This window comes from Amblyomma americanum, chromosome 1, assembly GCF_052857255.1.
Source record: "Amblyomma americanum isolate KBUSLIRL-KWMA chromosome 1, ASM5285725v1, whole genome shotgun sequence".
NCBI classification, from domain to species: Eukaryota; Metazoa; Arthropoda; class Arachnida; order Ixodida; family Ixodidae; genus Amblyomma; species Amblyomma americanum.
The window spans coordinates 196,683,479-196,755,567 of record NC_135497.1 but is presented as its reverse complement, the minus strand read 5'-3'; the positions used below and the strand labels follow the sequence as shown (position 1 = coordinate 196,755,567).

The following is a 72,089-nucleotide window of genomic DNA, read 5'->3' as shown; positions in this document are numbered from 1 at the left end:
ACCAGGGTTCCCGGATGCCCGATCGTCTCCGCTTTCAGGGTGGCATAGAGTTTCTTACTATTAACTAGAGGGAAAGCTGGCGGCGCTGCGCCTGCACCTCCATGGGCGCGCAAAGCATCCTGGGGCGATGAGCTACTTGGTGCGGAACAGTAGGTTTTATGCGAAGCATATTAACGTATGTTTCGGGCCTTCGCGCGACGCCCGGCGGTGGCCACCATTGACCCTGAAGTGGGGTCACGTGACATGACGTCACGTGATCACGTCACACAGGCTGCAGATGGGGCCTCATATCGCGCCGGCGGTCGCCTCCCGGCGGTGGCCACCATTGACCTTCAAGTGACCTTCAAGTAGGTCACGTGACATGACGTCACGTTATGACGTCACACCGGCTGCAGATGGGGCCTCATATCGCGCCGTCGGTCGCCTCCCGGCGGTGGCCACCATTGACCCTGAAGTGAGATCACATGATGTGACGTCATGTGTTGACGTCACACCGGCTGCAGATGGGGCCTCATATCGCGCCGTCGGACGTCGCCCGGCGGAGGCCTCCACGCTTCGGTTCGCGCCGTCGCGCGCGACGCGGCGGCGGCGCCACCATCGCTGCATCACATGATATGTGACGTCACGCCAGGGATGAAGCGGCGCGCGCCCGCCGTCGCGTCAGTCTCTGTGCCCGCAACCGCGCCAGCGTCTTTGTGCCGGGCGTGTATGCGGTCAAGATGCCTCCAAACGCTAAGGACGTTAATAATAGGAATGCAAAACGAAGGCTGCAGCGTGCTACGGAAACCGATGAAGAACGCTAAGAACGCCTAGCCAAGCGGCTTCGCATCCACTGGGCTTAACCTTGATAAGCCTCCAATTTTTTTTTTTCAGGAACACAGAGTGGCGTTACTAAATTGTCCCATTCCGTATCCACGGCGTGCTCAATGCGCAGACAACTTCGGCGTAAAAGTAGCGCGCAAAGGGCATACTAGCGAAAACGCAACAGCACACGACGCCAATAAAAGGCTTTTGTTTTCCGATATGCTGTGCAAAAACCTTTTAGAATGTTCAAGTGGCAGCATTTTTTCCAAAAACATATTTCTTTTTTAAAAGTGCGCCTATTAAGCACGAAATATTGGCTTTTGTGGTCTGCAATGCTTGGCCAATACGAGATCAAGCCATCGCTTATTTTGGGCAAACTTTACATTTACATGCTTTTCTGCTCGTTTGTTGCGATTGATGAAAAGGGTATTAAACGCTAGGGCATTAGTGATTATCAAACAACGTTTGCTTTTTCATTATTTTTTGGCCAAAAGTTGTGGTTCTGGAGTCGGTTAGCTCTCCGCCCCATGATGCTTAGAGCGCCCATGGTGGTACAGGGGGTCTCGAGGAAGCTCCATGCAAACTCCCATAGGCGGGGCGCCAGCTTTCCCTCTAGTTAATAGTAAGAAACTCTATGCAAGGTGGGGACACCCTTGGGGACACCCCCGCGCCGCCGTTTTCCCTTCGCGGCAGCATGTTAGGTGCCACGCGCCGTTCGCGTAATGCGCACTAAACATGTGGCGACTGCAGTAAAGCGACTGAACTGGGAATAGGCACTACATAGTTGTTTCGCTCGTGGCAGTAATGTTCTGGGAGTTTTTAGTGTGTTTTGAACATGGTGCGGTCGCTGCGACTGCGTGGCCATCGAAAAGTTATGGCATGCTGCTGTGTTCCCCAGGCACTGGCTGCACTGAAAAATGACAGTGGTTATTTGGTCTTCCATCATAATCGTAATTTAGAGTACCAGGGTCGCCGAATTCTATACGATTATGCTGCATTTGCAGTATTAACGTAAGGACTGTTCACACGGCACTAAGCTTGCAAGTTTCTGAGGTATGCTAGCAGCGCGAATGATGACCTGCGAAATATAACGATAGTTTCTCTTCTAAATGGTCTGTCGCCACACTCCTCTGGGGTGGATAAATGAAGACACGTGAGAAACCAAATGGTCATATTTTCTGCGTTCTTCCCTTGGTGGCTTGCTCGCAACAAAATCTTGCAGACGGTTGAGTTTCCCTCTGTACGGTGTTGACTGATGATACGATACGACAGCGTCTTGCTGATTCGTAGTTGCTTTAGTGACCTTATTCGAGGATAAATTTCGCTAAAATGCTTATTTTTTTACTTCTCAACACATGAAGAAAAAAGTATTAGAAGCGAGTGATGCACAAAAAAAAAGTTAGCTGTGGTTTAGCTTTGGTTAAACCTGGTGAGAAGCGAAAGAAACCTCCGACTCTGCGTCGCTGGTTAGACGTACCACCAGAAGTACTTTCTGCTGTCTCATCGCAGTAGCACTCTTCCGTGGTTTCTCGACGCGTGTCGCACGTTCTTCTTTTGTCTCTTCGATACGGCGTTTCTTCCTAGCCTCATTGAAACGTAGAAGCTTCGCTTTCCGGCTCGCTATCACGAAAGGATGTTCTTCCTCCTCCATCACAAAACCGGTTACTACCCCCACCGGCTCGCCGTTGGTATATAAACACAGCTCTCCACTGACGTCACAGATGGTGGCTCCGCCCCCGTTGTCAAGCAGAGTGTCTATCTCCATGATTGATGTGCTTGTTCACTTCGTGACTTTGCTCCGCATATGACCTCTAAAACTTTTAAAGGTCATAAACGAAACTACACTACCTCCTTGAAAACCTGGCGTAGTGAAGCTTTCGCTTCAAAAAACTCACATCAGCCCCTGATAGCCACAAGGTGGGCGAACAGCGCAACAAAGGCAGGACAAAGGCAAGACAAGCGCTGACTAGCAACTGAGTTTATAGAAGAATGAAAAGTGGTAATATATAGTGAAGCTGAACAATACAATATAAAAAAATGAAAAAAAAACGACAAAAAGGGGGTAAACAACCTATGTCATGTGCAAGTCCAGATATTGAATTTCCTTGTCACTTAATGTCACAGAAGGATTGCTGATGCACTTTTCTGCCAGATTATGACTGTGATATGCTTCCATGATTTCTCGGGTCACCTTGTTCTTATGGTAGAACAGCACTGCTGTCTTCTTGTACAGCGGTTCGCATTTGCATTTTTTGCAGCGAAGCTTTGTCCCAGGAGCCACTTCGATTGAATCTTTTTCCCTCGAACTCGTCCCGTCCGGCCTCGGGGGTTCCTTTGCGCCCTGCCCTAGCACGGGCGAACATTCGCTCGTACCCTTGCTGGTGAGTCGGACGACCTCGATTCCTTAGCGTGTTTTGTTGCTACCTGGCGTTATTGTTGCTGTAGCAATAGATGCCTGTTTGCGTCAGCCAGAGTGCCGTTCCTTTGTTCTCTCTAAGAGCAGGGCCCGCAGTGGTCGGCGTGTGCTCGGTAGCTCGCGCGATCACGGGGTGGTGTCCGGTCGGTTTAGAAATGTGTCAGCCGCGGTTAAGCGGGAAAACGTATTTATGCCCCTATTACAACTGCACAATTGGTATGGTCCTAGTTGGAAAATCACATTTGACATAAAGCGCGCAGAAAGACACAGACAAGTAAACACGACTGACAAGCTCTCATCCAGGCTGTCATCAAGACAACAAAAAAAGTAAGCTCTAGGACATGCCTGCTCAGAAACGCGTGTGGCGAATTTTACTGATGTCGCTGCGTGACGCCAACGAAAGGAGCTTTTTCCTCCTTAAGTGTTCTTGTTCAAAAAAAAATACCAGAAAGGTAGGAAAATAAACTACACCGGGGGAAAAATAGCTCCTTTGGCTGGCGTCAGGCAGCCACGACTTCTTTGCTTTCTGACCCGCTAAAAGTAGGTACTTTGCTATTCCTGCAGCCTATGCCATATAAATGGTCGCCTACCGCCTTGCCTCGCGCCTGCTTCTTGCCTACCTTCGTACTTCATGAGGTCGCCCATTTGTACAGTATAATGTGATTTTACTTTGTTCACTGCCGATTCCACGTCTTCATGGAAGCTTTAAATGATGTGGTCATCATGGCTGGATGTATAGGCGAGTAGGCCTGCACCACCATCAGTTTGTACCTCTTATTAAGCCTAATTACGATAGCTGCCACCCTCTCGTTAATACTAAAACTCCTCTATGTTGCCAGCTATATCTTGATTGATGAGGAATCCCACACATAGTTCTCGTCTGTCCAGTAATCCACGATAGCACAGCACATGGCCGCCCTTAGCACTGTATACGCCTTATCTGTCCTCCTAACCTTACTAAGCCCTATGATATTCAATTTAATACCCGATAGTTCCCCGAACAGCACTGCTAGGCTAGCCTCACTGGATAAGGTTCTGGCGTTAAACGTTGCCATGATCTGTCTCCAATGGCGGCCTGTCCGCAGCCAGAGATTCTTAGCACCGTCCGCTGAGTCACAGGTCTGACCGCCGCCTTGGTCAGTTGCTCCGGAGCCGCTGGGTTAATTGATTTGTTCATAGAAGCTTGTGGCCAAGTACTACGGGCCGTATTACCGAAGGATCAAACCACAAACTTGTTAAAAACGGATCAATTAGCCCCGTTCCTATTGGTCGGCCGTGGCCGGCGGCCATATTGCTGTTTTGCGTCATGGAGGAAAAGAAACTTTCTCCATGATGGGCGGCTGCAGATTACGTCACGGATGTGGCAGAAGTGATGACGTTGCACGTTTGATTATACAGGCGGTGGTTATTTTTTTTTGTGTGTCGAGGCGGTCAATTTGGCCGTTTCTCGTGACAGAAAATGGCGGCGGTGTACGCGGCCATACGACTGAGGCGGCTGCGCCGGCGCGAGCAACGGCGAAGGAGGGCGCACGAAGACTCGTTTGACTTGTCGGACGTGCTGTTTCGACGTCTTTTTCGACTGGAGAAGCAGACTGTGGAGTGGCTGTGCGACGAAGTCGCCGATGAACTGGAAGGTTTGCGTGCGAGTGCGCTGTCGGTGCGGCGGCAGGTGCTGTGCGCACTGCGGTTATTTGCCACGGGCAGCTTTCAGGCTGCCGTTGGTAACGAGGCGCGCGTCGGCATCGCACAGCGGACGGTGAACAGGTGTCGGAGCCAATCTTCAAAGTTGGCGCGCAGGAGAGGTGGGTTCCCGCGGTCACCTCTGTGCCACATATATATAAATAAAACACGCTTATGCTGGCAAAGCACTTTATTTTTCCCAGCAAATGGCACTTCGTGGTCGTCTTCTGTTTCCCAAGGGGAAAGAAACAGACAACCACAAATCACATACTGCAGCACTTCACCCTTTGACACTTTTGTCATCGATCGCAAGCGCCGAACAACATAGACTTCCAACAAGTTGTCTTCGTCGATTTCGTACCAAGCGCTCCTTGCAAGTTCGCTCGGCAAACACGTAGCCTGCACTGCCTTCGTTCAGATTTTAGTACGAACCTAGGTCAACCGCACAGTAGCTTGATTTCAGACGCCGCGCAAAAAACAATAGCGAGGCGTGGAATCAGCAGTTTTTATGCAAAGCGGTTTGTTGACATTTTATAGGGTGCCCTAACATTTTTTACTACCATCAGCACACCCCCTAGGCAGCAAAAGTTACCCACCAGCAACTTCATTAGCACAATATAGTGTGCTCCTTGTTTTGCTTAATATTTTCGAACTTGAAGCACAATGTACTGGCAAAATAAAATATTCGACATTTTGATCGCTGCGTGCGTATTTCTTGTCTTTTTACGAAAATTTAGCAGACGGTCCCTTGCCATGCAAATAATTCTCTCGAGGCGCAGCCCTGCTGCAATTGGCTGATTCCCCGTTTCGTCTCATCGTTTCGTCATTTTGACGTCATTGTCAATAACTTTTGATCCGATTTACGATCGTTCTGTAATACGGCCCCTGGTGAGAGGGTGCGTTGTCAGTTCTATCCACAGAGACCAAGCCGCACCTCAGGCCTGGTTACGAAATTCCATCGACACACGGAGTTTTTTTTTTCTCGCCAGGTGGAGAATTGCGCAGCACCGGGATTCGAACCGCCGTCCTCTTGCACACGAGGCGAATTCTCTACCTCTGCGCCATCGCTGCTTTTTTTGTGTCTTTATTGCCTGTTTCGACGGCGCAGGCAGGCATTTTAACAATAAAGTGAGTAAATTCGAATAGTTAAATTAGTGACTACTGCAGATATGCGCCTGGTTGTAATGAAAGATCTGTAGCCGGCCCTTCGTAAAGCCAAACCTGTTTTTAGAATTTCGAAAAGGCAGAATCGTAATTCTGAATAAAAAATAAAGCAGATTTGTCGCTCATACGTTTCCTTATAGGCGAGATGAAACGAAGCCAAAACTTGGTGTCCCATTGATGGCCAGTGAACGTACTGAAAACGGCAAGTACCTGCCTCGAAGAGCGCCGCCATTTTGGAAACGATGTTTTAGAGCACGCAAGAGTCGGGCACGCTAAACTCGGTAAATAGCGCATGTAACACGATCGTACGGTATGGCTCGATATGAAATAGCGTTTGGCGCTAGGGCACTTCAAAGAATGCTATCCCATATGCCCGTATGCTTATTTTATAACCTGACACTACATTCCGCAGCGTCAGAACGTTGCCAGTGCTCTAATCGCAGGTTTGATAGCGCTGCAAGAACTACCGGGATGGAGTATATACGTTCCCGCAGGCGCTGCATGGGTTTCTGTTCGACCAACGGGAACGGCACTACGGGCGCAGCAAACAAAAAGGCAGTCGCAGCGATGAAGCGCCGCTTGACTGAGGGACTGATTGGTGGACGCTAGTGCGCTATCGTCATCATCAGCCTGACTAAGCCCACTGCAGGGCAAAGGTCTCTTCCATGCCTCTACAGTTAACCCTGTCCTTTGCCAGCTGCGGCCACCATATTGTAACGAAGACAGGACCGGCACAGATCACGGTCTCAGCGAAGTCCAGCGCACAGCAGGGAACTCACAAGATGGCTGTCCGAACCACACACACACTTCGTCTTTGTCCACCGGCACACGCACACTTCGTCTTCATCGTCGGCGCGCTCCCATGAGCACGCGCCATTGCCCCCTCCATCAAGGCGGCGGCCCTACGCCGGAAACGAACACGGACAGCAAAGGTAATGTTCGGTATAGACGGCGGACGGCAGAGAATACAGAGAGCTGTTAAGCTGGTAAAGCGGCGGGTTGCAGCCTGTCATGGTAGGGCTTCATGCGCACCACGTGGACAGTCTCGGTCGGATGGCGCCGACGTGGTGAGGAGGTCCTGTCCCGCGGAAAAACTTCGTATGTGACATCACTTATACGACGAACCACCTCGTACGGACCGAAGTAGCGTCGGAGGAGCTTTTCGGAGAGTCCGCGGCGGCACACAGGTGTCCATACCCATACAGAGTCGCCGGGCTCGTACCGAACGCATCGGTGTCGGAGGTTGTAGCGACCAGCGTCGAGTTGTTGTTGATGTCGAATCCGGCACCTTGCGAGTTGGCGGGCTTCTTCAGCCCGCTGGACGAATGTGTCAACGTCAGCGTAGGGGCCGATGTCTCCGTCGTTGTGAGCAGCGGGTAGCATAGCATCCAGCATGGTAGTGACACACCGTCCGTAGACCAGCTGGAAAGGTGTAAGGCGGGTAGTCTCCTGTTCTGCCGTATTGTAAGCGAAGGTTGCATAAGGAAGAACTTCGTCCCACGTACGATGCTCAACGTCGACATACATAGCAAGCATATCTGCAAGCGTCCGGTTGAGGCGTTCAGTCAAGCCGTTTGTTTGGGGATGATAGGCTGTTGTCTTCCGGTGACTGGTGTGGGTGAGTTCGAAGAGAGATTGCATTAATGCCGCCGTAAAGGCGGTTCCACGGTCCGTGATGACGACTGATGGCGCACCGTGACGCAAGACGATTGATGTCATAAAAAACTGAGCCACTTCTGCAGCACTAGCGTGGGGGAGCGCCTGTGTCTCGGCGTACCGCGTTAAGTAGTCCGTCACCACAACAATCCATTCGTTCCCAGAGGAAGACAATGGGAATGGGCCCAGCAAGTCCATGCCCACTTGTTGGAAAGGTGTTGTAGGCGGTGAGATGGGCTGGAGAAGCCCTGCGGGTTTAACTGGTGGTGTCTTTCGTCGCTGGCAGTCACGGCAGGTCCTCACATATTGCTGGACTGATGAGAGCAACTTTGGCCAGTAATACTTCGCACGAATGCGGGCATACGTCCGCGTAACACCCAAATGGCCAGCCGATGGCTCGTCGTGGCAGGCGTGCAAGATTTCTGGACGGAGTTCGGATGGCACAACCAGAAGAAAGGTTTCCGTGTTATGGGCGAAGTTCCTCTTGTAAAGGACGCCATCTCGGAGACTGTAGGAACCCAAACCTCGAACGAAAATCCACGGAACAGCGACGTTAAGGCCCTCCAGATGCTCGATGAGCGGACGCAACTCTGAGTCAGCCCGTTGACGCCGGGCCATATCGGACGACGTGACGAGAGCAAAAAACGGGAAGTCGTCCTCCGTTTCGGCCGGAGCAACGTCGGCAGGTGCACGTGACAAACAATCGGCGTCATTGTGCTTACGGCCGGACTTGTACACTACCGTGATGTCGTATTCCTGGAGGCGAAGGCTCCATCTCGCAAGCCGTCCCGAAGGGTCTTTGAGATTGGCTACCCAGCATAACGAATGATGGTCACTGACAGCTCGAAACGGGCGGCCATAGAGATATGGTCGGAACTTGCTAATCGCCCACACTACCGCAAGGCATTCCTTCTCTGTGGTAGAGTAGTTTGCCTCTGCTTTCGAGAGGGAGCGGCTGGCGTACGCTATGACTTTCTCGTTGCCATCCTGCCACTGAACGAGAATAGCGCCGAGACCAACATTGCTGGCGTCAGTATGAATTTCAGTGGCAGCTCGTTCATCAAAATGGGCGAGTATTGGGACAGTTTGTAGGCGGCTGCGTAGCTCGTTGAAGGCAGATTCCTGATCATCATGCCACACAAAAGATACATTGTCTCTAGTAAGCATTGTAAGGGGCTCGGCAATTGTGGAAAAGTTTTCAACGAAACGTCTGTAATAGGCACAGAGGCCCAGAAACCTACGAACGGACTTTTTGTCGGTTGGGCGCGGGAACTGTGCCACAGCGGCAGTCTTCTCGGGGTCAGGACGGACTCCGTCAGCGCTTATCACGTGACCAAGAAAACTGAGCTCTTCGAAACCAAAGTGACACTTTTGTGGCTTTATCGTCAACTGTGCCGAACGGAGCGCCTGTAACGCCATTCGCAGCCGGTTGAGGTGTTCCTCGAAGCTAGGAGCAAAAACGACAACATCATCAAGGTACACTAGGCATGTCTGCCATTTAGAAAGAACGGTGTCCATCATGCGTTGGAAGGTTGCTGGCGCAGAACAGAGTCCAAAGGGTAGCACTTTGAATTCATAAAGGCCGTCAGGCGTCACGAACGCTGTCTTCTCTCTGTCCCTCTCGTCCACTTCGATCTGCCAGTAGCCATTCTTAAGGTCGAGTGAAGAAAAATATTTAGCGTCACGCAGTCGATCCAAGGCGTCGTCGATACGTGGAAGGGGGTAAACGTCACGTTCCGTGACACGATTCAACTTCCGATAATCGACGCAGAATCGCAAGGTGTTATCTTTTTTCTTCACCAATACCACAGGCGAAGCCCAGGGGCTCGTGGACGGCTGGACTACGTCGTCTGCAAGCATTTCTTGCACTTGGGATCGTATAGCCTCCCGTTCCACCGGCGACACTCTGTACGGGTGTTGGGATATGGGGCTAGTCTCCTCGTTGACGATGATGCGGTGTTTGGCTACCGAGGTGCGCCCTACCTTTGATGTCGTGGCGAAGCACTCTGCGAAATCGTGAAGGAGCTCTAACAAGCGCTGCTTCTGACCCACCGACAAGCCGGGATTAATGTCCACGGTAGACAGAACGGCTGCTGCATCGCATCCGTCCGGCGACGGTAGCTCCAGAGCACATATTTCTGCGGGCTCAACGAAGTCGGTAACGTATGCGACGGCCGTTCCTTTCGCAATAGGCTGGAACTCTGTTCCGAATTTGGTGATCAAGAGTGTCGCAGAGCGATCCCGTAAGCGAACAAGCCCTCTTGCAGCGCAGATTCCTTTCTCGAGTAAAAGGCTGACGTTTCTCTCTGCCATAACGTCTCGATCACCGGGCGAGTCACTTTGCACGGGGACCATCATGCTGCACCGCGGAGGCACCGTCACGTCATCAGCAGCAATACGCAGGGCGGGTATCCTGGAGTCGTCTGGGTCGGCTATTTCAATTGCTTGCGTCGGCGAAAACGTCACGCGCGGCTCTTGTAAATTGATAACGGCGCCGTTAGCTTGTAAAAAGTCCAGGCCGAGAATGACATCGCGCGAACAGTGAGGTAGGACAACAAAGTCACAAACGTAAACAAATCCGTCGATTGTAACTCTCCCCGTACACCGGCCAACAGGGTTAATTAGGTGCCCACCAGCTGTGCGAATCTGAGGCCCAGTCCACGCGGTTAAAACTTTCCTCAGTTCTTTTGCTAGCTCGTTGCTCATAACCGAATAGTCCGCTCCCGTATCAACCAATGCCGTAACTGCTAAATCGTCGATATCGACCGGTAAGTCCGAAGCGTCACATCCTTTGTGATCGTCACGTGTCCTCGTTTGATAGCCGTCGTCTGGTCGGGAACGCGATGGAGGATGTTCGGCTGTTCGCTCGTCAGCGGCCTTACCTCCACAGGCCGCTAGGTCTAGTTTCCCCGGCGAGGACTCGGTGAGCGGCGGAAACGGCTTGTCGAAGGACGGGGACTCGGCGAACGATAGCGGGTAGAGGTTGGTGGGCGGTAGTCAGGGCGAGGGAAATCAGTGTGAGTGTGATCCCGGCGCGTTGACAGGTGCTCCTCAATTTCGCGGGGCCGTTCGCCATTGGGCGGACAGGGGACTCGCGGATGAAATCCGCGAATTCCAGCTCGACGATAAGGGCACCACCGCAAGATATGGCCAGCCTCACCGCAGTGGTAGCAAAGGGGCCGCTGGTCAGGTGCCCGCCACACGTCCGTCTTCCGCAGTCTGGCCTCGGGCAACACAGGGACAGGCGGGGGCCGCGGCTGGAAAGCAGATGCAGATGGGCTTGTGCTCCAAGGGGCGAGGTCGCAGTTCTGTCGGAGTACCGACGCGTACGTCTGGCGCGGGGGCGTCGGTGTAAGGGCAGCAGGGGCAACAGGTTCAGGGACCACCTGCTGCACTTCCTCTCGGATAATTTGTGCTAACGATGGGCACTGCGGCTGCGACTGGGCAGAGAGGCGCATTTTGTGCAGCTCTTCTTTGACGATAGATCGAACCAGCTCCCGAAGGGTGTCAGCGGAGTCGCTGGAGGCTGGCGCAAAGTCGGCAGTTGATACGGTGTTCACGGCGCGATTGTAATAGCGGGCGCGTTGTTGCAGGGTCTTTTCGACGGTAGTGGCCTCCGATAGAAACTCCGAAGTGGTGTTAGGGGGGTTTCGCACAAGCCCAGCAAACAGTTCTTCTTTTATCCCGCGCATCAGGTGGCGCACTTTCTTGTCCTCGGCCATGTTTGGATCCGCCCTTCTGAACAGTCGTGTCATGTCCTCATAATACATTGCGACGCTCTCATTGGGTCGCTGGTTCCTTGACTGCAGCGCCGACTCAGCTCGTTCCCGACGGTCGGTGTTGACGTAGGTCGCCAGCAACTGGCTACGGAACCGTTCCCAAGTAGGAAACGTTGTCTCGTGGTTCTCGTACCACGTCCGCGCCGAGTCGTCAAGAGCGAAGTAAACATTGTGCAGCTTCCGCTCCGCATCCCAGCCGTTGTACCTGGCAACGCGCTCGAACTGGTCAAGCCAGTCCTCCGCGTCCTCAAACACTTCGCCATGGAAGGTCGGCGGCGTTCGCGGCTGGAGGACCAGGAAATGAGCAGCTGAGTTCCCGTTGTCAGCCATAGCTGCCGCGTCTCCGTTGCTAGCCATAGGTGCCGCGTCAGTCCTGCGCGTCGCAGCTGGAGCCCTGGTCCTAGGGGATAACGGACCGTACTCTGGTGACTGACCTTGGATTCGGCGGCTCGTACTGCGATGAATCGGAGTCAAATCCGTGTTCATAGAGAGCCTTCGGGGCACGTAGATGTTGGAAAGTACCCAGCACCTCCACCAAAAATGTAACGAATACAGGACCGGCACAGATCACGGTCTCAGCGAAGTCCAGCGCACAGCAGGGAACTCACAAGATGGCTGACCGAACCACACCCACACTTCGTCTTTGTCCGCCGGCACACGCACACTTCGTCTTCATCGTCGGCGCGCTCCCATGAGCACGCGCCAATATGCCCGCAAACTTCTTAATCTCATCCGCCCGCCAAACTTTCTGCCACCCCTTTCTTGGAATGCACTTCGTTACCCTGAAAGGGGACATCACATGGTCGTTCTTCGTATTGCAGTTTTGTGCACTTAAACGACTAATACACGAGCCTATGATTCAATTTCCAAAATTTTGGCGCCCAGGACGAAATGTAGATTCCAAAAAATTCGATCGAAATTGAGACCGGGAAACTCCTCCCACCGGCAGCGACCGCCATATTGATTGCTCTCGTGCCGTCACTAGGGCATACACGGAGCAACGTCGTCTATACTATCGTTGCTGCAATGCGGACAGCGAGGTCTCTTGTCCACTGTACTTTCGCGGGCGATCGAAGTAGCAGTCGTCCCTCGTATGTGAGTGACTGGTGCCGCAAAAGCGATAACAGTAACGTAGTCTTTCTTCACTATGGGTAGGGTCCGGTCACACTAGGCCCATGCGATGCCGATCGACGGTCGGTGGGCTGGTCTGGATGCAGATGCCGTCGCTGACGCACCGGTCTGTCACGCTAGACCGACGACGACGCCAGCACGACCAACGACCGCGTATCGTAGTAAAGAGAATTAAGTGGGAACCAGAAGACTGTACGTGTGTGGGGGAGAGGGGGGGGGGGGGGGGGCTTGTTGGGGCTGGCCCGTGTGACATTCCATAAACTTGAAAAATTTTAAACTCATTGGACCTCATATGCTAGCCACGGCGACATACGTGACGTGCGTGCACCAGCGGATATGTGCTTTCAATCGGTGCTCGCGCATAGAACCGAACGGCGAGGCAAGCCACACGCGCAAAAAAATAAAACGTACGACGCTGCCGCTCGTCGCTCGGGCTTGTGCGACCGAGGGCTTGAAAAACTGCGTTTGTGTGCATACCTTATCCGCGTCAAAAAAGCGAAACGAGCAGCTGCATTTCATATTTCTACACTTCAATAGTAATCAGCGGTGAAATTTGGCCAGATTCTTAAATTTCGGTGGACGGCTGACAGCCGGCCCCTTTTGTGACGAAGCCTAGGTATAGAGTCCGCACGATTCGTGCGCACGATTTCGGCGATTGCGGAGAGCGGATTCAGAAGTTTTAGCGCATGCAAATAGCCGCCGAGCGTATATTTGTTTACAGTGACCTCAAAGCGACGACTGCCGACCAGTGGCGTAAATTCACGCAAATTTCAAATCGGACCGGCAGTTTTAAAAACCGAAAGCGACACCGATAGACATTTTTATTTATTTATTAGTACCTCACAGGCCCCGAAGAGCATTGGGTGAGGGGGGCAAATACAGATGTACATACAGATGGAAAAAAAAAAAGAAACCATAATATCGGTGCAAGAACGCGGTACAAGTCAAATACAAGAAAGGAACACGAAATTTAAACAAAACCGAGTTAAAATAACATCAGACACGAAACAACGTTAAGAACAAATAAAACTGTTGTACATTTCGAACATCACTATGGCAATAAATGTATACATAGATGTTTTTTTAAACTCACCAGGATCAATGAAAGAGATTATGTTGTCAGGAAGATCATTCCAGAGTTTTATTGAATATGTTTTACTTATTTCCTTTTTTTTAACAAAGATAGCCAGCTAATATACAGTAGTTTTATGCATTCCGCCAAGGCGAGAGTCGCATCTATCAGCGCCTGTCTCGCGCGTTGTTAAAACGCTCGCCAAGTGCGAACAAAAGAAAGCTCCGCAGGTCTGCGCGGTGCCGACCCTCGAACGTGCAGGACTACCATTGAACATCTCTGTCTCAATCACAGACTGACTGGATGCCAGAAAAGCAGAGGCTTGATGTTAAACACAATCACACGCAGTCAAGGCATGTCCTTTGAATGCCGGCAGGTATAGTAATTATGACAGCACTGTCTTTTGAACATCCGATTCTCTTGAGCCATTCTGTGGAAGGGAAGAGGCCTCCTTGCCCCCGCGGCTTCTCCGTGGTGCGTGTGCTGCTAGTATCATTCGATGCCGGCCGAGCAGTCCCGGGACGAATCTCAAGGGGGGGTATGCTCGCATGCTGTGTCCCCCCCCCCCCAACCCTAAGCGAAGGAGGGGTCAGGACCCCCATGTCACCCAGCGATTTACGCCACTGCTGCCGACATCGCAGGACGCGCGTACAATAAGGGAGGAGCGCCGATGTGACCCGGTCAGCACAGCGCACGTGCTGAGCCGGCAGCAGTCGTCGGCGTCGGCTGTGGACAATGAATTTGGATGTCTTCATTAACGCAAGTGGTGTCCGAACGTATTTTTAGTTAAAGCGACTGAAAATGATGTACTGGTGACATCGGAGGAAACAGATACAATTAGCGGGAAGCGCCGGTCCTACGCGAATTATGCGTTTCCCAAGCAGGCGATAGCATCTTCCGCGCTTATTTTAGTGTTATCGTAGTGTATAAACGAGTAAAACTGCAATTTCTGAGCAACAGTAGATAATATTTAAGGTGAGGAAAGCCCACCTTGTGTTTCATGCCAAGCAAACGAGCAGTACCTGTTTGTGCATAGGTATGTAAACAACGTCAGCGCGAGGCTGCGGTTGTCGTAATCGTCGCATTTCTGGGGGACTTTGCGCACGCACAATAAATGCCACATGATGTACTATTATCTCGAAGCATTCATTTAGACGGCGGCGACTATTCACCGGAGCGGGCAGTGAAACATTCAAGTCGCGTTGGGTTCTGCCAGCTGCATGGTCCTGCAGTTAGCATCGAATGAAACGCGAACAAGAAAACTGAGATGGCAACACAAAAACACCAACATATTAGCTCCTGGAGAGGAAACACAAGCGAGGTTGATTAACACTTCTAAAGAAGGGTCTTTGCGCCTTCAAAAGTTGCAATAACCTGAGCTAGAATTGAGCTTCCCCTTGCTAAGAGCATGTTATTTTGCTCTCCATGGCTCAATTGTCTTGTTCGCGTTTCATTTCTTGCTGATAGTACGTTCGACTTATACACGCACACATGCAGCGGGGAAGCCGTCGCTTTCGGAACTTTTCCCTGCTTATTTCGTGCCGCAAGCTTACTGTACTGCCACATTGTGATAATTTCAGTTTAATTATCGAGCAGACGATTAGTGGGCATAAACGTAGCCTGCGACAGAACGCCACGCCCTTCACGGCGCACATCGGCGAAGGTATACGCACGGCACGTTCCGCTCTTCACATACGGGAGCACTTGACTGCTCAAGAGAGACCACACACTCATAACCATCATAACACACGAATAACATGCTTCTAAGTGAAAATAAAAACATTAGTTTGTCATCGTGAGCGTTCGACCTCGACCCGGGTTGCGCACTGAGAAGTGAAACGGAGAGGCGCCTCCTACCCGCCGCGGTGGCTGCGCTCGGCTGCTGAGCCGGAGTACCCGGGTTCGAACCCGACTGCGGCGGCCGATTGGAGGACGTATAAGCTTCGCCTTTAAGAGTGGAAAGCGGCATCGTGTTGCAGCGCTGCCAGGGAGTCCACGGAATGCCATCGCCCGTTGGACAAATCACTTGGAGTCTCTAGGCCGCCTCTGAAAGCGTGGTTGAGGTGTCCATCGATATGTGAGACAATTACTGCGCCTTTCCTTACATTTAAAATCAAATCACAACGGAGACGCACAACAGCCAATTCCGGGAGCAGCGCCATTGCAGCCCATTCGTGATCTCTTCGGGCGGCGGATGCGTCGTTTTCAGAGGCCTCCTGAGAGGCGTCGCTCCGAACGGGCGATGGCCCTGGCCGCGGACTCCCTGGCAGCGCCGCAACACGCTGTCGCGTTCCACTCGTGAAGGGGCTCTGAAACACCCTCCGAGGAGAGCACATCAACTCGCTCAAACAGTGTGCTGTGTTGCCATGAACACCTGAGCCAAGTAATACACCTCTACACGCAGCAGAGAACGCACAATCACGCGCGAAAGTTGGCGAGCCCTTCCCTGCGACTTTTTCATGCTCGCACCCTCCTCCGTCGCTCGCATCTACGTATACATGTTGAGAAGTGGCCATTGGTTAGATTCTTTGAGACGTCAGGCAGCTACTATGGCCGCGGTCAAACAGTCGCGTAGCTCCGGCGGGTCAGAAAGCTCCGCCCCCGGAGATGAGGCCGGCGGTTGAGCGCCGACCTTCCAGCGTGCAAAAAGTGACGAGAGGAGAGAGAAGCGCGAAGACGCTGAAATTCAAATTTTAATCACAGAAAACTCACAAAGCGCATTAAAAAATTCTTGCTGGAGGATATTCGTGAAGCGGCGTGCTTCAACATCCCAGGCATACTGCAACGTTATTAGGGCCCCTTTAAAGGCGAAGCTTCTTTCCGTAGCTCGCCGAGTTGTTCTTAAGCTGGACCCTTTTCGTTAGCTTCCACGTTCCTGCCCCATAAGTGAAAGGGACACTGAGGAGAACCCTATCAATTTTCTTTTTTTTGTTAGCAATAACTGATAGTTCGGCATTTCATGGCTTTGTTGCCGCTTGTCCGGGAGCGAAAGATGCATTTATTTCAAAGAAATTTGGATTCGAAGTTGAAAATTTTTTTCCCGCCGCTCCGATTCAAACTCGAGAACTCTTATGACGACACGGGAAACTCTTATGACGCCCCAGAACGGAGTGACGTGAAACGTGACGTAAACGGAGACTCCGTGATTTCTGGTGGCTAGCGGTGCGGTCTAGCAGCTGCCGAAATGAAAGCTACCGCCGCCGCATGTTGAAGGCAGCTATCGGGGGTCGCCACCGCCGCTTCGTTTACGCTTGCACCGGCGTCTTGTCAGCGTTACGATGGATCCCGTTCCCGAACCCGACGACGTAGTTCTCGCAAAAACTGTGGCCTGCATTTCAGCGACCTCAGCCCCACAGAGCGTGCGATGCTTTTGAGGGAGCACGGTTAGGTTAGGCGCCAGCGGGTGTTTTCCCCCTTCCTCAGAGAGCAGCCGTTGCAAACTAAATATCATAACCCCAGTGCGGGGAGTCGCAAGGGGCCAGGACAAGGTCGGTGCCTTGCGCCCATCGGAAGCTGGCCGGGGCTTTGGGGCCAACGGATTGTGGTTCGTTGAACGGCGCGGTTGCACGGCGCAGCAGGTGGCGTCGAGATCTCCCACGGTTGCAAGGGCCAAGTTATTTATTTTTTTGCCACAAAAAACAAATGGGTGCTCAAGAGCGATCGCGTTTAAAGTCGACGGCTTGAAACTGAAGCCGGCGCACGACGCTTCAACGGCTTCCGCTAGATCCAACGGGTCCACTGGATCGGGCTCTCTCGCCCACTTGCATGCACCTTCAGATGTGTACCGTGAATGGATCAAATTAGCCTAGAGCTCGAAAAGAACAGCTCCGCCCAACTGCCGAAGTCATTGAATTACGTCACAACACGCACCTCGCCGCGGAGCCGATTCAGTCTGCAGGGCCGGCGGCGGCTGGCGCACTCGGAGCGAAATAGACATGCCAGTGCGGTCAGAGTGCGCCGAAGCCGCCGAACGCGTCGGCGGTCAAGCGCAGTTGGAGTATAGAGGGTGTCGATTTGGCCGACGTGACGTCGCCATGCAGCGCGCGCCTCGCCGCAGCATAAACGCGCCTTAACAGAGCCTGCGCTTAACCGCTAACCAACGTATTCGGCGGCGGCATCTATGGGAGCCACTGAAACCCCCCGCCCACTCACTGAATAAAAGAAAAGAAGTCCTGTGCCGAGGTTCCGAATCGAACCAGGGCCTTCGGCGTTTGAGGCGGAGACGCTGCCGCTCCGCCAGGACAGCTCAAGTTACAGCCGTCAATAAAGGCGCATCTAGTGAATGCACTCTTCTGATGCAGAAATCTCCGCGCTTTCGCTAGGCATATCCTGGCTTAACAGAGATAGGCCATCAGCAATTTTTCTGAACTGCCTTGTACCTTGTCTTCTAAACGATTTCCGTTAAGTAGTTTGTAGTTGACTGGCTCAGCCGGGAATGTTTCGCCGGGCAAGCGTGCGAATACACAAGTGCTGCCTTGTACGATCACCGACCATCGTGCCATCATAGCTTTTCATCGACCATGGCGATCATTTGACAAGCCTTAACAGACTCCTTCAAAGGTTAACTAGCACTTGAAGCGGCACTTTGAGTTCCTCTGCTGTTCGGCGCTTGTAAATCGAGGCGCGTCAAAAACAAAACCACGGGGCACGCAAAGCTCATAGACGCGAAGAGCCATAAAAAATCGAAACTCTCCTGGCCGCCAAGCATCGGTTTTCTTTGCTTCCAACATTCAGGTTGTCTTTTGCCTGCCTTCCTTGTGTGATAAAAGTGCACTATTGGTTTTAAAACAAAGGCTACTTCAATATTGATCTGCGCAACCTACCTTTGTTAGCCTCAGAGATTCGTGAAACCATGTAGGATGGAAAATTCCTCCAAGGTGGCGTCTCTTGTCCTATGACGTCACCACGCTTGTACTTGCGAGTTTGGCCTGTGGCGGCGATACCTGTATTTTGGTTCTTGCTATTTTCTACCTTACAAGAGCTTTGCTTTCAGTAAGAGCGTCGTTTTTGTGATCAGGAGCTGGTATTCTATCGATACAAGCAAACTTCAATTTCTACTCAGTGTCCCTTGAAGGTACAGGTGCTGCATACTTTTCTCTCGAGGGATATTGGTAAACTTACATTCATGATCTGAGAACCTGCCGTATGCGCTCGACCCCATTCTTATTCGTTATTTCCCTCTTGAATCGGATCAGCAGTCACTACCTGCCCTATGTAGACGTATTGCCTTACCGCTTCCAGCACCTCCCTATTAATTGTGAAGTGCTGTTCCCTAGCGAGACTTGAACATTATACACAAAGGCTGGAACAGGGACACCCGTGACCTGTCATCGCGAGTCAGTCCAGAGACGGCCACTCGGCTCCAAGGCTACCAAGTAACAATAGGAAACGCAGTCTCCCCAGGCAGCCTTCTCGAGTAAAGAAATCTTCCAGCCTCCCCAAATCCGGAACGGCTCCAAGCCGTTTACAATCGTCTCTTCTTTTCCTTTCTCTTTCTCACCTCCCAGGGAAGATTTTGCACTATTTTTTTATTTTCATTCCGTACGTGTGCAGTTCTTTGTACCATACTCATCTGCCTAAACAAACGTGTAGCTGCAAGCCGCTCTCTCCGTTTATTTCCCTCTCCACCTGTAATCGAATCACTAGGGAACCCCCTAAGAAAGAGCCAGCAGGCCTAGAAATGAGCTGCGATCGTGCGGGCCTTCCCTGTTAATTTGAAGCGATTGAAACGCTCGGTGTATCTTAAAAACACCGACCCGAACTACCTATTCAATTATTGGATTAATACTTCGAAAACAATTGTACACTGTTCAGATATTCGAGGAACTACTTGTGCTCCATACAGCCATGATTGGACTAGAGAGCTGTACGTTCCACACTGCTGCTAACTACTTGCGAGCAAACAATATAAGCACTTCGGTCTTTCTGGCATCAATGGATCACAAAGCTAGTGTTACTGCTGCGGGAGCATATATAGAGGAACACTACACACAGCAGCACACCAACAACACCTTGCTGCAATGCTGTAGGGCATTCCCAATGGCTGCTACGTTAATACATCAAGAAAGACAGCTTTTTCCTATTCCTTATCAGGCATTGTGTAAACAGTTTCAAAGCGCTAGCTGCCATTTTAGTTATGAGTGGGTACTTGAAAAGCCCAGAGGTCAAAAAAGTGCGTTTTTACACTGAAATTTAAAAACTTCAAAGCAAAAGGCGCTACGTACTATCGGCGCCAAACAAAATGCGAACAGCGGAGCGCGTGGACGAACTTGGTTTACTCCGTCTGCCGGACGTCGTAAGAAAGGCCGCGCTCTTGCTATAATTTTGCTTTTCTTTGACGTTCGTTTTCTGGCTTTGCCCCCGGAGCACATTTCTGCTCGCTCCCAGAAACAAGCGATTCAGCAACGGCGACGTTGGACACCGACCGCAACCCGATCGGTCTTTTTCACTGTCCGCATCAAATCATCACCAGCGAGTTTCGCGGTCGGGGCGGCCATTGGGTCGGGAGAATTTTTTCCACTTTTCCACAGAACATCGTCAGAAGTTAAATCCATTGCCCGAAGACCTGAGAAGATGATGCAATCTACTACATGTTCGCATCGCAACCAGATGTTGATGGAAGCGAAGTCAAAGCGCTGCAGGCCAGGGAGCTAAGAGCGCCTGCTTCACCCACGCGGGCTACAGCCGCTGCCGCCAGCGAAGCAGCGCTCCGCAAGAAAATATCGGTAGAAACTGAGAATGCGGTGATCCAGTGTCAAAGCGAGAAAACAAACGTTAAAGGAAACAGATGTAAAACCATCGCAAACCAGATGAGCGCGCCGATCACTGATGGAGACAGGCAGACGGCGCAAGGTAACCTTTGGTCACGCGCTCCGCCTTTTTCGACTGACTTGAATTCGAGTGAATTTCGACTGACTGAATTCGTCGCGCCGCGATCGCGTCTAGAAGATATCGCAGACGGGTCTTACCAGGTTTCTTCAAGCACCCGAAAAAATTGCAAAAAAAAAGTGATTGAACCTTTTAATTTTTCGAGTTTTCTGTACATCCTTACGATGCCGTGCGATCGCACATCGCTTCGGGTATCAGCCAACGCCATGCCGACACTGCACGGCCGCCGACGAGTGCACGTGACCACGCAAGGGCCAGATAGAAAGGGAACACGGTAATAGTACAGACAGGCGGATATGGGAAATGAGAGGCAGAGCATCCAGTGTGCAAGCACTCCGACGTGAAACTGGAGGTCCGTTTTTAAACCTTGCGACCGAGATGAGGCGAAGCGAAGCACAAGCAGATAGGGTGCCTGGATGCCCGCTGCTCGCCTCCGCTTTCAGGGTGGGGACTCCCTTTGTACTACCCCGCGCCGCCGTTTCCCTTTCGCGGCGGCATGTTGGGTCCCACGCATCAGCTGCGTACAGTGCGATATGCGTTTGGCAGTTTTAAGCGTAATTTTTGTGTGATGCACTCGCTCCGACTACACGCTAATCGAAGAATTATGACAGACTGCTGTTTCCCAGCCAACGGCTGCACTTCAAAAGGACGAGAGTTATTTGGTGTTCCTCGATAATGATATGGATTATATTAGGGTCACCGAATTCCATAGAATTATGCTGCTTTTGTTGTTTTGAACGTAAGGACTGTTCACAAGGCCCCAAGTTTCTCTTATATACAAGCAGAGAGGTGCATGCATGACCTGCCAAATATATTTTTACGGTCAATATCCAGTTTTCCAACATTTTCTGAAGTGCCTTTGTCTTGTTGCTGCACCGCATGTGAAAAATTCCACGTAATAATGCGAAATTTCTCTTCCAAGCAATCTGTCACCTCACTGCTCTGGAGTGAAAAGCTGAGGACACGTCTGAAACCAAATGGTCATATTTTCTGAACTGCTTCCCTTAGTGGCTTGTGCTGCAACAAAATAATTTAGATGGTTGAGTTTCCTTTTGAATGGTGCTGACTACACGAAGTCTGACGAGGGGATGCGACGAGGTCTTCCCAATTCCTAGTGACTAAGTCGCTTTATTCGAGGGCAAATTTAACTTGATTTACTTTCTTTCAAAACATCAAGAAAAATCATCCCCTGAAAACTACTTATTTTCAATCCTATTGTTCCTGCCAGGGTAAACTAAGAAAGAGGAGCTACACAGGAAAAAAAATTGAAAATTTGTTTTTGAGGAAACGAAACGCCGCAGTAATTGTTGTCTCGCATGTCTCCATGGACACCCGAACCGCGCGGTAAGTGAAGGGAGGAAGGTGGGAGTAAAAGAAGAGAAGAGGGGGTGCCGTAGTGAAGGGCTCCGGAATAATTTCGACCACTTGAGGATCTTTAACGTCCACTGACATCGCGCAGCACACGGGCACCTTAGCGTTTTTCTTTCATGAAAACGCAGCCGCCGCGGTCGGGTCCGAACCCCCCGTTTTTGCGGAACCGTCTGGTCCAGTTGCTAAGAGACGCTTGCTTGCTGTCTCACTCTATATTCGTCGGGCAATCTCTCATTAAGGAATGAGTCTGGGCTAGTTGCAAAGCCATGTTTGAGGTAAAGCACACAGGAAGACGTGGGCTAGTGAACCCGACTGACAAGCTTTCATCTCTGCTGCTGCTGATATCGAAAGAGGACAAAATGTAATCTGTATGATATGGTTGCCCAGAAACACGCGCGACGAATTTTATTGACGTGGCTGCGTGACGGCAATGAAAAGAGCCTCTTTTCCCTAGTTGTGGTTTCTTTAAAAGCGATACGAAAAAGAAAATAAACCATTACTGGGGAAAATAGTCTCCTTTCGTTCGAGTCATGCAGCCACGGCTTTTTTGCTTACTTTCGCACAGAAGGTAGGTTTGGCACCAGGATATTCTTAGTGAGCTGGCACAAATAAGTAAAGAGAGGGGAGGGGTAATAATAATGGCCTCGTGGCATTAAGATAAAAGAAATTAAAAATTCAGGGGGCACTTTGTTGACCTAAAGTACGGTGAGACGAAAGCCTTTAGCGCGGTGTTGCTGGTTGTGTCACTGATGTGTAGTTAAGATGTTAAGTGCCCAATTGCTTGTGAATCTTAAATGCTGGAGGCACTGGAGGGCATTTGGGAGGCATCTATCCGATTCCACGCATTTCCACCAACACTTTCCAGCATCCTAGACAAGGAGAACTACATATGCATTGGCAGGAAGTAGCGTAGTCGTTAGCACGCACAGCTGCGGAAAGGAAGGATGGTGGTTAGAATCCCATCGTGCACAAAGTTTTTTCTTATCGAGTTAAAGAGTGTCATGGACGGACACGAGTATGAGCCATTAAAGGCTTTCGCCTTAATAAACTGAACAAAGCAATGTGACGAGAGCTTCACATACTTGCTCACCCGCAAGAGCACCTAAATAATGCGGCTGCCTTACTGGGAAACGCCTTTGTGATCAGGTCGTGAAGAAGCCGCTCGGAAAATTTTGATGTGACCTAGCAGGTTTTAACACTCTCCTTTCACCTTTCTTGGCCAACGTCATCAGTGCAAGCACTTGCCGCCTGCTGAACAAAACATGCGAATTCTGAGACCGTAGTGCAGAACGTGCAATGTGTACCGAGAAAAAAGGCTGCGGGAGAAGAAAGGCTGCGACGCGTAACGACAAGGAGGTGCCTCTAATCGGAAGAAAGGCGGCGGAGAACGCATAAAACTTGCAAAACCGAGGCGAAAACGGGCCACACCTCTTTGCTTGAAGTGAACTCTTAGCGAGTGTGTGTGATGCAGCAGTCGGAGACCAAGTTATGAGGGACTGTTGTGTTCCCGGGTGTTCTGGACACACTATTAAAGTGCACAGGCTATTTGGCTTTGCTCTTGACAGTGCACGCCGAAGAAAATTGCCAATCGCAGTTCAAACCAGACGGCCTCACCAACAGTTAACCCACAAGTATGAGGCAAGGCATACGAAACACTTGTTTTCCCCTCACCTCTCATTTCTCCATTCTGCCTGCTATCCTTTATTTCTGCTGCCCCAGCTCAGGTGCTTCAGTATCAATGGCAGATGCCGGGGCTAGCAAAAATCTTATCCTTCCTTTTTTATTATTATTTTAATAAACCACTACTACTACTATAACTAGAACAACTTCTGCTGGGGGGATGGAGGAATAATGCGCAACTTATCTTTGCATCCTCATAATCATTTAAATTAGCAGCCATAAAATGCACCTTCTCACATTGATTACATGGTGAATGAGAAGCTGCCTGAATGGCAGTCTGGCCAATATGCAACTGCAGCTCGAAATAAGTAATCCTGATTGTTTGAAAAGGAATTGAAATGTAGAGCATCCAGGTCAAGAGATCACACTAGAATATGCTACGCAAGTTGTAAGGATGCTATTATGAAGGAACACAGCGCAAAATGAAAGCTACAGAAGAGAACCAACACACTTGAGCGTGCAGACTTTTCACAAGACGCCGACTTTACCGGCAGATTAGATGCGAATAACGGTATACTTTAGAGTAACTAACTGTGATTAACTGTTTAAACAATCTCTGGTACTACTCTGTTGCTGTAGAATACCAGATTTCCTGAATTCCACGCGGCAGCTGCAGTTTTCTCTTCGAAATGACGCGCCGCCGCATTGCGCTCAATGCAGCTGAACGGGAGAGTGGAACCCAACATGCCCCCGCTGAGAGCGGTGTCTTCACCCTGAAAGCGGCACTGGCCCATCGATGCACCCTACTAGCAGCATCGAAATTGAAGAAGCAGAACCCCGAAGCATTTCGGTTCACGTTTGCAGCCCTCACTTCGAAGAGCCGCGCTATATTTAACGTGCATGGACTCTATGCAGCCCGCCATACATTTCGCGGCTTCCTTTGCGCATTGAAGAGATTCACCTTGCTGCGGTTCAGGGAATTCGTCTGAACTAGAGAGTGCGCTGTGCAGGACATGCGGCAACGATTCAAGCGCACGCCCACAGGCATGATGGCGGTCGCATAGTGACGATCTGCGGGGAATGTTAGCGGCACCATTTTCAGTGCATACTACCTTTGATGACAGCTTATGGTATATTAAACACAGTAGGAATCTTTGGATAAGCGAAAACAGAAAAAAAAATTGACGGCCGTTTTATTTTAATTTCACTGTATGTCGAGCAGTAAACCCAGCGGCCAGAGTAGTTTTGGCTAAGGCGGCAGACTGTAATTAGCACTCACATCATTTTAATTTTAGCAATTCTGCTTCAATGGGGCATAGCCCATTTGCAACATTTCCAGGTAAACGGTACCACACTGCCTCCAAAATACATTGCAATGATATTCCTACAACTTAAGTAGGTGGATGCATAAAGGGAGTTGCCCACAAGAGTCGACAGGCCAGAATGACCTTTATTACAGCAGGATGTATTACTGCGCGCAACAAAACCATGGCCCAACGGAAACAATGATATGGTCTGATGAATAAAAGGAATCAGCCATATTATACTTGCAATAAATGCAGGCGACGTCACAATCTGCTGGCTTTGAACCCACTCACAGTATTGTATTAAATAAAAATACCTTCGTCACCAATTGTATATAATCAAGTACATAGTGCCTAGTAGAGTCCAGACTACACCATCTCAAGCAATAATTCATTTGTGCAGCATGCAAATTATAACAGCTGTAAAGAACCATGTAACAAAGAAATTGTAACACCAGTACAAAATTTACGCCAATTCTTAACACTAAAGTGTTAAGATACAACAACAAAAGATATCAACAAAAGCCACATAGGCTGACTGCCTGTATAAAAGGGCACATCAACATATCGTGGGTATAAAAAGGTTCAAAAAATGCCCTGCAACAAAAATTTGCCTCAATTTCATGATTCGCTCAGCCGGTAGAAGAAAACCCTAACAAACTATCCCTGAACACACAGATGACAATCACGCTCACTCACATATCTGCCAGCTATAATGTATATGCAAGACAGGAATTTTGCAGGTAATAAAATTACGCGAGAAATTGTCTCCTTTGATTTAGCAAGGCAAAATGAATACAAGACCTACACCTGGCACACAACTATGCCCACTCGACGAATATGCACAATCTTTGCTGCACATGGTGCGTGTAAACGAGCCACATCAACATATTGTGGGTATAAAAAGGTTCAAAGAATATCCTGCAAGAATAACTTGCCTCAATTTCATTATTCGCTCAGATGAACAAACCCTAACAAACTATCTCTGAACACACAGATGACAATCACGCTCACTCACATATCTGCCAGCTATAATGTACATGCAAGACAGGAATTTTGCAGGTAATAAAATTACGCGAGAAATTGTCGCCTTTGATTTAGCAAGGTGAAATGATTGCAAGACCTAGACATGGCACACAGTTATGCCCACTCGACAAATATGCACAATCTTTGCTGCACATGGTGCGTCTTAACGAGCCAGATGCAAGACGGGAATTTTACAGGTAATAAAATCACGCGAGAAATTGTCTCCATTGACATTTAGCAAGGTGAAATGAACCCAAGACCTAGACATGGCACACAGCTGTGCCCACTCGACAAATATGCACAATCTTTGCCGCACATGGTACGTGTTAAAGGACCAGCTGCTTTGGAACCTCCCATGGGAATTCTTTGCGACCAAAGTGTCCATATGCACTGGTACTTTGGTAGATAGGGTTCTTCAGCTGCAAGTCTCTGCAAAAAAAAATAAATAAAATGGGGGGATTTGACTTCCTCCATGCAAAAAGCTCGAAAGAAAATAAATACAGTTGACGACTGAAAATTCTGACTTTTTCGCGGCACCATGACATGGCCCATAGAGGCAATGTATAAAAGTGCCTGGAATTGCGAACACACTGCAACTGACTGCTCGATTTTTCGGACCCCGTTCACACTTGCCGCCAATACCCAAGCCACCATATACCGTATTTACTCGAATTTAACGCGACTTCCAATGTAACGAGACGGGTGACTTTACATGCTGCCCAGCAGGAAAAAAATAAAACCATGAATGTAACACGATGAATAAGGATGCAAAACAAAGTATGCTTAATCGACATCGTGGCCAACATGTTTATTCATCTTCTTCACTTTCGGAGGCCAAGTTCAAGGAAACTGAGTCCTCCTTTTCACTATCGAAGTCTCCCGGTGACTTCTGCCATATCGATGTTGTTCGCCGCAGAGAATCCATTCCTCTTCATGAACGTTTGGGCCCACTCATGAGATGCTCTGAACTTCCCGTCTCCCGAGCAACATCTCGAAGTTTCCAACGGATCAGCTCGACACTGAGCCCCATGAGACGGTTGCACTGCTCGATAATAAAGCCTGCCACTTTTTTCTCCAGCTCGACATGATAGCCGTAGTGAGGACCATGAAATCCTTTGCGGTCGGGCTCACACTTAAAAAGCCCTTCCAGCTGCAGCTGCCATCCGCGGATGGTTGACTCGTTGAGGTCAAGCCTTCGAGCTGCTGCAGAATTCCCAACCTCTTCAGCTAACAGGATCTCTTTTCTCTTAAAACGAGCGTCACACTGAGCACGACGCGTTACCATTGTGTGCACTGAATCAATACACTGTGAGCGACGCCACAAGAACATGAACCGACGACGTGCCGAGTGCGAGGTCGCAACGAACACACACACAAGAAAAATGAGAGAACAACGCTTTGACTTTGGATGGAGGATTTGGTTTCTGTGGTACCCAGGTTGCCAGAACAAGATCGCAAAACTGCGGAAACCGAAACCAAGCTGATTGCCTTGAAATTACTGCACTGTGGCACTGCTCTAGGCCAATGGAAGTGTGGTATTCGATTAAAACGCGTGGGTAGACTTTAAGGGGAAAAAAATACCGGAAAAAACTCGCATTACATTCGAGAAATACGGTAATGTGTACAGTGGAACCTGATTAATTCAAACTGCACGAGATCAAAAACTCGATCAAATGAAATGAAATTCTAGCTTCAAGGGAGCCTCTTGAATTGCAAGGCTGAAATTCTGCGCGAGGCGGCACAAACTGCGCTCGCGTGGTTTAAAATTCGTACTGTTCTTTAACGTCGTCTGCCGCACAAACTTGAACAGTAGTCAGAGTTCGCGGAATTCATCTGTGCCGAGTCTTTCGTCCCGAATATGGGGAGAGGTAGCAGCGAAGCACATGGGAGGCGTACGGCTTCACGGTGACAGCGAGCCCGGAAGAAAATGGTGGTGCATTTCAAAGAGAGGTCAGCGTACCTGCGGCAAGACACATTGCAACCCTGACTTTTCTACAGTAAAACCGCAAACAACTGGCCTTTCGATGACACGCAAGAAGCCTCCAATTTATATGCAAGCCACCACAGAGTGCATACCGCCAGACACAATGCAAATTTTCACTCTAGTCGCTAGGCCTACCATACAAACCGGAATATAGGTCGAACTTTTTTCAAAAAACCATGGCGAAAAGTCAACCCCCGTCTTATATACCGGTCATGGGCGGAAAAACTACGGAAGTTTTTCTATCACCCATCCCCATCCATTCATCACCATCAAAACTCGATCACCATCGCCATCAGCAGCAGTGCGGTCGCACTGCCATTTTGCATTTCAGTTGTTTGGTCAAAGGCTGTGTTTTCACATTTTGTTTCAAAATGAGCAGAAGCCGGCGGCAATTCACAGTCACCTTAATTTAAAGAAAAACGCGATTGAGTACGCGGAAGCTCACGGAAACCAGGCGGCACAGCGCGAATTTGGAGCATCCGAAAAGAGCATTCAGTACTGGCGGAGGCAGAAGCTGCCCATTACAACTTGCAGCAACCAGAAGAAAACAACATTTTGTGGGCGGACCGCAGCGTATCCAGAATTGGAAGGAAAGGTTGTGCTGAGTGAAAGATTACTGCTTGTGACTGCCGTATGCATCCGCGTGAAAGCAGTAGAGATTGCGCATGCCTCTAGACTCACGAGGGCGCAATTCAAGGGCTCACCATCTTGGGTGCGGCGATTCATGAAGAGGAAGGGCTTTGCTCTACAGTGCCGTACTTGTGTGTGCCAGAAACAAACACACGGGTAATTGGCCGAGTGTACATACGAGGAGCATTTAAACTAAAAAAAAAACACTGTCCCCATTGTGCAACCTGTCGAGTCGCATTTGTTTCAAGGTAACGGTGTGTTTCGGTACTTTTTCCATTGAAAACAATTTTTTCATTTTTAGAATTAATTAGTTGTGGGGTCGACCTATATTCCGGCCCGACCTATAGTCCTGTTTTTACGGTAATTATGAAGGCCAACGCTTTGCCATCTTTGCCATCGTTTTGCCATCTTTGCGTTCTCATTCTGAGACCTTCGTACTGCGGGCGCAGTCCAGTTCCCACAGCGGTGTGTTTGCTTTTGCGTCTAGAGTTTGTTCCACCCGTGCATTCATCGGCGACATGCCCAGGGCAGCACAGCCAGGCCGAGCTCGTGAAAGCAGTCGCCGCTCCTCGTCTGTGCACATAACGCAAGGAGAAATTTAGTGATGAGGAGCTTCAGAATACCACAAAACTCCTTCCTCCCTTTCCACCGCCATAAAGTTCGCAATTTTTTTCAGTGAAATTTGATTTTCCGGACTGCCTGATTTTTCTGTCGTTTTTGCGGTCCCTAAAGGGTACGATAAAATGGTCATCGACTGTACAATGCAAAGAACACACTGCTTGGCTCTCAAAAGATGAGATATTGAGTGCAGATGAGTGTCAACTACACTCAAAATTTCTTTTCAACTTGGGGTAGTGATCAAGTATTTCTGCCATGCATATCACAGCAGACTGAATACTTTTCTCAGATTAACTTTGATATTAAAATACACTCATCAGGTGAGCTAAGCAGGACTACAATTTCACAAGTGGATCCATCAGGCTCCTGCTACTCAGCTTCAAACATGGAAACAAAAGCCAACTTTCAAAGAAAAGTGAACGTCCCTTTGCATGTTATATACACACAAGTCTGACTCAAGAGGCAAGATGGCCGAAACATTTTGCACAGTACTACAATTTTCATCACCCATGTTCAGCAGGAATGCTAAGTAAGCTGGGAGGTTACTCATCGAGGATGAGCTACATGAAATACAAAGCCAGAAAAGAGGGCTCAGATCCATCTATCAATGCATTGTTGAACAAAAAAATGTGGGAGTGAAACATCGTGCCACTTAAGCAAGGGCTTGCGCGAAAATTCACAAACCAATCCATTTACAACGAGTATGCAGTTTGCCAAAAGTCTCCTTTAACCAAAAGCTAAAGGCTCTAGACTCACGAGGGCGCAATTCAAAGGCTCGCCATCCTGGTTGCGGCGATTCATGAAGAGGAGGGTTTTGCTCTACGCCGCCGTACTTGCCTGTGCCAGAAACAAACACGCGGGCCGATTGGTGCGCGATATTGTTAAAAAATTTGCCGGGTGTACATACAAGCAGCATTTAAATGAAATTAAATACTGTCACCATTGTGCAACCTCTCGAGTCGCATTTGTTTCAAAGTAAGGATGTCTTTCGGTACTTTTCCCATTGAAAAAGATCTTTTTCATTTTTAGTATTGGTTAGTTAGGGGGTCGACCTATATTCCGGTCCGACCTATAGTCCGGTTTTTACGGTACCTGCAGCGGCGGTGGCAGCGGCGCGCTCAAGGCGTGGCTAGCTTTTGATTAGGGGCCTCGCGGCGGCTTTCGAGTTTCCTGCATCTCACGTCCGAGGCTACGATTGGACAGAGCGTGCGCTCCTCGAGAACACAGGGGAACGGGCAGCTGCTATTGACTGCTACGCGCACAGGCGCGATGGTCTCCGCCGGCTACCCCCTGCGAGTCACCTGCTCCGGCTTCTTGCTCTCCTTTGTGCAGTGTGTTCGCCTTTCGCCATTTATGTGTTCGTAGTCTTTACGGTCTCTCGCCGTGCCCTTTGCCCGTCAATCATTGCGTGGTTTGTCACGAGGCCTAAAATGAAATTCAAGACGTGACAAGCGTTTGGTGCAAGGGAGTGTTCTAGTCTGTCCGCATGGCGAAGCGCACTGCCGACAACTGCATCGACACTGCCAGTGTCCTAGGACCTGGCCACCTAGCCATCCAGCGAGCAGCTGAGAAAGATGCCATGCGCATGGGAAAGGCTGAGAAACAGAATGAGGTGAATACTGAGAGGCAACAAAGAAAGAGCACAGAGACAGCTCCAGCTATTCAGCAGAATCATTATAGACCTGGAAATGTCGGAACTCTTTAGTATTGATAGCTACATTACGGTAGCATTTCAAGCCTTCAGCGTGGCAGTGGCACGTGACCGTGGCGGCACTGCCACCGCCACGTGGTGCAGTGAAACAGAGCTGCAACAGCTGTACGCATGCGCCGTGTCAAGTGGGACGACGATGAAGAAGGAACGCCCAGCGAAATGGAGCGGCGAAAGATTGACTTTGCAATTCAACTGAGCAAGTTCCACTCGGCCAGCTGTAGCTATCGTGTCACTCCAGGTTTAACCAGAGCTAAACCACAGCCAATTTTTATCCTGTTCGTAAATAAATTTCTGAGGGCAAAGAAAGCCCATTTATTCAAGATACTGGGCTTGGAAGTTGTGGTAATTAAAATTTGGTTAATTAGTGAACGTCTAGGTAGTTACTAAATTCAGTGCTGTGCTAACATTTCTTAGCAAGGGAATTCAGAAGAGGGGCCTTGTCATTGCCTGGGGTACCCATCAAGGAATTACCATAATAAATTTCACAGTGCCAGCACGTTCTGCAAATTCTCCAAGCCTTTCCCAAGGAACCCATGCAAACAACCTCGATATACTCCTGTAACTTGAAAACCAGAGGGCAAAACTTTATCACACTTGGTAGTTCTTCAAACGTTCAAGCTGTGAGCCTACCCTGAAAATTTCATCAAGATATCTCAAGAAACGAAAAAGTTTGTGTCCTTTCAACCTTCGAAGGCCGTTTTCTCAGAATAAATTTTTTGCCTGGTGTGGCCGCTCTGTCAAGCTGTATCTCAGGAACTGCGTATGAGAAATTCATAGGGTTTCTTTTATTCCATACCTGAATAAATTTCTGTGGGCAAGCCAAGCCCGTTTTTTTCAAGACATTGTGATAAATGGTTAAAATTTGATTAATACAGGTCTAATCAGCGGACACTAAATTCAGGGCTGTGGTAAAATTTTTCAGCAAGGAAATTTAGAAAAAGGACTTTGTATTGCCCTGGGGTACCTATCCAGGAATGACAATACTGAATTTCACAGTGCCAGCACATTTTGCAACAAATTCTCCAAGCATGTCCCAAGGAGCCCATGCAAACCACCTTGATATACTCTTGTAACTTAAGAACCAGTGGGCAGGCACTGCTCCATGAAACTAAGTAGTTCTTCAAATGTTTGTGCTATGAGCCTACCGTGAAAATTTTGTTCAGATACCTCAAGAAATAAAAAAGTTGGTGCTCAAGGGTAGCCCTTAAACGACCACAGCGGATCAACAACACACAAAGAGAGAAGGATACACAACAAGCACTGAACTAAGAGTTACTTAGAAAAAATAAAATAAAAACGTTTTTAAAAGACGCTCGCTTTCATGTCAAACTGGCCATAAAACACTCAACGGTTAATCAAAAGCAGTTATCAATAAAGCAAACTTCTCATGTAGAGTCAAGGTCACGCTTCTGCAAGCTCCCCAAGAGGGTTATCTTGCCTCTGTGCTTGAATATTACAACCGTGCCACCCAAGAATGGCATACACCCTATGCATGAACCGCAATGTTCGGCCAAGTTTCTGAATGGCCGACTTTAGAGGGATTGAAAATGCTTCCATAATCATATGTTGTCTTTTTACATCACATAAAAAAAGGAGGCACACAAGTCAGCAGTGCGACCTTGACTCTGCATGAGAAGGAATTTGCTTTCACTGATAACCCCTTTTGATTAACAGTAACCACATGTTTTGTGACCTGCTTGACAGGCAAAAAGGGAGTCTTTAAAAATAAGGTTTTTTCTGAATAAAGCTTAGTTGACAGTTCAGCTCCTTTTTGTGTGTCTGCTCATTGTGTGTACTCATTGTGCACTGGTCCTATATAATGATTCACTCAAAATGTTTACATTATTTGATAATAAACAATAGTTGCTGTTTTCCCCAATCGTCAAAGTATGTGAAAAAAACTTCAAAAAACGGTGTATATTAAAGGGAAATAAAATTTCCCAAATGTTCCAATTTTGGAACAATGGCAAGTGAAAGGTTAATCAAACTCAAGAGCTCTATTTTAAAAAAATACGAGAGACCACTGGTGATGCCATCAACACTTGCGCAGCTACAGACTGTTGCAATGCTAAGCGCACGCTATGCAAAAGCTGCTTGTTATGAGGAGGGTCACCAATGCTGTAAGGACGGATTTATAATTCTGACCGAATCAGGAAAATACATCATCCAAACTCTGTACTGAAAAAAGCAAGACTGTCACATGCAATCTCTGCGTCAAATTCTAGTGCAAATAAGTGAGCGGTTTAACTGAGAGAAGCATCTTACAGAGCGCGTTTAGTGTTGCAACAGTCTATATACTCCATCTCATAAGTTACTTGCATTGCAGCACTAGGGAAGCTAAGGAGTTCCTCAGCCAATCGGGTGAGTGCGTTAAACATGTTCCTTCGTGCCTAGTCATCTGCGTGTCGTCTGCTTGCAGCATACACAGATATGGTTAGAAAGGAGTATAAATCGACGCTGTCTACACATCATAAGCATTAGCACGCTTGCGTACATGCGCATTTTGAGGGATGTTAAGTCACTGTCACATTCGCACCTTTAGTTCAACATAAGTAAACAGAGACTCAACGATAAGCTCAGCCTAGTGGTGCCATCTGGTCACAAAAACAAGAACCATTTTTGTCAATGAACTGACACTCCTCTTCAGTTTTAGAAGAAGCAGAATTGTCAGTTTATATAGAAAATAATGCTATTTATCGTTCATATGTTTTGTAAGGGGAGAGATGAGATGAAGCGAAAGCCCGGTGGTCCATTTATGGCCAGTGAGCATATAGAAAACGGCAGTAACAACAAATCCAGTATGAAGTGAAGGGTCCTGCTTCGAAGGGTGGCAAAACGCTGAAAACTGGTTCTTGGGAAAAGGAAATGGCGCAGTATCCTTCTTACATATCTGGGGACACCTCAACCAGGCCATAAGAGAAGGGATAAAGGAGGGACTGAGAGAAGAAAGGAAGAAAGAGGTACTATAGTGGAGGGCTCCAGAAAGAATTCGATCAGGTGGAAATCGTTTTTAACGTGCGCTGAAATCTCACAGCACACAGGCGCTTTTGCATTTCGCCTCCACTGACATGTGGCCACCACGGTCTGGTTTGAACCCGGGTACTCCAGACCAGTAGCAGAGTGCCGAACCACTGAGCCACCGCGGCACCATTTTAGAAAAATATTTTAGCACCCGCAAGAGCCATGCACGCTAAACTTGGGAAATAGCATCCGTAACAAGAGCGTATGGCAATGCTTGATTTGAAATAGCGTTAGACACATGTACGCTACGAAGCACACTATTTTTTAACGTACATTCTGCAACGTCAGAACATCACCTCTGCACTCATCGCAACTTTAGTAGTGCTGCGAGGGACTACTGAGATGAAGTATACTGAAGTTATTTAAGTGGGGACACTACTTTTTGCAGCCAGAAATCTGGAGAAAAAAAAATGTTTATCTTTTCAGTTTCGTGATCTAAAGCCTTTCCACAGCTACCGCAAAAACCGGACTATAGGTCGGACCGGAATATAGGTTAACCCCCCCAACTAACCAATTTTAAAAATGAAAAGAAAATCTTTTTCAATGGAAAATGTACCGAAAGACACCCTTACCTTAAAACAAATGAGACTCGACAGGTTGCACAATGGTGACTATTTTCATTTAAATGCTGCTTGTATGTTCACCCGACCAATTTTTTGAACACTATCGCGTGCCCATCGACCCGCATGTTTGTTTCTGGCACACAGAAGTACGGCACCGTACAGCAAAGCCCTTCCTCTTCATGAATCACCGCACCCAGGATGGCGAGCCCTCGAGTTGCGCCCTCGCGAGTCTAGAGGCACACACGATCTGTACCGCTTTCACGCGGATGCATTCAGCAGTCACAGGCAGCGATCTTGCATGCAGCGCAACCTTTCCTTCCAATTCTGAATACACTGCGGACCGCCCATGAAATTATGTTTCCTTCTGCTTGCTGCAAGTTGTAATACACAGCTTCTGCCTCCGCCAGTACTGAATGCTCTTTTCGGATACTCCAAATTCACGCTGTGCTCCCTGGTTGCCGTGAGCTTCCGCGTACTCAATCGCGTCTTTCTTGAAGGCGACTGTGAATTGCCGCCAACTTCTGCTCATTTTGAAATAAAATGTGAAAAGCAGCCTTTAACCAAACAACGGAAACGCAAAATGGCGGTGCGACAATGTCTCCACGCCCCACTGCTGCTGGTGGCGATAGTGACGGAGGCTGTTGACTTCTTCCACCCATTGTTGCAAGACTTTTGTAGTTTTTCCACCAATGACCGGTATTATTTAAGACGGGGGTAGACTTTTCGCCATGGTTTTTTGAAAAGAAGTTCAACCTATATTCTGGTTTTTACGGTATCTACGAATTCTCACCTAATTCGTGCATTATAGTGTTTCAAAGACGAATCCGGATGCTTTGTACTTTAAATTAACGTCAAATCACACCGAACTGTGATCACGCAGAGTCCGAGAAATAAGAACTCCATCGACACCACTTTGTTTGAAAGGTCGAGATTCAGGCTATTCCAAGTTTCGGTTGGGAACCATGAGCAAGCCCTGGAAGCAGTAAACAAAAACTGTGCGAAATGCACACTGCTATTGGCCTCCCAAATCATATGACAAAAATGGCAACTTTTGGTTGTGTGGCGGAGTTGACCGCTAGCAACCCAGCACCATTTTGAGTTGGTTGCGCCTTTCCAATGTCACGGCCAAGCAAAGTTCGTTGGGTGGAAACTGCGGAATATCCTTATTCGCGCAACGCCTTAGGCCTAAAATGAAGTGAAAGGTAGAGATCCGAAGAGTGCTGGGTACGCTGCATCATCACATCCTTTTGTCTACAATCAGCAACGAAGCGGCAATGCTTTGGGATGGCCCGATAACTGCGTAACTAGCGGTGTTTAAAGCGAAAGCGAGGAGTGAACATGGATCTTTTGAATGAGATTCCAGCCGTGTACAGGCAGCACAGACTTCACTGTGCAGAAGAGGAAGCGATACCTAGGCAGCTTTCATTGATAGCCAGCAATGGCGAGACAGATCGAGGTTTCTTGCAAGGTTAGTGGCACGGCGGTCGCGAGACGGCGTCCCGTAACGTGTGGAATTGCAAACCTTGACGTAATAAACTTTCTTCTCAATCTTTTGAGGTGCAAGGCGAGCAAAGGGCACGTATCATTAGTTAGGGGCGTATTGCGATCACAGCGCCGCTGTGAGGCAAGAGTGTCCTGTAACTTCAACTTTGGGGAGGTCGCGATGCAAAGGTACTGTTCTTGAGTGCCAGCCTCTAGACCACGCCATCTGTTCACCAGCTATTTCCTTGACGCAAGCGCGATTATGTCGATGGGAAATGGTGCGTCCACACCAGAAACCAGCCAGAACTTCAAGACAGAGGCATTTTTAATGACTGACCTTTATCCTTTTTATTTTTTTCAGGGTAACTTCGGTGATTACTAGCTTGCCTTTGTGCCACAAAAATATGCCAAAAACCACAATATGCAGCCAAAACTTAATCATCAGGGTTTCTACACTCATGTGTCATATTGCAGGAAATATTAGTGGCCGCATTGAAGAGTTCTTGAAAAGAGGTGTGCACAAAGCACAGTGAACATTGCATACATTGAACTACATTTTATGAAGCAAGCGGACAATTTATGAATTAGCCTTTGCTGTCCCTTTAACCACTGTACATGCGAGAAGAAAAGAAGCAGCAAGAATAGACTGGGTTTGACATACCTGATGATAATACCAGGTCGCAGGTCAAAATTCTTGTTCACTATTTCCAACAGCTCTTTCTGAGAATACTGGGAAGTACCATAAGGTAGCACAGTGATTGAGAGCGGCTCGGCAATACCTATGGCATAAGACACCTGCAATAAAAAAAAAATATACATTGTTGAAACAGCAAAAAAGTACAAGTAAAAGTGGAGATGCAGCCTTACTTTGTCAAACACAGCAAGCATCCTGCAATAAAAAAAAGCCAAAGAACCACACAAATCTGCAATAACTCTGTACAATATACAATCAACATCTCTGCTGCACATAATAAATACTGTCACCGACCGATTTTTCGGACTAGAAGGGACCCAAAAAATGGTCCAAATAATCGAACAGTCCAAAAAATCTGTGAAGTATAAAAAATCACTTTATTGAGATGAAATCGGCTTAAAAATGTCACTCATCTTAACTTGCGGAAAATTTCTCTTGCTGGCGATGATATGCACCAAAGTTGTGCTCTCACTGAACACGCTAGACAGCAAGGTTACTGCATTTGGTTGGAATACTTCCCAAGCTTCTTTGACAGGACCGGCGGGGCCATGTTGTCCACAACCCGAGTGTGCACCACACCGCTTGTCAAACACACGCAAAGATATAGCACTTTTCGTTCAAAGCGGCGGAACTGCCGGACGCAATCACAAAACGGCGAACGGATGTAACTTTGTGAAGACTGAGCGCCACTCGGTCGACGCGGTCAGAGAAACCCAAGTGACAAAACAGCGAATCGCGAACGTATGAGACCCGCCGCGGTGACTCAATGGTTAGGGCGCTCGGCTACTGACTCTGAGTACCCGGGTTGGAACCTGGCTGCGGTGGCCGCGTTTCGATGGAGGCGAAACACAAAGGCGCCCGTCTGCTGTGCGATGTCAGTGCACGTTAAATTACGTCGAAATTATTTCGGAGCCTTCCATTACGGCACCTCTTTCTTCTTTTCTTCTCTAAGTCCCTCCTTTATTATCCCTTCCCGCCGAGATGCGAGACAGCTCCTGCACAATTTCCTTCCCCCAACAACCAATTTTCAACGTATGGAACAAGCGATAACTGCCCGCGACAAAAGCAAGTTGACGGCGATGACAATCCGGCTGCCACCTCCGAAGTGTCAAGAGATAGCAGGGACCTCTCTACTGGCAGCAATTAGGTACCGAAAGTACATCAAGCCAATCCAACTGCAGCGTAAATCCACCTCAATCCAAGATGGCACCTTTTGCGCCGGCGAAAAGCCATGGAGGAAAAAAAACTGAGGAGGGAGCATCCAGCGAGAGACGTGAACCCATGTCGTAAAAAGTAAAAATGCATTAAGAAGATGAGAGTCGGTCCCCACGTGACCACGCCACGTGATAGCGTGCGGTGATATCTAGCGCCGCTGGGTGCGCGTATGCACGTGCTAGAGCGGCAGACCGACTGTAGATAAACCTCCTTGCTGTAGACGCCTGCGCCACTGGCCGCGCAGATGCGCGCACTAAAACGTACCAGCACCAAAATACTAGGACTGACTTGGAGCGCGACAAAACGGGGGAGGGAGCGGCTTCACGAGCGCTTGGCTTGCGAAGGCTGGCCGCTTGACATCGCGCTCCCTCCCAAGTTTTTATTCCTCCATGTGAAAAGCCGATAAGATGGCCGATTTTGGCCCGCAGGCGACTGAAATTAGTCCGAAAAATCTAACTTTCGGACTTATAGTGGTTTACGCCATGCCAACATTTTGACAGCCTACGTTTAACACACACGCAACGACTACAGCGTGCTGGTCAATCAGGACTCTACACCCCACCATCACTCGACCACCACTGTGTTCGGCAGCGCCCATGCGGACACTACACAAGCTTATAGGTGGAACGAATTGCTGCGACTGCTGGAGCAGTTCCATCGCCACCACAACACATGGACAAGCATGGATAGCCAAAGGCACAAAAGGGAAACTATGCCATAGCACACAGCACTCCAGTAGCCCCGTGCGAGATGCGGTTCTACTGTTTGCTCCAAGGCATTTTTTTCAGTCATCTGCTTCTTTTTGTTGTCACTTGAGGCTTAAATGACCCAATTTATAGAGTGCAATAGCAGAGGACTGTGTACTAAAAAATGGTGATTGTGAAAGCAGCGCTGAAGCGCACCCTCCCCGCTGTTCACTGAACCATCGCAAGGTGTTCAGCATGTTCTGCGCAGAACGATTGCAAAAGCCACAATGCCTTGTAAATTCAAGAGCTACATATTGCGCTTGCAAGAAAATTATTTTGCATGCTGTATTCAGCCACTACGTTTCCCATGGAAAGTGTTTTCTCTGCGGTCTCATGAAAGGCAAACATGTGATCCTACTGTACTGCCAAGCAGCTAATTGAAGTGGTGGTGAATCTTTCACACATTGTCAAAATTATGCACAGCTAAATCACTCATCACATACAGAGAAACCAGGACAGTGACTGCTGTCAGTGCGATGTTCGGTTGCTACAGTCTCTGCAAGTGCAAGTTACAGGACACAGTCTACAAGCAATAGCGAACACAGGAAGGATCCCAAATGGGAATAAGGATGTAATAAAAGAGTGGCAGACAGAACAGCTGACATCAGTGTTGGTGCTGTATAAAACCATGCAAGGGCCGCATCTGTCTATGGGCCGCATCCTGTTTTCCTGAAGGGAGTGCAGCACCAAACATTTCCCAAACCCATGCTGGAATAGCCTTCGAAATGCCCGCGTGCCCACGGTCAGCGTGTGAGCCCGCGGGGTCGGTCATCATCACTACCAACATTTTCACCCCTTCACCAACTCCTGCTACCCATATCAGCGTCAGTATCACCAGCTGAAGCTTTTTGTGGCTGTCAACTGCACATGCATTGTGGCTTTCATGTGCTGTTTGTATTTTTTTTTCTTTTTCATGAACTGTGACCAAGCATTCGCATTTTAGCACAATAGGCTAGCACCTTAAGGGGGGACACGGGTCTTGAGCGCCCGAAATCGCGAAAAAAGGTTTTTCTGAAAATGGCATTTTCGAAATCTACAGCCCATCTTTATACATATCTACCAATTTATTCATTGTTTGGGTCAGTATTTTTTCTGTAATTCCACTTCATAAGGTGCAAATGAGCTGAATTCGTGCATCAAGTTGTGCAAAAATGGCACTTAAAAAAAAAACACAGTGCCCGTTTCATGGCCATGAGTGATGCCATCTTGGTCTCATTTGAAAGCACGATATCTGGTCTCCAATTTCCCACAGAGTTCCCTGCTTTTCGCGCATTGGTTGACAAGAGATACGGCGCCAAAAAAGGGTCACAGGGCGCGCTTCCATTCGTTATTAAGTGCACATGACTAAAATCAGCTCTTCTGATTGGTGGATCTCGGCCCGTCCAGTCTGCTAGGCGCACCGCACCGCTCGCGAGGCACCATTTTGTCACATTAGCGTCAGTACCGAAAGTTTCTGAACAATGTCGCAGCCACGGGCCAAATTTTGTAAGCGCCATAAGTTCGGCAGGAAAAGAAAAAAGTCGATTGCGGACAATTGCAAAAAGCGTTCTGCGGTGCGAGACAGCAGCGACGATGTGCCTGTCCTATGACCTGTGCCAGAGCCGCCAAGAATGAGCTAAGCCAGCCGGTCCCCGATGTGCTACCCGATGCTCTGGAAAACGGCCACGTTAGCCGCGACACAGCTATGCTGACACCCTCAGATCTCGAAGAGATTAAGATCAAGGCAGACGCTAGACTATGCGAGATCGCATCTGTTCGTGCTACGGACCGGAAATTGGGTTTTCTCAAACATGTGAGTGATGCTGCAGCTGCCCAAGCCGACGATACGAGGTTATTGATCATGAGCCTGGAAATCGGTGAACGTGCTTCTGCACCATGTCAAGTGCAAAGCATGCGGTGGTGATGTCCGCGTGTGAATATGGACTCGCTGAGAGTCTGGTTCTTGTGTGTGAGGTGTGTGGCGACATAGTGTCAGCGTGGAGCTCGCCGCGCGTGAATGGTGATCACAACGTGAATCCGTTCACAGTGAACATAGTTGCTGCGCGTGCTATGCAGAGCACCGGCAATCACCAGACAGCTCTCAATAATATATTCTCAGCCATGAATACATCGCATTGCGGCCTTCACATGAAGGCGTGGCAAGAGTACATAAAGACGACGCTGACACCATCGGCGGTGCGTGCAGCCAAAAAAAAGTGACTGACGAATGTGCAAGCTCCGTTCGGAACTTGTACGCGGAGTTGAACTTCAGAAATCCGGACAACATCGCGGTCTCGTACGATGGGACATGGATGACGCGCGGTCATTCTTCCTACGTCTGCGTGGGCACCATGTCCTGTGATTGAACTTTTTTCAGGCCTTGTGTTAGACTGTGGTGCTTTCAAATTTCTGTGCCGCATGTGAGCGTGGACCAAAAGAGGGTGACCCCCGCTTACTCGACATGGTAAGAAAATGATGCTTACCAAAAAGATATTGAAAAGAAAGCTGGAGAGATGGATGTGGAGGCGGGCCTCATATTGATCCAGAGGTCACTCCAGCAAAAGAACCTGCGCTATACCGCTGTTCTGTTGGATGGTGAAAGGCGTACATTTTTAGCTCTGCAAGAAGCTAAGGTGTATGGCTTCATTACTGTCAACAAGGAAGAGTGCATAAGCCACGTGCAAAGGCGCATGGGCACAGCTTTATGCAATAAAGAAAAAGTTCCAAGATTCCTCCACCCCCTCAATAGCTACACAGCTGGCCTTGAATTGAATGAGTTTGCTCTCTAACACAGCAAGTGAACTCAGTGTCTATGAACACTGTATCCCGCAGTTTCAAGATGACCGGATTAACAGCTTGGACTGCACTGAAGAAGAGTTGTTGTCGGATGAGCTAGCACCGGAGCACAGCATCAGCCAGGAGTCTGAAAACTCGGCGAGTGAGAACGGTTGAGCATAGAATAAATGCTGCTCATTCCCCGACTGGTGTGTTGTTTTTAATTGAAAAAAAAAAAAAAGAAACATCGCATATATGGGCTACACCCCTACACCCTGAACATTGGCCCTTGAACCTGGAAAAAAAGGGTGGCCCTTACATGCGTCTATACGGTATTCATAACAAGGTTTTGGGGCATCCAATGCTTTGCAGTAAAATGAGAGGAAAAACACTCATGATGCCAACGTCAACTGAAGTCAGAATTACAAAAGTATTCTTATGTTAGTGCATGGCCCCATTTCAGAGAAGTATGCCATTTTCTTCTACTCAAGGTCTCAGCGTTGAACAATGTTGCTCATTCGGGGTGAAGGAACTACTCTGAAAGTTCCAACGAACTGCAACTATTCTTTTAAAACTGTTCTTTTAAGATCAGCACAAGTCACACCATGTAATCTGGCTAAAGGTTGCTCTATTTAAAAAAGTCTTCAGTCTCCTTGGCATTCACAGCCGACGACAAAAAATTCGAACCCCAGATTTCTTAGACATTCTCGATTATTTGGACTTTTTCGCGGCACCGCGACATGCCCATAGTGCCAATGTATAAGAGCACCCGAAATTTCAAATGCATAGCAACTGATTTTTCAGATCGTGTTCGCACTTGCCGCCAATACCCAAGGCACCATATGATGTGTACAGTGGAACCTTGTTGATTCAAACTGCACGGGAGTTCAACCAAAACGTGACCTACAGAAGCTGAAAGGGAGTCTCTTAAATGGCGGGGCAGATATTCTTCGTGCCTTCGCGTGGTTTCGAATTCATACTGTTCTTGGACATCGAACGCCTCACAAACTTTAGCAATAGTCACAGTTCACAGAACTTATCCATGCAGAGTCTACGCCAGGGAAGAGGTAGCAGACTGCATGTGCAAAAGAAAATTGTGATGCATTTACAAGTGAGGTGAGCACACCCACAGCAAAATGCATTGCAACCCTGACATTTATATTCTAAAATCGTGAACTGGTGTTCTAATGGCAGACAAGACTCCTCTCATGCATAAGCCATCAAAAATTGTATATTGCCTTATGATGCCCATTTTGGCTATAGTCACTAGGCCTAATTATGAAGGCCAATGCCAATGGAGAGCTTGCATCAGCCGTTTGTCGGTTCTTATCGTTTTGCCATCTTCACCTTCTCATTTCTTGCCCTACGTACTGTGGGTGCAGCGCAGTTCCCGTAGCGGCAGGTTCACGTCTAGGCTTTGTCCCAAACCGTGCGTTCATTGGTGACATGCCAAAGGCAGTACAGCAATTGCACGCCGAGCTAGTAAAAGCAGTCGGCGTCTGTGCACATGGTGCACGAGTTTTAGCCACAAGGAGCTTTAGAATGTCCACAGAACTACTGAGCCCTTCCTCCTTTATATTGGCAATAAGTTTGTTTGTTTTTTTAAGTGAAATTTCTGGGGACCGTGAAAACGTCCGAAAAATGAGAGTCTGCAAAATCGGTCATAGACTGCAGATTGACTGATATTGGTAGGAGTGTTCCTGCTAGTGCAGGAAGGGCTATACAAGTTGCAGGACATCTGAAATTACAGTGGGATGCATGCCCAAAAAGTTACCAATTGATATTTGGGTTCTAAAATTTCAGGCACAGTTGACTAGCATTTCTTTTTTTTTTAATGCAATGGTCTTGCTGTAGCACTGAAAGACTGACAACTCATACACCAGACAAATAAAAAGTGTCAAATAATTGCTTCTACCTGTACTTTCACAAGGACGTCATGCTTTGCACTGGTGCTTTCCTGCCCATTTGGCTATGACAATGGAATGGTCAACAGCCACCTTCCACTGACAAGTGAAGCAAAACAAAAAAAAAACCTTGCCTACCTGCACCAAGCACCGCTTGCAAATTCCAGCCTTGACAAGAGACTTGGCCACCCAACGAGCAGCATAAGCAGCTGAACGGTCAACTTTTGTTGGGTCTTTACCAGAGAAAGCTCCTCCTCCATGGGCACCCCAGCCTCCGTAAGTGTCCACAATGATTTTACGGCCAGTTAGTCCTGCATCCCCCTGCACAAGTGTTAAAGAGATAAATGACAATGAACAGACCATTGTAAACAGCATTGTGTTGAAGCACAACAAAAGGTGAAAATCTCTCGCAGTAGCAATGAAATTTGCTAATTAAATACACTCAAAAGCTTGTACCAACAACACCTCCCAAATCTGACAGCAAAAAAAAAAAAAATGGCAGTAAAAAGTTTAAAGAAAGGAGCACGTGAACCGCCTCCGATAAACGCCTTAAGCACAGCCTGGCATTACCTCGTGACAAAATGTCAAAGCCTACAAGGGCATAAAATTCCTGCTGTGCCACTTACCAGATAATTTAACAAGTCATCATGCACTGAGCTGCCTATAAATGCAAGTGCCTATTTCCAATATAGTTCACTAGAGGTCACTAGTAAGCTAGGTGGTGGGGTTTGGGACCCAACAGTGTACTGCATATGGCAAGTAGCTACAGTAGCACCCCATTATAGTAAACTCGGATATAGTAAAGTAAAACTGCAGTCCCATTTCACCTTCTGTAAGTGCCTGGCCATGGCGACACACACTCTGCGGAATGACGACGTTGCACCACGCTCGCAGTTTGGGACACCTCAGGCACAGACATGCAACAGCATAATCGCAAAGCCAACAGCCGTAGAAAAACAGACATGGAAAACAATAAAAATGGTCTAAGAGTTGGCTTCACCTCGTAGCTTACGAGCCTGGTGGTGAAACCAACTTTTCAAGTCTTGAGGCCGTGAGGCAAAGCGCGCAGGGGAAAAAAAGAAAATGCTGGCTATCAACATGAAAAGAAGGCAGTGAAAAAAGCAGTGAAAAGTAAGAAAGCGAAAAGGAGGGGGACTTGCATTGCACGGAACAGTGCAAACCACGTAGCAGCAGTAGCAAGAAATGGGGGCATGGCAGCACGCAGCACTGCGTGGGTGGTTTTGCCACGTTCAATTGCTTCATGCATATTTCTTATTTACTGCCTCTTAAATCATGCTGAGGTTGCTCACGACAATGCCATCTTCATGCAAAGCTTTGGTTTTTATCTGAAATCAAACTTCCCTCCTCACGTTATATTCCTGGCCACGTAATATTCGTCCACAATTCAACAAGACTCATGAAATCGAAAACACAATGGCATAAAATGTGTTAACTGAAAATAAATTACCACATACTGAATCACACAAACACACACACACACACCATGTGTTTAGTAAGCAGTCAAATTAACAGACAGCAAAGCACTGGTGGCTCACATGTTCCTTTTGTAAAGGGCTTGAGTAACGACCAGAATAATACAGAGCACATCTCGATGTTTTAACTCTTGCCTCGTGTCGCACAGAGGAAACGGGATGGTTTGTTGAGCTTGTGTGCAAGTGACACTTGCAGAAGTACAAAGTGCCGCTCAACTTATGCTGGGTAATGGCAGAGAGGAGCGACTACAACAGCTTGCTCTTTATTATTCTAGTTGTTACCACACACAAAACAATGGTGGTTTGGTCATGGCAGCACCACTTACAGTAAAGAGCACATGAAACATGAGACGAAGAGATGCAGCAAACAAAATTGAAATGCCAACAAAAAAAAACGCGCATATTATTAGGCCGTGAAGAGGAAATAGAAGCGAGATTGATTAATACTTTTAAAGGACAGTCTTTGCAGTTTCAAAGCAAAATTAACCTGCGCTACTATTAAGCTTTCTCCGCCTAATATGTTCTCGGTTTGCTGTTCGCATTTCAACTGCCTTGTTAAAGTTTTATCTGTTGCCGATAGTACTCTCTTCCAGATTCTCAAAAGCCTTATACGGCTGCTTATTAACAGTGCTCAAGGAACTAACTGAAAAGGCATACATTTGGGCATTAAACCAACAAGAAAAATTGTGCACTGCAAGTGTGGTACAAGTTTAGCAGCTTTACCTCTCCAGCTAAGTCCACGCACTAACACTAGAAAAGCAAGCAATGAAAAAAAAAATGCAGAATTGGTACACATATCTGTAACCCTGTAAAATAAACTGAATGTGACTGCAAAATTCTTGCGCATACTGCTTACTAAGAATTTAACAACATATTGCAAGCGTTGAACATTCAAACGGTTAGTGTTCTTTAATGCGCAGCAGCAAGAAAAAAAGAAATCAAGAACAGCTACAACTGCATTAGACTCATGCTAGCAATAGTGTCATCTGCTAGCCTCCCTCACAGGTCCTCACAGGTGCACAGTGTCCCATTTGTGCAACAACATAATACTTCCCTGGGTTTGATGTACCGATGTGCTGTTAGCTTTCAATGCAATTTGTAAGCACGCTTATCCTCGCTACTTTTGTTGTTTACAAGGTGCTGACAAACTGAATGATCAGCATTTGTACATTTTTTTTTTAGCAAATGGACACGTATTCTTCGCAGTCAGTACTGTAAGCGAGCTTTCAGATGTAGCACAGCTTATCCTATCATGCAAGGTTAAAAAAAATGCATTCATTACCTATACACAAACTACAAAAATACAAGTTCGTTGAACGGAACTTAACAAGCCTGTTGACTATTTTCACGAGGCACAATTCCAGCCAACTGAATTTAGTTCCCTAACGACGATGCTACCTTGCGATTACAATAATGCAAAGATCTCTTAAGTCGATGTCTTAGTTCCAGCGCTGAAATACACAAAAACTACTACTCCAAGCCTCTCAAAGCTTATGTGTCAAAGAATATGAATAAAATAGAAATAGTGAAGCACTTTATAATACTTCAGCGTAACGCCAGCAGCAGCCACTATGTAACCTACTCAATGGTTTTCTCAAACATGTTCAGCACTACACAGCATGAACAACAGTAACCTGAAGGAAATGCAACAGCAGCCACCTATTACAATGGTCCTATCTAGTCAGTTAACTAAAGCACACTAAGGAAGAGTAAGGCAAAGCCCACCTGCACCACACAATATTGAAATACTAGTCTCTTTATTAAAAGTAATGCAAAATTGCGATGTGATCATTGTGGTTGTTATCACTTACGGTAAGCAAAAAGAAGTTTTTGAAATGAACTGCTTCGAAACTGTTTAAAAAAATGTTTAAAAAGAATAGAAAGGTGCCTATATTTGGTTACAAAATCACAGGCAGCCATCAACAATGTAATGTCACGGGCATAAGTTTGTGGCATGCACCCTCACAAAAAAATTTCTAGACTGTCGCAGACAGGCTCTTCAGTGAACTTTTCCGATTTAATTGATTTCACTCACAGGGTTTAAAGTCCCAAAGAGACTCTAGCTATGAGGGACGCCGCAGTGTAGAGGCCCGGAAAATTTCAACCACATGGGGTTCTTTAACGTGCACCAGTATCACACAGTACACAGGCATCTAGCACTTCGCCTCCATCGAAATGCAACCACCGCAGCCTGGATCAAACCCGCGTCTTCCGGGCCAACAACAGAGCACCATAACCAGTGAGCCACCGTAGCGGCAATGAATTTTTCTGAAAAGCCTGGAAGCATGAGGAGTCCTGCCTGCTTCATCCATAGGAATGAATACAAGCGGACTGGATAGCAAGGCAATATTAATTTTTTTTTTTTTTTTTGCCACCAGACTGCACCCCATAAGCTTTTGTCCATGACTGTAAGCCAGCTGTATTATGTATGTGCACTGCCATTTGTAGCATTTACTCTACGGTCAGACAACTGTGCAATCTAGAGCAAATCAAGCCTACAAGTGACACTGCACATCATACTTCCTACAACAGTAAACACACCAACTGCAAATTGCCTTGCAAAAACGTTGAAAAACATTTCAAGCTCACCATAGGCCCAGCCTGTACAAATTTTCCACAAGGGTTGATGTGGTAAACGGTGCGCCGGTCCAGATATTTTGCTGGGATCACATACTTAACAACATGCTCCATCACTTCCTTGCGAAGCTCCTCCAAGGATATGTCCTCAGAATGCTGTGTAGAGACTACTACAGTGTGCACCCGAATGGGCACTGCTTTGCCATGGTCAAAATAGTACTCGCACGTCACCTATGATGAGGAAAAAAGGGTGGCCATGGTTACAGAACTGCTCATAAGCCCAGAAACGCTGCACTGTAAAATGACAACACTGCTTTACAGTCAACTCAAGGTATCCAATGCAGAAATCTTCTGAACTGTACTTTCGACAAAGCTGTTTGTTTTATAAACACCCGACATGATGAAAAGAACCAAGAGCAGTGTGTAACACACTCATAATGATACCAGATATATATCGTTTATAACGATCAGATTCTTCAGATATGTCAATTCCTTATTGCCCCTATGTAAAAATAAATCACACATAGCGATAAAATTACCGGCGAAATAATGGACGCAACAACAGGATTCTGGCTGCCCAGAAGGTGTTTAGCATCAAAGTTTGTCTGAAAGTTTGATAAAATTAATACTCTGAAGCAAATGACGTAAAAGCTACGCAAACGGTCTGGCGTGGCGAAATCAGTGAGATGACGTTGCCTACGGCCTAGGAAACCAAGCGCTATCACCGTCATAATTGCTGGAGAGAGGAGGGAAGAGCTTGCTTGACGGCCACTGTGCAACGCTTTCTCACATAAACATAGTTTCCGGCCGTTTGTGTATTCGTGACCTGGGTAAAAATGGCAGCAACTAAGCACAAGGCAATATCTCCAAAACCACCTCCCACTTTTGTCGTTGAGAATTTACTTTTTTTTTTAACCATTAGCTTTTCTTGGCACATTCCTTAGTTGCACACTGTTCGCAGCGCAGACCTTGGTGGTGCACCAAGATGCTGCACACCGATAAGATCATAGGAGCTCAATTGGGAGTGGCTCACTTGGCAAACATGGCAGAGTGCCAAGAAACTATGTGCCCTTGACAGGAGCCGCTGTGGGGGTGGCTACATGCATGGGCTAATACCTACATGCAAGGGAGAATAAGCTTTTTTTTTTATTTCCGGTCCAGGTGTAACAGTAATCGGTTATAACAATCGAATTTTCCAGTTTTCTCAATATCATTATAAGTGGATTTCATTGTATTCCCCACCTGGTTGTACAGCATTACAGGCCTGGATTCTACAATACATGTGGGGGGCATGTAAACCACCACACAATGAAAGGACAACTGTAGTCCATGAGCTTCAAAAACATACTACACCTACTGCCCCCTCAAATCTTTAAAACAAGGCATCATATTACTCTGCAGGCAAGCTGAACACCAATACAGTAGAACCTCGTTCATTCATTTTTTTTTTAATTGCGGGGGAAAGAAAATGCATTATCTGGGAAAATGCATGATCCAAAATGCATAATTTTAACATGTAATAATGAGGAAAAAAGACATTTACTGACAATTTCACTTTATAAAAATGTTGACAGGCATTTACTGGCACAAGAGCTGAACAGATCCTATTCCAGAGCTCACTGGATTCAGTCCGTGCTCGCGCTGTCTTTAGTGCGGAAGGAAGTTCGTAACGCATCTGGCCCATCGACAGCAGTGACGAAAGTAACCAAAATCTCTTCCTTGTCATTTTTTGGATGCTTCGCCCTTGCTCCCAAGTACTGCGAGAAAACCACCACGGCGGCTGACTGTCGCCGGGAAATTTCTGCTTTTTAAGCTGCATTTTCCATACCCAGCCCATTCGCATATAAGTGCATCGCCGTACTTCGTAGAAACTTCGCCACCTTTCCCGTATTGCACTGCAAAGAAACCTCAGCATTTTTCCTCTTCATACAGAGTCCGTTGCAAATGCTACTGTATATATAATTGGTTTTTGGGGGGAAAGGAAATGGCGCAGTATCTGTCTCATATATCTTTGGACACCTGAACCGCGCCGTAAGGGAAGGGATAAAGGAGGGAGTGAAAGAAGAAAGGAAGAAGAGGTGCCGTAGTGGAGGGCTCCGGAATAATTTCGACCACCTGGGGATCTTTAACGTGCACTTACATCGCACAGCACACGGGCGCCTTAGCGTTTTTCCTCCATAAAAACGCAGCCGCCGCGGTCGGGTTCGAACCCGGGAACTCCGGATCAGTAGTCGAGCGCCCTAACCACTGAGCCACCGCGGCGGGGCGAAATGCTAATGCACAGTTTTTATTTTTTGTTCTTAGTGGTGGTGCTTCGCCTCAGTTTTTATTTTTTGTTCTTAGTGGTGGTGCTTCGCCTCGTCGCATCCAGGCATTGCAGAGAAGCCACCACGGCGGGCGACTACCGCAAAGAACGTGTCGCATGCCTTCTCGTTCGGCCCACTTGTATGTTTGCACATGTGCGGTTGTGGTCAATAAACGTATTATACGACCACAATTTGACAAAATTTTAAACGTATTAGTCAAAAAGTCGTGTTTTCCAGGAACGTATTAACCGAGAAAATTAGTAACTCTAAGGGACATTTTTGATGTCCGCGATTTTGAGCGTATGAACCGGGAAATCTTATCAACCAGGAACATATCAACAAGGTTTTACCGTATTAGAACCCCAGGACATGCACTACATGCAGGAGTTCGAGCTGCCCACACATTTCCTGCCCCTATGAAAGACAATTATATCCCACACATTAAACCATCCTCCTCAAACTTGCATTCTATTCCTTGGAAGAGCTGGCTCGCACCACAAACAAAGCAGCTGATGTATTTCAATGCTTCTCCTACTCCAGCACATCCACAATGCACTAGGGAGAGGAGCTGGTATACAGAAGGCTATGGCGCTGGTCTAGACGAGAGACTATTTTTTCTCTGGCACTCAATATTTCAGCACTGCCTGCTCCTTGACCAAACGAGAAGGAGAATGGCAGGAATAATAAGAAGAAAAAAATAAAACGTAACATACACAGCTTGAGGTACATATATGAAGAACTCTCTGGCTCAGAGATGAAAGCATTTACACTTAACACTCACTTGAGTCTTGGAGTCTGGCCCTGCCCAAGGAAAGGTGCCATCTCGGCGAAGCTCAGCCAGCCGTTTGTTCAATTTGTGAGCGAGGACCACTGTCAGTGGCATGCACTCATCCGTTTCATCTGTGGCATAGCCAAACATAAGACCCTGCAATAGATCAATCAGAATGCTATTGCACTCTACCAGGTCTTCAACATGCACTGCTTCACCCAACCAAACGCCAAAGCAGCATTAAAGGGGCCCAAAAAGGGGCTCTCAATAAAGTTGCAATATGTCTGGGAAGTTAAAAGACATCGCTTCATAATTATCCTCCAGCAAGAATTTTTAATAAGTTTTGTGGATCCCGAGTTTTATGCAGACAAAACTTGAACTTCTGCGCTCTTCGCTCCATTTTCTCTCCTCCCACGCCAAAATGGCGGTGCTTCTCTGCCGGCCTCACCTACTCGGCCCCTCCCCTACCTCCGCCGGCTGCGGCATGTGCGAAGTGGCCGCGGCCGTGGTAGCGAGACATCTGAAAGAATTTGGCGCTGTGAACCAATGAAAACCACCGGCTGCTGATGTCAATTGCACGACGTGACGTCGTAAGCCAGGCTTTGCGCGAAAGCCAGCACCACGTGTCACCACGAGGTGCAAAAGCGAGAATTTTTAAAAATGTATTGTAAATTTGCTGCTTGCTTATGAAGTCTCGTACGTGGCATGGACGCTCTGTGACCTGTACTCTACACAGAGCAAGCATTTTAAAGCCAAGCTCAAACACCCCTTTCTGTGGCCCTTTAATATACAGTAGACTCCCTTTACGACAAGCTCCAAGGGACCATGAAAATAGTTCGTCTCATCAGAAGTTCATCTAATCAGCAGTGATTCCAAAAATGATGTATGCAGAGTGTCCAAATACCTCGTATACGAGAACTGCAATATAAACAATTATTGCACTGCTGATGGTCTACTACACACAGTCAACAGTGCCTGATGCCTTACTAGTGCTGTTACCCAGTCATTTTTTTTGTGTCTTGTGAAAACCTACTGGCTGCTACAAAAGCAGACTCTCACTTAACTTTCCAAGATATCTTGCAGTGCCCTCACACTGTTCAAAAAACTGCACTGAAGTACCTCGGCAAGCGTCAGCTGCATCATAGGTCACTAGTGCAGATTCAGGGATAACATCCATGCTGTCATCAGCAGTTTCTGATGGTAGGTTGAGCACCTCTTCAATTAGAGCTTCCAGTGTGTCAGCCTTGCACGTTTGCACACTTTCATTAATGCTGACATACGCACTAACATCAATGGAAACACCCTTACTGCTCAGTGTAGAAACAATGCTTCTCTCGTCCACATTTGCAGTGCAGTCCTCACTCAACAGTATCGCAGTCATGCCGCACTGACAAGTCATTAGGCGCCACAAACCCCGCATGGCAGAGGCATTGGCAATGGTGGCTTCATAAACTTGCTCCCAGGCACTTGTCAGTAAGTGAATAGCATTTAACAGGTTCATTGTGTCCTCCTTACTGCTCTCCATGCAAATTAGCATCCTTCGTAGCAAAGAGCAACTACACTGCCTCTTCAAGCTGCTTATCACTCCCTGATCTATAGGTTGCAGCTTCGCCGTTATGTTTGCTGGTAGGAACTCCAGACAGATGGCAGGAAGCCTGGTAATGCAACCACATCCGGACCAGTTATAGACAACAAAGAGAACTAACTCATTCTGGTCACTGGCAGTGGTGATCCATCTTCTGAAGCCACTGCTCAAAAAACACTTGCCTCATCCACGCTTTCGAATCCACGCTTTCATGTATGTGACCTCGAGTGTTTTTACTTTTTAAAAGTAGTGTGGTGCTTTAGACTTCCCGATCACCAGCAACCTTAGTATGTCAGTCCCAGTCATATTTGCGCCCATGAGGACTGCTACCCAAAGCTTGCTGTGCTTCTCTGCCATGCAGCTATCACTAGCAAATGCGAGTGTTTTGTTTGGAAGCAGTTGGTAGAAAAGGGCAGTTTCGTCCATACTGTACATATCTTAAGGGCCATATTCTTCCACGAGGTCATTCAGCTTGTTCTGCCTCCAATCGCTGCAGGCCGTTTTTGTCTACTGCAACGGCCTCACCGAGAACTAAGCCAGTCCATACCTTCCCCAAAAACGGTCAAGCCACCCATTGCTGCGTGCAAACTCGACATTCAGCTGCAGTGCAATTTCTTCCGCCTTTGCTTTCAATATCACTCCACTCACTGGCAAACTCGCACCGCGCGCTTTCTTCACCCAGGCAAGCACATCTTCTCGGTCTTTGTGTACAGCTGGGAGCATCCTTTTTTTTGTTTCGGCGCCAACTCTCAATCTTTCAAAGCACTAGTAATCCGCGCTTTGTCTTTCACAATACCGCTCGCGGTACTTTTCGCGATGCCAATCTTGCGTGCTATTTCAGTCTTTGAAAGCCGGCCGGCCAACGTGAGCTTCGGTCAAAACTCCGAGCTTCTCACAAAGCACAAGCGGCCTTTTTAGACTTGTTGCCGACTAGCAACACGGCGAACCGGGCGCGCACTAAAACAATGCACACCCCGAGATAACTGCATACGGCCCGGTAGGTGATTGCAGGACATGGCAAGGACACTGTGCACACGCATGCCACGAGCAATGGATATGCATACTGCGCAGCTGGCATGGAGGTTGGTAGCGCTGACATGACGACACTATCATGTAAAAGTTCCCGTGAAAGTTCACCTTAACCGATTAAGTGTTCATCTTAAGCAAATTTTTTTTTGCATTGACTATGGGAAACCAAACAAATGACCTCCACTATTCATCTTAGCCAGGGTACACCTTAAGTGAGTTCGTCTTAACAGGAGTCTACTGTATTACCAGGCACCAAAAGTTGCCCACTGCAAATCCCAAAATTCCTTGTCACCAACATATCTTGTTCTAACCTGATCTCCAGCCCCAATGTCTTCCTCCTTTCGCTGCTGGTGAACGCCAGCTGCTATCTCAGGACTTTGCTGCTCAATGGCGACCAGCACATTACACGTCCTGTAGTCAAAGCCTGCCACAATGAAGAGAAAAAACAAGGCAGCATTTGATGAATTGCAATATTTACATGCATCAAAAATCAAGTCATTGAACTAGACCCATATGGATCTAGCAAGGCCATGACACAAAGCCAATTTACACATTGGCAATAGCACAGCGTTACAAGTTACACTTCCTGATCTGGTGTAGAAAAATAAGCAAAAAGGGGATTACAGGCGGAATGTGCCTTTTAAGTGCCACTTCAAACACAGAAGACAATCACCGAAGAGTCGCATGCAACATATTTACATATTACATGTCCATTGTCACCTTCACACCGTTTCAAATTTTTAACATGCATTAGCACCAACTAGCTCATCTTGCCATCCTTTTGCCCAGGTCTAGTCTACGCACTTTGAACACCGTTTCGAAACTCTGGAAAACCATAGGTGCTGGCTTCCATCACAGATCGGGCGTCGACAGATGGAGTCTTTATTCTTGTCGCCCTGATCAGGTTGGACAGTGGATGCAAAAGCTCCGCGAGCAGCAGCAGCAGCAGCCGCAGGAATGATAAAATGCACGTCCCTCACAAGGTTTTTATTAAAAGGAGATGTGACTGAAAAAAACCGCGATTTTTTTCGAAAAAGTAGATTTTGTGTTTCCTTGTGTTTTCTATTCCTCCAAGCGTCTTCTTTTATGTATAAAAAAATAAACACCGATAATCAATTGGAAGTTAGTAAAAAATGCGATTAAAGCACTCGCGGTGGCTCGTGAAAGTGTCAATTTGACCGAATTTCGGGAACACGGCATTTTGTTCTATGGCGTCGCCCGCTCTTGATTTTTCGCGGGGAAGTAGGCCCAACCCTCTTCTACCAGAAGCCACTTCGGCAGCGGCGCATTCTTGATAAAAATACAAGAAAGATTGTTTCCCGCCTAAGTCGAGCATCGCGACTGGCCCTTTAAATAACGTGGTATGATTGGAGCCCTTCCATCGGCTACGAGGATTTCAACAGACGGCGGTCGGACGCAGACGCTCTTTCTTCGTTCTGCCGCCACCGAGATGTGAACCAACGCTTCTGCCCGGGTTTTTCTCCTTTGTACGCCATGAATGTGACCAAGAAACGAGATTTTCGTTCACGCAAGTTCCTGACAAGGCATCAATATAAAGGAAGATACCCCAAGCACAAGCGTAGAGCTCCGGTGATGGGAGGTTTGTCTGCTGTTAGGCCTAACTGCGGCAATGGCGACGGACCCAATTTGGATCATTCAAGCTTCTTGTGGAGCATCGATGACTTCGTAAGTGCATCTGAGCGAAAGTTAAAGATGTTCCACGACCATAAGCGCGAAAACAAGCGTGGAAGCACATTTATCAGTGAGATCGGCATGTTGCACGACCTCGTCAGCGGCGCGGCGTGACCCGCCTGCGGACGATGTGATCTCTCTGTCAGAGAATCGGCCACAAAACTGAAAGGACTCTTATCGTTCTTGGAACTCTACTGCCAAAATGACGCGTGTCCGACAACCGTTGTTTCATGAACATATTCTTCGAGCCGCGTATCTTGACCGTGCAACGGCAGTGATGAGGCGACTGCCCGCGGCAGTGCACAGGATACCTTTGCCGTGAACGTGAAGTCCGTGGTCGCTGGGCGCGCGATCGGCGTCGGACATGACCAGCTTTTGCGGTTTTGTGCGGTTATGGGTTTTGCGAAACCGGTGCACCACCGGGCTTTTGCTGCTATTAACAAAAATGTGCATGCTGCCGCCACGAAAGCTGCCGCCGAAAACGTTGAACAAGCCGGACAGCTGACTGCAGCCAAGGCAGGATCCACAACATCGCAGTCATGTCCGACGGAACGTGGCAGAAGAGAGGCCACAAAAACCACAATGGTGTGGGCGCAGCCATCTCTCTTCTGACAGGGCTGTACCTAGACTTTGAAGTTCTTTAGCTGTAGCAGGCACAAGGCACTGGAGGATGAAGAAGAACAAATCTAGCAGGCCTTTCACACACCTGTTGGTGAGAAAAACGCAACCTGCTGGGCACATGCTATGGAGACCGAGGCTGCCCTAAGAATCTGGAAGAGGACAGACCTGTATGCCACACCTCTCCAATATACAACGTTCTTGTCGGACGGGGACAGCAAAACCTATGCTGCCGTGGCAGAGCTGGATATCTACGGGAGTGTTCCTGTGCAAAAAGAAGACTGCACAAACCACGTCGCAAAGAGACTTGGCATTGTGCTCCGGAAGGCAAAGTTCCCAAGAGGAGAGAAGCTGAAAGATGGAACGATCGCCAAACTGCAAGGCTATTTCCAAGTTGCTATCACCAGCAAAAGAGGAAATGTAAGGGATATGTACTGCGCCGTCTGGGCGTCCTACTTCCATTCCTGTTCAAGGGATGGTGCCAGCAGCTACAAATTTTGCCCAGACGAAGAGATGTCTTGGTGCAAGCACAAGCGGGCACTAGCTTTGGGTCAGCCAGCACCAGTCCACACTCCCATCCTGAGTGCTTCCCAAGGCAAAGCTGTGGTGCCCATCTATAAGAGATACGACTGATGAGAAGCTGCTGCAGCGCTGTGTGAAAGACAAACACAAAACGCAGCCGAGTCGCTCAACAGCAAAAGCTGGCTGCTGTGCCCCAAGATGAAATTCGCGACACCCGTGGTTGAGACAGCGACAGCAATTGCCGTCCTTTGGTTCAATAAAGGGCCCACAGGCTTCGAGCAGGTGCTACAGGAGCTTGGCATTCTCCCATCAAAAGCACTGCTTTCTCCAAGCATATTTCATGCATGTCCACAAAGGCAACTGCAGAGGCTAGGGCCCATCGCTGCAACGCAACGAAGAAGGCCCGCCTGGAGGAGTCTGCTCGCAGGGACTGTGAGGGGCCAACGTATGCGGCTGGTGCCGTCTAGCTTTGTGCCCTCTTCTGAGACAGTCTTGCTCACATTCTGCGCAAATTTCATCAATATTGAATGACTAGTACACTAGTAAACATGTTTTTTAACTTTCAAACACGTTTTTCTGTTCCTCATTTTGTCCCATTTTTAGAGTTTGTGCACTAAACTGAGCACTTTTTGTAGCCCAATCACAATGGAAATTGTCATGGTTACATGGTTATGCTTTAGCATGTCCTGAATTCAAAGAAACTACTTTCAAAGCCTTTACCAAGCATATTCCGTAAGATAATTTCAAAAGTTTGTTTGTTGGGAATGGTAAAACTGAAACTTCACATTTGAAATCTTTTCTTGAGGAGACCAGTAATGGAACACTGTATTTTTATGTTTTATTGAATTCTACTGCTCATTGGGGCAATATGAGCTACTTTTTAGTGTTCTGTTGTGCTTCCTGTAATCACCGATGAGTGCACAAACATGCATTGTTTCTAGCATTGTATGGTGTGCAAGAAATGAACCAAATGAGCTATCAAACTCTTTAAATGGTGCGTTTCATTGAGCTGTGACAAAAATTAAAGAAAAAGTTTTTCCTAAAGCATCTCTCCTTAAGTGCTTTTCCAACAAGCTCACTAAAAGCCATAAATTGCCAGCTACATTAAGCCACAGTGCACAGTTATTTGGGCAAACAAGTATGCAAACAAATGTGAATGTTATTTAATCCTGGTTTTGAATTTTCGTTATAGTTGGCCATAAGGACTGGCAAGAAGCAACACAAATTAACTGCAGAAAGAATGCAACTGAAAATGAAAATGTGGAGGGTGGATGCTAGGTCCAGATTGTGGAACCTGTTATACATATCCATCAGGCTGCATATTGCAGCATGCTTCCTTGTAGCCAGTTAATCAGGAATAGGTCATTCTGTGGTGGATAAGTAAATCTGGTGCAGGCTCCCATGACGCCCCGCTCCAAATATGCTAACGGCATTCACCCCTCGTTGAAAGCGCAGTTTGGTCACCAGGCATACAATGCCAAAAGAGCTCGATGTTAAGAGGCAAATTTCATGTTTAAAAAAAGTTTTAACAAACTGCTCATGCAACAGGTTGCTCATTATGTATTGCCGTTTTCCATCTTACAATACAATCTGCAAGCTTTATAACTGAAATTGGTTTTCTTTCAGAGTGACGCTATGAGTGGCTTGTGCAACCTGAAGGCAGCTGACCCAAATTTCTGAATGTGCACACTTATGAGCCAAAAAGTTTAGGTTTATTCTGCGAAATAAATCATTATGATGCTATTGCATGACAGCAGTGAGTACCAAATGCACGGCTAAGTAAGCTAAGCCCAAGGTCTTGCAGGAAAGTGCCAGCATGAATGAGGGAAAAAAAAGACAGACGATCACGACCAGTGAAAGGAGCCAGTATCACGCACAATTCGTTAAAAAGAACTTCTCTACTAACAAGGTTAAGGTACACACACATGGCACTCAAAATGCTATACATGTCTAGAGTGAAGGGGAAGGGTGGGGCTCACTTGACCCTTTCAGGCCTGGCAGAACACTGGCAATATCTAGTGGGGCTTTCACATGAATACTTGTGAAACCCCCTTCGGTACATTAATGGAAGGCACTTCCTAAAAACAGACTGCAAAAAAAGCATCAATTCAGGCAGTTTACTGTACTATTTGAACTAGCTGAACCTAAAGCACCTTGAAAAGACAACTGCCTCAACTTTTGCCACACTAAAAGGAAGGAGTAACACTAAGTACTGCCTAACGTTTATCACAAAGGATCCAACTAGATCACTTGGGACCCATGAAGAAGCAATGAAAAGTAAGTAAACGAACATCTTGGTCATTTCCTGCAGGCCTTCATTTGCAAACCTTTTACACTAGGCCAAGAAATAGTCATTTGCAGATGCAACTAGTTTTATCTCATTTATTCAATTAGCTTTTCTTTTTTTTCGTACAAAACTGATGCGGTGGTCCGGGTGGCACCTCCCAAGCTTTTACCGAATGCCATTCAGCCCCGTTGTAGCTTTTCACTAAAAATTGAAATAGTTCAGTACAAAAATTTCACAGGAAAAAATGTCTCCCACAATAGGAGGAGAGTTGTCTGGAAAAGTGAGCAAGTGCTCACATGTTTATTAGCTTGGATGGCTCTCAGGCCTATAGGGAGGGAATAAGGGAAGGGAGATGAGGCAGGGTCATATGTAGTGCAAGAGGCCACTCTGGCAAAACTTGGGAGTGAGTAAAGCACCACCAATTAGGAGTTTAGCGATCTGGGAAATAAAAAGAAACCACAAAGCTATAAACGTAAATGTTACCTTTGGTGCTGCAGTCATAACCTATCTTCTTAACAGTCTCTCGCACAATGCGCTGGTAATCAACCACAGCATCTGATGTGATTTCTCCAAACACCATTATCATTCCGGTCTTGGTAGCAGTTTCTAATAGAAAAAGGTATGCAGTAATGTAATTGAAGCTTTATTCCCAAAGGTTGAGAACAAGGCACCGACTAAACGCCAATATGTTAGCTTGAGGTAGTCTATGGCCTAGATAGCAAGCATAACTCAAGCGTTATGGCCGTTTCACATGATGCGACTGTTGCCGTAGCACAGTGCAAATTCTGCCGGCGTGCGACAGAAATGTGCGTCGTTCTCGTCACAGGGCCACTGCGACAGACTTGGTCGCACTGTCGCAGTGATGGCCACAGTAGTCAGCTAATAGGAGTTCAGCGACATGACAGGAAAATCTCGAAAACGTTTTATTGAACATAATGCATCACGGCTCAATGTTATTACCCACGATTACGAAATCAACGCCTGCCTTGATGTGTGACATTTACTGCAGCCGAAGAATTTTCTGCCACTGAAAGGCTGCACCGACGCTCGGGTGCCTACAGCCCCGATTAAATTGGAATGTGAAACGGCGGCCGCGATTACCGTCGCTACGACAGTGCGACTGGGCCGCAGTTTTTAGTTCGCGTCGCACCATGTGAAACAGGCATAGCTCTCCACCACAGTATTAATATAAGCAAAGAGCACTGCCTTTTGCTTTTCACAGATCCTTCCATGCCCCCTTATGTGCAAGAAAGGAAAACAGGCATGTCTGACTATGAATACCCACACAACAAAACAGCAATACTTACCACACGCCACTTTGGCATTGGGGTCTTGTCTCAAATGGGCATCAAGTATGGCATCACTAATCTGATCACACATTTTATCTGCAAAGAAGTTAAAACAGCATTTTCAAACATGTCCATAATGAATATGCTAGAGATCAGTATAGCGTGTACTGAACAGTTTATTAAATTCACAACGTAAAAATTGTTTCATTATAGCACAAACAAAATGATTCACTAGCAAGCAACAGCAGGTGCTGTGGCACAATCCACTTGTGCATCCAGTGCAAATTCTCCAAAACCACTGGTCTTTGTAAGCAATAAGCAGTTTGCAGCCACGGCTGTTTCAGAACACAGTAAGTCTCCAGGTGGCTAGTACACAGCATCATATACACCATTATGCAGTGCCACGCACAGTTTCCACAGTGGAGAAAGAGATCGGTAGATTAAGCAGGTACACAGACATTCACCACATTCCTCATCCTACATGACAGCTGCTGCGATGTCTGTGCAAGATATTTAGTGTAGCTCTGTAAAAGATGGCCACACAAAAATATGACAAGTGAAGCAGAATGCTATACTCTGTTTCATACATCAGGTACAACGCCGTCAAAGCTAGCGCTCTTGTGTGCGCTGCCTGCATCCGCGACCAAAAAGTAGTGTTCCTTGTGGTGAGCGAAACATAGATGCTTTGCCTGCAGGCTTACTAATGATACATTTGTCATGAGTTTGATTAAATGCACTCTTATTGCTGACGACACTGTCACTTTCTCGTGCCTTAGGCAACTCACCCACAAAACAAAGGAGAAGTAATACGCTTCCCTATATTTTTCCGTGCGGACTACTTCCGTACCATCTGCGCCATTGCACCTGATGTATGAAATGGAGTACAGTATTTTTACAGCCGTATATTGAGTGCAAATCGCTCAGGTCACTGAATGAATATATCCCACACTGATGCCTGTTCCATAATCTCCAAACAAGTTTCTTCACATTACCTTTTTTGGCTTCACGATAATGCAACAGGGGCCTGAACTGAGCTAGTTTCAAGCTGGCCCCACATAAGTAGTAGTGCAAATTTTGCACATGGCACCGAGTACAGCAAGCACTATTTCAGCATTCATTTTTGAGCTATTTATGCTCAGCTCAAATTCAGACACCACTTTTCATGACAATAATAATACGCTTTTGTGGCGCAAGGGCAACTTTGATCAAAGAGCGCCACGGCACCAGGTATATTAGCCTACTCAAGGTGGGGCCCCGAGACCCATTTTCCAAGCATTTCACCCAACAGAAGCACCAAGCCAGGCCAGGGGAGAGCTTGTACTCATTGTATCACTGGTGGGTATCAGACGGCACTGGTGATCAAACCCCTGCACCTCCAGTATGTGCGACGGATGCTCAAATGACTAGACCACCATTGCAGTCAACACCACTTTTTCTTCAAATGGGTGCTTGAATTAGGTTCAAATGAGACCACGAGAGAAACCTTAAGATATTTGTGACAGACAAATACGCCCCTCTTTGTGGAAACCTCTCTTGAATGATGAAAGGCAGAAGTTTCTTCTGGTACCTCCGTGCCAGGTGCACAATAATAAAGCTGAATAGTGGCTGCAGGCTATTGCCTGTATTGCCCAAATGTCGCACAAGAACTAGAAGGCGATCAAAAATGGCTCTCCGATTTTCGAATACTTCAGATGGGTAACATGCGATGCCACGGGTGCCAGAGCATAGCTCTCACAGTGAAGGAAACAGGTGGCAACAAGCGGACCTGAAAAGCACACATTTTCACGCTTCCGGTCTAAGACATTACAGCCACCATGTCAGTGCAGCCACTGTATGGCAATCTAAACAAAGCGGAAGCACCAACACTGATAACACGGCAAATTCAGTTCTATTACCTCAATGAACTGTTGCCTCAACTCATCAAAAGAGGCTTTTATGGAACAGTCAGTCCAGATTTTTAAACTACAACACAAAAGGCTAACAGAAAACAAACAATACTGACAAAATCTGCGAATTCCAAACACTTTTACAGCACTTAAAGTTTTCATACGCATACTCGAAATCCTCTGGAAGCAGTCCCACAGAAAGGAAAAGAAAAATGTGCATTTCAGCCGTTTGAGCCTATACGCATAAATCACTCAGTGGTGTCGGAACAGCTCGTATGAGTTCTCTTAAAAGGCTGCTGGTCGCCGAAAAACGCGCGAAAGAGAACCGTCCGGCCTTTTAACAGGAACACTTAAAGCGCGACTGTTCCATATACGTTTGACGGCATAAGACAACGGGCGCGCCAAACCGTGAGTGAAAACGTCGTCTGTATGCAACCAAGTGGAAACAACACAGCCATGAAAGAGGTAATTCCAGTACTTCGGCACTCTGTCGTCAGCGCCACGATACGTTATCACAAAGCGGCCTGGCTTATCGCCGAAGTTAGTGGGCAAGTCTAATTCTAGGCGCCGCGACGGCATGCGAGCGGCAAGAGTATCGACGAAACAGGGATCGAGCGCGAAGCTGGGAATCGCCGATTCGTGCGGATGATGAAACGCTTAGTTCGCGCACAGCGCGCAGTGGATTCCGGCAGAGGGCCACGTGAGTGGCAACCGAGTAGCAACGGAGTACCACGTCCGGCGATGGTTAAATCCATCGGTCTTAGGATAGCGCAGAGCTGAAGGCGTCGCCTGGAGGTTCAGCTTCACTCTGCTATGCCAGCACTGCTCAGAAAGTTACGGCGAAAACGCAGACAGCTGTAGCAAATGTGCTGCCCTTTAAACAGGCGCGCTAACCCTAACACAGAAGCGTGTGTATCTCGCGCACAAAAACGTGCTACTCATCGCGGTCTCGCCAAGAAGCCACGCGTGGAGCCAGATATCCATGAAAGCGCCGAACCTCAAAACACAAAATACGCGCTAGTTTCCGCGGCAGCTAAGTCTAGGCGTACCTACAAAGGTATCATTTCCAAGTAATTGCAAAAGAAGGTTGTTAAGGTCTTGATTGCATGAAAACTAATCACACTGCTTCAATATAAGAGCCAGCCGAGCTTCAAATGCTTTAACACAGCTGTAGCGTTCTTTCAGCCGAGCACCTTGGGAAAATCGCCACAAAACCAAAGACGAAAGGAGAATGTATGGACTACTCACCTGTATGTCCCTCACCGACGGATTCTGAACTAAAAAGGAAAGTCTCCAACGAATCATCACCAAGTTCTTCATTGTCGTGTACGTCGTGCAACGCTTCACCGTTTGTAAGAACGTGATTCCCATTATTGATCAATGCCATGATTACAACCGAACTGAACACAGTAGAGCGTGCACAGACGTACTACGGTACGGATAGAGGCCGACGAGATGGCTGCGCTTGCTTATATATACCGACGCTTGAGGCCACGTGATGAAGCTCCGCCTTCCTGGAAAAGGCGCCATCTTCAACAGCTGCCGGATGGAAACTTCCTGCATGGCCCGTTCAAAGGACAAATCGACGTCAACCAAAAGCTGTTTGCTTGGAGTTACGAACGTATGAGTGTACCCGCACGTGTAAAGCTTGTTCCGTTTTGCTTTTTAAGTAGTTCCTTTAGTTTTCTGTTGGCGCTGCAGTACTGACTGTCGAGGCGCCCATCGCTGCTGAAGATATGGAAAGCACCTCCGCTTGAAAATTGGGATTCGCTACTTTATATACGCAATATTTAAATAAAATCCCTTCTTTTAAACCATCACTGTTAATTCGATGCGGTTGTCCCAAATTTTATTTTCATATTTCCACGCGTCGTATTCTCTGATAAATCCAGTGCCCAAAGGTTTCCCGGGGAATTTAAATTAGGGGGCTGTCTAACTAATTTCCTGGTGGGGGGGGAAGGGGGGGGTGTTGAGGGCTTTTATTTATTTTTTATTTGTGTCGTACATGTGTCTGTAGAACTAGCAACATTAATGACTCTAACACTCATGCCAAAAATAACTTCATTTGCTCAAGGACTGAACCCGTATTTATGAACATACAAAACTATAAAGAAGGACTACATAAAATGTGTAGAGAAACTACACGGCAGTTCACATTACTATCAATAAACCTGATAACGAAAACTAGCGGTTCAGCAACACTCGTATAACGCAGACGTGGAAAAACTCTGTAAAGCATGCACACATGTGCACTAGGCATGACAGATCAGTTCACTAATTACGCATACACACCAGGAAGTAGAATCCATGCCCAACGCTATATACACACGCGGAAGGTGTATATCGGAGTTTTGATATCAGCCACGACGACCTGCGTGACACTCACACATCTAGATATGAATCTACGGCTGCTACACACAACATTTGGTCGAATTGCGCAAGCACATACATTTTGCACATCCCGAGCATTCACTCAATAACTAACCTAGTAATATAAATATAAACCAACACGTGAGCGCTTGTGTACTTCCTACAGATAAAAAAACTGAACAAATATATGCGCGCATTCTCAACCTCAGTTACATCCGCCCGAGTTTCTTACTGTAATATCTTGCTATAATACCTCCTTGGTAAAAACAAGGATGGGGGGGGGGGGGTGTACACTTTCCCTAGGGGGTGTTAAGTAAATCACGGTCAGTGCCTCCACGGCAAGCCGACCGTGGCGGCTGCGTTTCGACAGAGGCGAAACGCAAAAGGCGCCCGTGTGCTGTGCGATGTCAGCGCACGTTAATGAACCCCGGGCGGCCTAAATTAATCCGGAGCCCTCCACTTCGACGTCCCTCATAGCCCATGTGTTGCTTCGGGACGTTAAACCCCAAAATTCAAAACTTCTGCAAGCGAAATGACGAGCATTACTTTGCAGTATATACCACGCAATTGAAGTAATTATAATATGTAAATATATACGGTTCAGGAGAGGCTTACTACTCATTTTGCAGCCCCAAGGATAAACACTGGGGGCATGATGCTGGCTGCGCTGGAAGACAGCTCGTCGAGTACCACTTAGCACAAGCAAGGTTTCGTGTTTTCCGTGAACCGGGGGCTGCTGCTTATATAAAACCGCATAGAACTGCATGCTTGCTCGTCTTGCACGACTTGCGCGTGTTTGATCTCGCGACGCAAGTTCATCGCTCTGCGGGAGGGGACGCTTGTGTACATATACACACAGGGACCATTCGGCGAACCCAGGCACTTACACCGAGGCCATCCAGAGATTGCGGCGGCGTATCACCTCCGCTTTTGGTTTCGGTGACTGGCCCTGGCAGCTGAAATGATTATTGCGGCAGCAATAATGATAAACAGCGTGCGCGATTTCGCACCGGTAACAACAATCGAGTTGGCCGTGTCAGAGACAGCGCGGCTCGAAGTCGTATATAAATAAGGGTTGGACTTTTCGGTTTCTATTTTTCAAAAATTCAGCGGACTTTTTTCGGTGTTTTGTTTCAGAATGCAAGTTTCGGTTTTTTTTTCGGCGAATATTATTTTCGATGAATGAATTACTGACTTTTTTCGGTGATTCAATGTGACAGTTCTGTGCGGTCAAAAGTCACTTTGAGTCTATCTTGGCATTTCTGCTAGTGTGAACAGTTGTTAGCGGTTAACATAATTTACCGGTAATTTTGCACTTGGAGGTATGCTTACAGAAGGAGTTGCTTCCGTCATTAAAAAATAAACGCAAGTTTAATGAGTATAGCCGGCAGTCAAGAAGGCAAGCGGAATTTACTTCTAAGAACTAGGCTGACAAGTTTTCTTTGGTTTGTCGCGCTTGGTTGAGCAAGAGGGCGGGGCATCACGTGGTCTGAGTGTTGATGACGGCGATGGAGCAGTGGCTCAATCGTCGCGGTAGCCCGAACATGACGCTTTCTATGACGAACATGTACGGCTTGGTGTCAGTGTTCTCCTCGCACGCGATAAACCTAGTTAACAGACTAACTGCCCTAAGCTTGTTATGATAGTGAACAAACAGTGCTTAGCCAGGAGACAGAGAGATGGTGGTGCTTCCCAGTCTGCAGACGAGTGTAAACAACCGAAAAAACAGCTGAAATCACACAACTGCGCGGCTTATCCGACAATGCCTGCTTATCCAACTGGCTTCCCTATTTAGTTAATTTTCTACTTTGAGTGTAACTCGTACTCAGCAGCCAGCTAGCTGTGCCCAAGAATACTGACCTTTTCGGTTAAAATCGAATTTCAAGAACTAAGTTCGGCGTACTTTTATCGTTTTTTTTTTCAGTTGAAACCAAAAATTCAACCCCTAATTATTAAAACCAAGGAGTTTAGATTATACAAAAAAGCGCGTTTCTTCTCTTTTTCGCCCTTGGATTTCGCAAAAATGCGTCGGCCGCTGACGCGGACAGTGATCGAACCTGCAGCCCAACGTTTAGCAACGGCAAGTTATGGCACAACACGTGGCGAAAGCGGGGGTCGATCGATGCGCTAGGTTGTCTGCTCTGCAGGCGAAGACGCCGCGCCTCTTACGTCGCGGCCAGATAAGGCTCTATCGCGTCGCGGTGCTGGCGCAAGACGAATATGCGCCGAGACGCGAATGACGAAGGCGGGTCCGCCAGGCTTTGGAAAGAAGGCGCCTATGGCTGTTGGCAGCAACGCGACTACATCCAGAACGCAGCTTAATGTTCCTTCATTCGAGGGGCAACGAAGCCAGAACAGAATCGCAAAGCCTGTCGAATTTCTTGCACTTTCAGTGAGTAAAACCTGGCATAACGTGATTTACCTAAGCGCTACTTCGCGCCCTTTTGTGATTCATTAATCGCGCTTGAGGGTCGATGCGCGAGTACTCGCTCAGTACCGTCTCGGACGGAGGGCGCTCTCTGCTGCCGCTGCTGCCAGAGGGCCCGTCTCGACCTCGAGCCACCAGGGTCGGGCCGCGGCGGCAGCGCACAAGGGCGCCGAGCGCTTCGCTCCCCGCGAAACAACGCCGCCGCAGGGGGCGAAAGAACGCCGCGCATGCCGGAGCCTCGTCTGCGCGAGAGCTCCGCTGCTCGGCGTTGCTTTCTGCGTGCTCAGCACCAACTAGGCACGTCATCAGTTTGCGATAAGCAAGGCGCGCAAGCCTTGGCAATCGCTTGACCAGCTTTTCAAAACGATACTTACCGCTTTTTTTCTTTTCGGCGGGGTAGGGAGGGAGGTGGCTGAGGAGGGTTGAGGTGAAAAGAGAGCCTCGCCTTTTGGGCGCGGGTCGACAAACAACATTCCGATGGGGTCCTTTTTTTTCCCCCCCCTTGGTCCTCTTCCTTCTTCCTTTGAACCTTTTCTAAGCCCGAGGAAAGTTATGCGAAAAAAAGAAGATGAATCCAAAATAACGACCGATGAAAACATGGGCCAGCACAACTGTACGGCATTCTATGTGCCCGCTCTTCATTCAGGCGTGGCAAGAGATACCCGAGGGTGAAAATTTTGGAATATTTTTTTCGTGTCCTCTATCTGCATTTGTAAGCGACGCGTGTCCGAGTGCGGTAGAGATCAGAGTAGAAAAAAGCGGGGTGTGGTTTGAGAAGAAAAATTATCACCTTTTGACAATAGGTGAGTTAGTCGAGGATTTTTCTTCCTTTTTCTGCGTGGAATATTAATTTAGAAGACAGTTTAACGGCTCCCCACTAATGGGGACTATAGCTGCTATCGAAATAGCTCATTGTTCCAGACGATTCCACTGCGCAGGCTTCCCAGGAAGCAACAAATGAAGTGAGGGACAGAGAGTCCTACAACATTGCTCTGTTAGAAGAATCCTGGTCCATTCGAACGTATAGTGTAACTCTGGCTCCGTTTTCATTTTCTTGTCGTGTAGTGCTGCCTTACCACCACTGTGAACGGATGGCGAAGTCTTGTGTAACGACTAAAAGGGTGCGGGAGAATAAATGAAACAAACAAATCGAGCTGGAGCAAGATGGAAGTGTAGTGACTACGTAACGGTTGTCGTCATGGCTGACGCCGTTACAGTCTGACAGCGCTGCGCAGGTCAGGGGAGGAAGTTTTGGTTGAGCTGGTCGAGCCTCTGCATAGCCGACCATCCAGGAAAGTGGCCCTGCCGCAACCTTGTCTTTGTTCACGCGCCTCGGCCTCTCTAAATGGTCTTTTGTCGGGAAAAAAACAAGGGAAAGGTACCGGTAGCTTCTTTCGGAATTCCATTATGGTGTCATATATACAAAAGAAAAAAGTGCTGGGGAACAGATTTCTCCAAACCGAAAGCCGTGCCGATGTTAACAATGAAGATGTGTGGGTAAAATCTCCCGAGACGTACCGATTTTTGATCCCTCCCTCCTTCCTTTTCTCTTTTGTTCCCCTGCCAGGAATGAAGCAGCGAACGAAGCCTCGTCGGCACGGCGGATCACATGACGACCGGCGACAGAGGCGCAGAGAAAGCTTGCGTCGCATGTTACAATAGATTACACTGCCCGCAAACGCAGGGAAAATGAGGTAGCACGCTGTAGTTCTTCGCCTCATTATTGTTATTTACTGCAATTTCTTTCTTTTGCTGAAAAATCTAGCGCTACATACGGAGAGCAAGGTTGCGCACCATTTCGCAAGTGCTTTGCAACGGGAAAAGAAAAAAAAAAGTCGAGGAACGAACCAAGACTGAGGTGATGCTATCGATTGCCACAAGAGTCGCGGGCTCGGTCGCGTTGCGGCGAACGCATGGTATCATCGTTAGGGAGCGGGGAAAACTTTCTTCACTGAAAAGTCCCTGTCGTGTCTCCCTCCAGGAGTTACAGATGCCCGGAATGGTGACTCTACTTCAGGCGAAAATGACGAAGGCAGCCCTCCGAATCGTGCTAAAGACAAGGACATCATTCTCGTATCTTCCACGCTTCATCCCCGAACAATTTTGAGATTCGCTTTCCCTGCGACGGCTCGTCGCGTCGTTCGCGCAGCGGTGAAGGCCGCGACGACGAGCTCGTATCGGCGTAACTTTTGGCCCGTCCAGCGGATCGGAGCAGCGCAGCTGCGGCCCGCGGCTGCGCTGGCTGCGTGCCTAGCGGCAACAGCTGTCTCCGCACGCGATGGGTGAAGAACAGAACGCGCGCTGGACGGGCTCACAAAGCGAGCGAGCGTTTCGTCTGTCTGTGTCCTTGCCACGGAACCCCGAAGGAAAGAAAGAAAAATCGAAAAAAGAAGGAAAAAGTGGCAATAATAAACAGAACAACGAACTTGAGAGAGGGTCGAGCAGGGGGGAATGTCAGCAGCGAGCGGAAGTCTAAAATGCTGATGTCCTATACGCACCTGCATCAAATGATCTGGCATACATGGAATCTGTATCATAGTTTTCGGGGCAGCGCGGGCACACAGACTTAACACACAGACAGAGCGCCTTGTCTGCGTGTTTCTTTACTCAACCGTGTCCCTGCGCTATTCCGAAGATGTTGCACCAGCTTCCATCTGTATCACAGGCCCAATTGCAGCATTTTATGGAACATTGTTACATGTAACATATTGCCATGCGCCGTGTAACACTGAGGGAGGTGGAGGTCTGCCTTTTCTCATCTTTGAAATACTTACGGGCAGTCAAGCAGGTTTCCACTAAGCTGCCGCCGAGTCTTGCAGAAAACTCGTCCAAACGGCCCAAGATCCCCCGACCTGCAGTCCCTCATGACGAAGAAACACCATTCACGAAGGAGGAGACAGCGCTTATAAGACGACGGCCCAGTAAGAGAACGCAGAACGAGCGCTGAGGAATATATTAGCGATTTTTAGTGCCCCCTTGTCTCAAGCGCTGTTTTCTACCTCATGAATACAAACACTGGCCAAACTTTCAATTCTACTGAAAAAAAAAAACAAGCATGTGCTGCCTGTCGAGCTGGGGCCGCTTCAGCCTCGGCGCACTGCCAGCTGGACCATGAACCGATCAGAGCTAGAATGTGCTCGGAGCTCTGCTGGAGAACCGCGCGCGATGCAAGTTTTTTTTTTTTATTCGAGAAGTGTGCCATGAGGCATAAGTTGAAAGAAGGAAGGGGGGGAAGTGAAGAACGAAGACAATTCTCGGATGTTTCAGTGAGAATTAAAATCAGCGCGTAGTACTTGAGAAGAATAGACGCCAGATTCCAGTCATTTCATGCTTTATTCTACTGCGCTACACGTTAAAGTTATTTTTTTTTTCAAGCAGCTGGGAGCGAGTGACTTAGAAGCGGCATGGCACGAACCGCGAAGGGTTCATCCTCCCTTGGAAAGCCGACTTTGTTTAGGGCATATTTCCTGCAGCGCAAATGACCATAACGTGGCCTTGTCCTTTCAACAGCGTCGCTACTCATGACGACCATTCTTAAAGGTGCACTAAAGAGGCATCTGAACTCGTCTTTTTACCGTGGCAACCCTATCTACACGTTCCGAGCATTCTTAGAATGTTCTAATTATTATCCTGTGCTGCCGATTGCCCTAATTAAATCGGATTAAATGTCCCTGCTCCTGCCCCCTTTTTTTTTCCAACTGAACGCAGTAGGTAGGCGGAGTCAACCAACGCGTGGAGTGCCTTTCAGCCAGTCCAGTGGCGGCTTCGCTTTCGCTTTTATTTTGTTTTTTTTTAGGTTTCTGTGAATGAAGAGTTTCAGTCGCAGACAATATAGCCGCAAATTAGGCCCGCAGAAATAAAAATAGACGTGCACTCTTTGATTTACGTATCACTCCGGCGATGGCAGAGCGGCGAGCCGCCACGGGACTGGTTGACGCGTTGGTTGGCTCCTCCTAAAGCCCCTTCATGAGCTTTTCTAAAAGCGTATCTAGGGGCTTTAGCTCCTCCTGCCTACCGCGTTGAGTTAAAAAAAAAAAAAAGGCGGGAGCCGGAACGTTTGTTCCGATTTAATTAGGGCAATCGGCCGCACCGGACAATAATTCGAAGTTTCTAAGAATGCCCGGAACATGTAGATAGAGTTCCCGCGGTAAAAAGATGAGTCAGATTCATCTTTAGTGCACCCTTAAGAAGGTTAAAGGGAGCGAGATTGACACAGCCTTTTAATTGAACATGGCTCTCTTTCTCATAATGATGAATGGAGCCAGCTGGACCTGAACGGAACTAATAGACCAAGCAGGCTGGTGTCGGCAGCTAGCCCTACTTGGCGCGTCCCGCGCTTCCAGAGGGCAAAGTAGACTTGCAGAAGCCGTGCGCTTGTTTCTGTTGAGACGTTTCCGCCAGGCTTTGCGTCGCTCGGCGTCCTGCGAGAAGCCTGGCCGTGGCGAACTGCGCTATCGTGCCGAGAGAGGCAATGCAACGACACCACTGGGAGGGGGCGCACATCGCTTCGGCCAACAACGCGGGGTCAGCTGGCTGGTATAGTCGAGAGCCTCGCGATCGACGGGGCGCGCTTTGCTTTCAACGGTTCGGTGGAGCACGCTCTCACGTGACCCAGGCCGTTGAAGCACAAACACGGCTGTGGCCGCGCGCAGCTGCTCGGCGAGGGGGACGGCTGCCGGTGCTCTTCGTGGAAATGGCGGCCGGAGTGAGAGTGCGCCGCTGAGGCCGAGGCTGCGCCGTCGTCTCAGACCCTTCTGGGGGTCATGGTCAAGGGGAGAGAGAGAGAGAAAACGCGAGCGGAGAAATGCGACAGCAGACGCGGGTACGTCCGCGATGGTGCCTCGTACGACCAACCGAAACCACAGACGTAAAGCAAAGCGACGCGCTGTAGCAATTCCGAAGCATGCATGCTGGCTTGGAGATTTGTCGCTGCAAGGAGCGTCAAAAGTGAACGGAGACAAGGCCTCAGCAGAGCATGCGACTCGTACCGACTCAAATTACAACGACTATGACCATGACAAGTGCGGTTCCATCGAACGGCCGTGGCATGACCAAGTTACCCAGTTTCTCTGGGGGCGTTATAATGTCGCAGCACAGACCAATGAAAGGAAACCATCCGTACAGCTTGTCGGTTTCAAAACGCGCTGAGTGCGTAGCGGCTACACAGTAGTAGGCCTGTCAGCGTGTAACACGCATAGGTAAACATGATGCGCAGTCTGTGTCCAGATTTCTCGTCTGAATGCGAGCAGCAAGCACCCCTGTCCTTCCTCTCGGCACATCGTCCTAGAAAGCAATCTTGAGCGTCTCGCTAATCTGGGGGATAAACAAAAATTGGACAGGGCACTTAAGCTCCGCATTACGCGATAGCGTAATAGGTTAATTCTTATATATGCCCAGGTTGATCTTCCCGAGCGACCAACCATTAATTTGTCTTTCATCTGCTGCGGTGGGCAGTTTGCTCACTATTCGGTGGGAAGGTTGTGATGACGCTGCAAGGTCACGTGACATAGGTGGCCAACCTGTTTGCCCCAAGGTTGCTCACTGGGCACCACCTCCCGGGGTCATGCTCGTGATTTTTCGCTCACAAAGCCGACGAACGGGGCCTTTGCTTATCCTACCCTCCAGTTTATTAGGAAATTGCGCGATCTCATCTCGGCATTTTGTTAAAACTGGCGCGGGTTCGTGCCCTGAATGGTGACGCCGTATTCGTTGTTTTGTTTTCTCCACAATCATTCTAAGCCTTCGTTTACGCGCGACTTGTGGCCTCTTGCTTCCTGCAACTTTTACCTCCTCGGTATGAAATCCCTACTATATATTTTTCTTTTGCACACATAAAAAGTATATTAAGGATAATGTTAGCTTAATTTACGGATATCCTTGCCTGATATTAGCGCTGAGTAGTCGATTGTATTCTGCCATATCGTCTATAGGCCATGTATGCTCTTTAGATAAAGCCTTCCAAAACTAAGAGAGAAAGAGCTCCAGATTGAGACGGCATACTTGAC

The 72,089-nt window shown here is 47.8% G+C and overlaps 1 protein-coding gene and 1 pseudogene across 1 annotated transcript; one reads left to right on the top strand and one right to left on the bottom strand.

Annotated features, from left to right (window-relative positions):
• Positions 1-25,011: 25,011 nt before the first annotated feature.
• Positions 25,012-62,741, bottom strand: LOC144114471 (S-adenosylmethionine synthase-like). Its single transcript, XM_077648221.1, has 9 exons — positions 62,535-62,741; positions 59,419-59,496; positions 58,595-58,717; positions 53,304-53,416; positions 50,391-50,534; positions 47,316-47,534; positions 43,372-43,554; positions 36,582-36,715; positions 25,012-26,340 (listed from the first exon to the last, which is right to left on the bottom strand). Exons 1-9 carry the CDS (start codon positions 62,671-62,673, stop codon positions 26,238-26,240), a joined length of 1,236 nt encoding a protein of 411 aa, XP_077504347.1. The 5' UTR covers positions 62,674-62,741; the 3' UTR covers positions 25,012-26,237.
• On the top strand, positions 53,426-58,588 carry LOC144114472 (uncharacterized; annotated as a pseudogene).
• Positions 62,742-72,089: the final 9,348 nt, after the last annotated feature.

Excerpts from the sequence above, each read along its gene's own strand:
- LOC144114471 (XM_077648221.1), bottom strand. The coding sequence starts at position 62,673 with ATGGCATTGATCAATAATGGGAATCACGTTCTTACAAACGGTGAAGCG. Across the intron at positions 53,417-58,594 it reads TTATGACTGCAGCACCAAAG|GCTTTGACTACAGGACGTGT; the intron begins GTAACATTTACG and ends TCATTGTGGCAG. Across the intron at positions 26,341-36,581 it reads CGACCTGGTATTATCATCAG|AGACTTGCAGCTGAAGAACC; the intron begins GTATGTCAAACC and ends TTTTTTTTGCAG.